At 42.0% G+C, this 71,371-nt stretch overlaps 2 protein-coding genes across 7 annotated transcripts in view; one reads left to right on the forward strand and one right to left on the reverse strand.

Moving 5' to 3' along the window:
- Positions 1-3,228: 3,228 nt before the first annotated feature.
- Positions 3,229-40,072, reverse strand: CDK15 (cyclin dependent kinase 15). The gene is given in 12 exon segments (XM_009500371.2): positions 3,229-3,776; positions 9,196-9,335; positions 11,953-12,001; positions 19,001-19,064; positions 25,002-25,095; positions 31,272-31,391; positions 31,960-32,087; positions 34,081-34,143; positions 35,551-35,616; positions 35,618-35,652; positions 39,245-39,324; positions 39,969-40,072. Coding segments are annotated over 12 exon segments (1,053 nt in total). The 3' UTR covers positions 3,229-3,666.
- A 4,365-nt stretch (positions 40,073-44,437) lies between these two features.
- Positions 44,438-71,371, forward strand: part of ALS2 (alsin Rho guanine nucleotide exchange factor ALS2) — a 42,133-nt gene continuing 15,199 nt past the window's right edge. The window contains exons 1-20 of one of the 6 annotated variants that reach the window (XR_010373039.1): positions 44,438-44,607; positions 49,253-49,340; positions 51,781-51,935; positions 53,305-54,224; positions 56,589-56,949; positions 57,814-57,982; positions 58,401-58,497; positions 58,900-58,977; positions 59,925-60,101; positions 61,664-61,835; positions 62,191-62,371; positions 63,899-63,964; positions 66,525-66,687; positions 67,481-67,612; positions 67,841-67,969; positions 68,345-68,415; positions 68,788-68,854; positions 69,146-69,348; positions 69,491-69,556; positions 71,366-71,371. The exon at positions 71,366-71,371 is cut by the window's right edge and continues 93 nt beyond it. Coding sequence is in view for 5 of the 6 variants with exons in the window: in XM_064451867.1 (XP_064307937.1) it covers positions 49,321-49,340; positions 51,781-51,935; positions 53,305-54,224; positions 56,589-56,949; positions 57,814-57,982; positions 58,401-58,497; positions 58,900-58,977; positions 59,925-60,101; positions 61,664-61,835; positions 62,191-62,371; positions 63,899-63,964; positions 66,525-66,687; positions 67,481-67,612; positions 67,841-67,969; positions 68,345-68,415; positions 68,788-68,854; positions 69,146-69,348; positions 69,491-69,556; positions 71,366-71,371 (3,233 nt within the window). In the remaining variant the exon portion in view is untranslated. Of the gene's footprint in view, positions 44,613-44,650; positions 44,820-49,252; positions 49,341-51,780; positions 51,936-53,304; positions 54,225-56,588; positions 56,950-57,813; positions 57,983-58,400; positions 58,498-58,899; positions 58,978-59,924; positions 60,102-61,663; positions 61,836-62,190; positions 62,372-63,898; positions 63,965-66,524; positions 66,688-67,480; positions 67,613-67,840; positions 67,970-68,344; positions 68,416-68,787; positions 68,855-69,145; positions 69,349-69,490; positions 69,557-71,365 lie in introns of those variants that run through there. The other 5 variants (XM_064451867.1, XM_064451865.1, XM_064451868.1 and 2 more) reach the window with 5 other exon arrangements.

Below are 71,371 nucleotides of genomic sequence, written 5' to 3' on the forward strand. Positions count from 1 at the left end.
TCACCTAACATAAGGAATACCTCTGTCCTCTTAACTGAGCAGTGCCTGCAGATCGTCTGTGCACTCTTTTACGTAGCTAATCTATATGTTCCTGCAATTATGTCTGTGGAAAGGGCAAAGGGGAACATAAACAGTTGTGCTGCCCCCTGCCCAGATCTGCAATGTTTGGTTAGCAAACAATGGACTGGGCATGTAGCTCCCTTACACTAAAATGTCGCCTTCCAGCTCTTTGTATGGCTGTCACCTGTTCTCTGGTGTTTCCCCATAGCTCCATGACTGGTTTTGTTCCAATGCCTCAATAATCAGAAGTATAATTTTTGCCCAGAGAAGTTCTCTCAGTCATGCAGTGACACTACTCAGATGAATAGCAAGTATTCAGGAAGGTTTGCATACCTGCACCTTAATGATTTATCTCTGTCTTCCTTTTCTTCCCAGATGTGCTGTGGGGTTACACTGAGGCTTCTTGTTTCTGATGTCCCAGAGCTGAGAAAAAGTATCCTAGATAACTGAAGCCAAGCAAACAAGTACATGAACAGAGTAAGTTACTTGCTTTCCCTTTGTTTCCAGGAAGAATTCTATGAGAAATTTCACAGTAACTGTAGTTGTGAAAGAGGTCTCTGATTTCCTCATGTATCCTGATCACACCTCACCTCAGATTAGCTTTCCTTCTCATAGTCTATTAGCAGCCCTGAGATCAAGGAGATTAAAACACACTGGTAACTCATTAATGAGCCAGGACTCTCTGCAACAGCTGGACCAAAAATGGCCTATGTTTGGCTGCATCTTAATTCCTTGCCATCTCCCCTCTGCTCATCAACACCTGCATGCATTTGGGACCCAAAATAAGACAACCCCTGAATTCAGCTCTAAGCAACCAGTCTGCAATGCACATGCCTAATGCTCTGCTGGTGTGGAACCAGTATGCTGGTAATCCTGTTAGCAATGGCAGAAGCTCTCTCTAGGAAATTATAACAAATAGTCTTAAACAATTCCTTTTGTTGACAACTTTATCCAAGAAGCCATCTTCCCTGGAGACTTCACTCAACTTTTGACTAATCCCCTCCTTCCCTCAGGAGCTCTTTTGTTGAAGGAGATTGTAGGCAAACCCCAGGAATGACAGGTCTCTGTAAGCCTTGGATCAGCTTCTACATTCTTTCAATTGTCAGTCCCCATCTGTCCTGTTTGTACATCAATCTTCTGGTCCAGGGATCTCTCTATTAAGTGACACAGGGCTGAGTTTATTCTGCAAGTCCAGTGTCCAGACTGTGCTGTTATATCTTTGTTGCCAAGTCAATCTTTCTGACATTGCTTTCTGAAAAATAAAAGCCAGGACATCTGCACAATTTATTCTCTTCTATTGAACGGTGATTTTTAAAAATATCATCCCTGTCCAAACTCTGCCCTTTCTTTTATGCTCTCAAAGATTTTGCTTCATTTTGTCAATATCAAGAGTTATTTCAAAGGTCCTTGCTATAATGGAGGGTAGACTCTGCCCCTGTTGCAAAGGAATCCTGTTAGGATAAAAGTCCACGGCCTAAAGCCTGAATCAAAAGGAAAAATAAATCCTAATTCCAAATATTCTGCAGGGCTAGTGACTTCAGTTACTTTGCTTGTTAACAGTTGTTTGAAAACAAGCTCTAATCTTCCTGTAGATTCATCTACACTTAACTAGTACAGTAGGACATACATATAAGAGGCACTGCATTATTTATCTGCATTTTGAGGGGCAGCATGAGAACAGAAGCAGATTCCAATGATCCATACGTTCCTCCTCAGCAGATAGAGGGAAAGAGGTGGAACAGAGTAGAAAATGGATGGAGTGTTGGCATGGAGTGTATATCACCGTGGGATAGATGCCTGGCACTATCTCTTCCCTTCCTGAAACCAGGAGGAGAGCAAGGAGAAGACTGTGATTATGTTTTGTCCATTGCTGTGTTGCTCAGGGCCCATGGATTCACAGTTGAACCTGGTGTGTTTAGTTTTTTGGTTTTGTCTGCTTTTGTAACTTAATTCAGGTTGGCCAGCAAAGGAAGGCTGGCCAGTTCCATTATGTTCGCGGGAAATTCCAATCTCTCATGTGCCAGTATGAGGCTGTTGTGGTTTAGATGCCTCTCTACCTCTGATTAGATTTGAAAAAGCATACAGAACCCCCTGCTTTCCATTGGTAGCCTATTTCATTTATAACCTTGCTTGCATGTCTGAGTCCAGATGCCTTTTTAAAAAAGAGAATTAATAATATGAACACCGTCACTTATAGAACGTTTTCCTGTAATGAAGTGCAGAAGAAAACTTGAGTTGACATTTAAGCAGGCTTAGTATTTAGCTTAAAAAAAAAAGTACACAATCACTTTGAGGACAGCTTAATAGAAACAAACAAAGAAAACTTTTAAGAGTGTTGTCCCAATATTTTCATGGTTTCACTATTTTAAATTATTTATTTGTGAAATACTCTCAAAATCCGTTAAAACTGGTCCTATCCAAGTTCATTGAACACTGAAGCACGAGGGCCCTCCTCAAGTGAGTTGTACCAGAAGCCTTGGTGGAACTGACAACGAGCTTTTTTGTCAGGATTAGTTCCTTTCTGATCACAGAGAGAGAATAGCTGCCCTCTCTGCACTTAGCTGTGCCAGTGAGCAGGGAATGTATTCAGGCTGCCTCTAAAATCCAATCTGGCCACAGGGCTGGCAGTCTCAGGTCCTTCCCAAAAGGACTTGAGGCTGTCCTGCCTGCCTGCTGCTGTCTACATGATGAGGACAGATGGGGTAGAGAGAGGCTGTGAGACCAGGCACTGAGTGCTGGGACCTGGTCCTATAGCAGGTACATGCCATCTACATGCATTTGAAAGCACAGGAGGGTAGCAGAGGTTTGTCCTGCTATCACAGTTAGGTTGCCTCTTAGCTTGGCAGACAATAAGACAGTCAAAATGATTTGGCTTCAAGATGAGTTTCCAGGTCTGCCCTGCAAGCATGGACCCAGCCAGTGACCTTGACTGGACACATGCTGTTAACAAATGCACAAAGTAAACAAAGAGACAGGATATAATAAAAGGGTATTTTCTGGTAATTTCTTTCAATAGCAGTGATTTTAAGTGATTTTAAGTGATCTTACAGAAGTAGTCTTCTCTAACAAGGAGATTAAAAATTTTGATGCTGAAGCATCTTTTTGAGGTGTGTCATATTAAAGTACTGATTAATTAAAACCAAGGATGCTACAAGTTAAGGAGATTTTGCCTAGCTCTGCTCAGGTTCCATTGTGTGTGAAACCAAAACAAGTAAGCCATAAAATGTGAACGCAGTAGACAAGGACAAAGGTGAACAAAGCAATTTGGTCAGTTTAAGCAATGGGGAAATGAAGCAATATTTTGACTGGGGAGGCGTTAGAGGAAAGGGCACTGGTCTGAGACTTGGGAATCTGATGAAACAAACCCAAACCTTCTATTCCAGTGAGCATTGAGCATTGGGGGCCATTGGCTTGCTGATCTCTTCTCTCTGAATGTGAGATATCCCACTTTGTCCTCAGCCTGGGATGTGGTCATTGAGCCCTGGGTGTCAGTTCTGTTTTCCCACCTTCAATACGCAAAGAAATTCATGTGCTAAGCATGACGCAAGCAGCTTTGACAGCGGCAACTACACGCTTACCCAAGAACTAGTCAATCATTCCTGCTTTCTACCAAAACTTCCCTGAACCTCCTGAGAGATGGCCTTTTTGGTAAGAAGCAAACACATCACAGATTTCAGGTTGCAGTCTCACTCCTGAAACTGTGAGCACTGGTTGTCCTGTGGAAAAATCAGGTTAAAGGAAAAGCTGAAAAATGGTCTTTTTCCTTCATGGTACCACTTTCCTAATGCTCTCCTGTGACATTAGCCACTATATAAACTAATTCAGGATGCTATTTCTCACCGCTCTGTTCCTTCTGATTTTTTTGGAAAATGATTTCTTTAATCTAGGCACCCTTCTCCAGAAATCTCACCTACAGTTTCTTTTTCTTTTTTTTCTTTTTCTTTTTCTTTTTCTTTTTCTTTTTCTTTTTCTTTTTCTTTTTTCTTTTTCTTTTTTCTTTTTCTTTTTTCTTTTTTTTTTTTGAGCAACCAGCAAAATATTATTTGGTAGAACAGTGGTGGGAATGCAACCCGCTAATCAAAAGGATTCAAATGGATCTACACACTGCCAAGCTCTCTCCTTCCCACCCAGCAGAGGGGGAAAAAAAAGAAAAAGAAAAAAGAGATAGAGCGAAGGCACGGAGCTTCTCTCCTTCAGCAATCTCACAAATGCAAAACCTTCCACTCCAGTGACTCCTCATTAACTTACCAAATCTGACAGTCTAATTATCGTAGCTGCTTCACACTTAGAATAAATAAATACTAAAGTGGGTGTTTAAAGAAATTGAGCAGTGAAATTCAGTCATCTAGACAGTCAATAGAGAGAGAGTTTATTTTAAATTTTTATATTCTTATGTATTTATATCATTTTAGGAAAGATAATGAGATAGTTGTCTTTCAGGCTAATTGAGTTCCTAGGCTCATGGTTGCTTGCTGTCACCATCTCAAACTTAGCTTTAACTTTTGTGCCTTAGAAATCTGATCACTACATCCCCATTTGCTCTTTTCTGCTGATAACTGGGTGAAGGCAGAAGTGCACCTGAGGATGGCAAACAACTACATGGGAGTTCCAGTCCAGATGTCTTTCACAGCAAACAAGACAACTAAATCTTCTCAGATTTGCATTTAAGAGTGTAAAGGGAAAGTGGAAGTTAAAGAAACCTCAGATATAACTTGCAATTAGACAAAACACAGAAAAATGTCTGCTAACCTCTGATGCAATAGCATCTGCCTCCATGAAGGGTATTAACAGCACTCTCCCCCAAGAGCAGTTCATCTCTATGAACAATAAGACCTTTATAGAGATTCTCTGGCCTGAGATCAATGGGAGTCAGAGCATTTGATCCATGTCTGTAGGACTTTGTTTCCACAAGTCATGTGGGCCAAACTTTCTGCCAGTTGTGCTTTTGCAAGAGCATGAGTTGGGGAGTGAGCAAAGGAAACCTTCCTTCTTTTCCCATCTTCCTCTTCACCCTGTGCTTCTAAACAGGGCCCAGCACCTGCCAGCACAATGTCTGCTCCAGACCAGCACCCGGGAAAGAGCTTAAGCAGGGCAACATCTCCAGGGGCCTGTGCCCTTGGCACTTATCTGCTGTGGTGATGCAATGGCTCTTTCCTAGGGTGGTGGCTTAATGACATAATACAAAACCTCAGTGCCCTGTCAGTATTTATGCAAGCAGACCTTCCACCACTGTGGAGGTCAGGCCAGGTGAAGTGAGGGGTATTTTTCCTGAGTAAAGTGAAGATTTGCTTTATCACCTCACAGAAGAGACTGCTTCTGGTTCAGGAGTGACAGTTGATTTGCTGCTTAACACCAACTTTGGTTTCTTCCCTTATTGAGACACATTATAAACCAGATTCATACAGCTGGTGGGAACTTCACTTTATAGCTGTCTGATTTGTAGTGAAGGCTATCCATTTGCTGTATACAGAGGTGGCAAAGCACAGAGGTAGAAAAGTGCAAGTGACTATATAAACCTTTTAGCTATGTAGAGGAACCTAGGGAAAGCAGCCAACCCAAACAAGATGTCCATGAAAGCCAGCTCTTCTTTATATGTGCCCTGTGATAACATCTACCAGCGCTGTCTAATCCCAACAGTAATTGGAGTTTTGGTAAGCAATGGCTTGCAGCCTTAACCTCCTTACTGCCTATGCTTGCTTTGCATTAGTTTAGATACAAGAAGCATTAAAATGACAGTGCTTTGTCAACATCAAGCCTTCCCCCTCTCCTTGTCTCTGAAAAGCTGAATAGTGGGCTGTTTTAGGAGAAATGATAGTGTCATCACCACCTGGCACACTGGTTTTGATTGCTGGGAGGAGCCAGAGACCAACTGTACCCAAAAGGAGCAAGTCTCTCCTAGTCAAAGCCAGGATCACATCCATGCAACACACAATCCTCCTCACAGAGCACAAATAGGACTTCATAACTAACTGCTGTGCCAATGGAATGCCCAGGGTCAAATGTCTCCTGAACTGTGAGAAAGGTCTATACTGAGCCTGGACATCAGTCCAGTGGGGACAGGATCTGAGGTGCCAGCTCAGGCCTCCTTGGCCCCTGTGCCTGGGTTGTTTGGCCAGAGCTCTTCTTGCAACATGTTTTCTTGGGAGCACACTGATATTAACCCCAAATCCCACTGCTCACCTTCCCTTCACTGCTTGCGAGCCTGCTCTAAAAGATTTGAGGGCAAAAGAGAGGGAAAATAAACCAAATCCTCAACTAAGAATAATAAGCTGCAATTTTTACTGTCTGACCTGTTGACAGCAGAGTGAGATACCTGCTCAGAGGGCCCTTTGCACTTCAGGACTGACACTGAGTTGAGAGCACAGCTCATGCTTTCTTGATTCAAGGATCTCATCTTTCTTCCAGGAGTGATTAATTGGACAGAAAACATTCTGCTTTAGCAGGTGGCAAAGGGTTAGACTGAAGTTTTATCAGAGCTGCTGCAGTGCAGGGCTGCACTGCACAAAGATAATTGTCTCAGGATTGGCTTAGGCCAGAAAAAGGAGAGCAAATGCTCCAGTTTCACAAAAGGTCATCACTGACACCCCTTAGGCTACTGGCCACAGTGGAAGGAAACTAGAGAATCCCATGCTCCTCTCCTTCATTGTCACGTCCAGAGGTGGTGGTGGTGTGTATAGAATTAAGGTCACCAAGATGATGAGTGGGGTTTGAACCTGGGCCTTAGCAGCACCTTCTAGACCTAGAGGCACAGGAGCGAGCAGCTGTAGGAGATGCTCATCTGTGGACCAGCCCCACTCAGGGGCAGAGCGTCTTCCACTCTTACAGCATGGGCTGCTCTTTTCTTAAAGCACTTTGCACCCAGATGAGCATAAGCAACAGCAACCTGTTCCCCTCTGCAGGAGCTGATCACCAGGGAGCAAAGAGCCCCTTGTTCCATCTCCCCCTTTCCCAGGGGCAGCAGCTAGCCTCTAGCGATTAGCATTCCCCTCAGTAATCAGAAACATGCTATTTGGAGGGGTACTCATTTTCAAAACACTGATTTCTGTAATTATTTTTCCCAGGAATTGACCTTTGAAAAACATCCTCTGGCTTCTAGCTTGTCATAGCCACTTATATAAAGGACAGTTATGGCTACAATTATTTCATAAAAATAGAAAATTATTTCTTACAGGAACCTTTTATTTTTTCAAATGTTGTTTCCCATATACTATCTCACACACTTTAGGATCAACCCCCTCCTCCTTTCACCTTTCATCTCCCAGTCATTCTTTGCCCTTCTGCTTTAACTTTCTCCTTCAGAGGATGGGGACTAGTAACCAGCATCCTCCAGAACAAAGTGGGAAAAGAATATGTTTAAAATTTGCACTGTTATCATAGAAACCAGAATTTTAAAATTGTACAGTTAAATTCCAAAATAGTGTGATGCCAAAATGATACAAGAGAACAAATGTCTTACACGATGATGGCAGTAGGGATGGCTACATGGGAATTGCCTAATTCAGAATTGCCTAATTTTTACAGACTTAATGAGTAACTCATGAATATGGTCTTGCATGATCATACTGTACTTGTTTCAGCCCTGTGCACTTTGATTCTGTTCCCAACACATTGGTTGCTATGATAACACCATGCAGCTTCCTGTCCACAAGGTACTTCTTGCCACAATATGGGCGATAATAAATATGGGATGGTGCATAAACCCAGGTGAAATGAATCTATCCCCTCTCTGGCAGTGTGTCAGAGAGATTGACACATTATGCCAATCTGTTTTCTCATTCCTTCTATTTCTCCTCACTTTCTCCCTTTCACTCACACTGTCTCTGTACCTGTTTTTTTCCACACTCTCTCTCTCTCTCTTGGCACTGACACTTTCATCTTCTCCCTTGGGGATTGGAGATGTCACTGCGGGAAGTGCTTGTCCGCCTCTCCGGCAGCAGCAGAGCCCTGTGGCTTTGACAAACCTCATTTAATTGGGAGGAAGCCAGGAGGGTTTGAAAGAACTGAAACATCCACGAAACTCCTTTTATCAGGCATAATTTAAACTCTGCATGGAAAAAACCCTATATGTATAAAGAAAAGTCAACTTCCCTCCTGCTGTGCATGCTCCCCTCCTCCCCCCCCGGCACAGGCAGGCTCCTGCGAGATTCCATCTTTTCATTTTTCTAAAAGTGTCAAAGTAGATTTGTGCTCTGTGGCTGGGTGAACAGAAAAGGAATGCAGATGTCTCTCACTCATGCACATAGACACACAGAGCACCTTCTGAAGGGCGACGGTTTGGGAGAGACGCTAGCTGGCTGCTCCTTCACTTGGGATGTGTTGCAGGAGCCAGAAATAAAGTTTTCGAATAGCTTGACAACACAGTCCAAGAAGGCTTCTTAATTGCCCCATCTTAAAAAAACCCACCAAACTAACTAGTGTAGTGGGTGCCCAGGAGGCAACGGGGAATGCGAGGGCTAACTGTCCTGCTGCCCAATAGGAGGGAGCTTTTCCTAGTGAGGAACAGAACCTGTAGCTTGAGAGACCCTGTATTTATTGTCAGCTCAGGGCACGAGAGGCAGATCTGTGTGTATGCAGCTGTGTGCTTAAGAGAAGGGAGCAAGGGGAGAAGAAAATAAACCAGGTAAAACTCAGGGAGGACAGGGTACAAGGAACAGCTGTTGTCTCAGAACATCAAAAGGGAGCAGGAGGAGTGGTCCAAGGGAATTGGGGCTAGCACATTGTGCTGAGCAGCTGGGAATTCAGGACATCAGGAGGGACCAGCATGTGAGTTACACTGAATACACAGTGTGAGCCAGCCCGAGGAAAAGCTCTGGGCCCCTGGGGTTACAGAATGGGGGAAAAATGACCTGTCAAAGCATATACACCTCCGCTTTGTAAATGTACCATGGCGGCAGCCCATCCAGGCCCCGTTCTAGTATTAACCTGTGGTCAAGTGGAAGAAAACAGAAAAACAAGCTGTCAGATTTGCAGTGGGATGTAAACTTTGCAGCATATGGGAGTGAGGAGGGAGGGCAGGCAGGAAAGAGAGAGATGTCTGGCTGAATGGCAGAGACTTTCAAAGTACAGAAGAAACTCATAACGAATAGCATGTGAAGTAGCTTTTTCTTGGTGAGATGAAATTGAGATTTAACTTACCAGCAGGAACCTGTTAGAGCTGAGGAGGCAGAGGGCTGAAGAAGCCATAAAGAAGCATATCTTTTGCAGAGATCCCACCTCGAGGGAAGGCTGTAAGCATCCTGGAGGCCAAATCCTCTGCTGCTGGTGCCCTTCTCAGCCTAGGAAAACAGGAGAAAAAAATAGCATAGGAGATGAGCACAAGCCAGAAAGATGGAACCAGAAATTGACCCAGCCCTCCTCAGACCTTGAGGCAGAGGTAGTGGGGAGATGCAGGGCAGCTGGATAAACCCACCCCAGCTATATAGCTTTCCAGGATATTAGCTTTTCCGTGTGAGTTTGGTTATATTGGTATATATGCATCCAGGATTTCAGCTCAAACTCATGTTTTCAGAGCAATTTTGAATATAGATTGTTATTTTGTAGGAAGATGGTTGTAAGTAAAAGGGAAAATGCTGCTGGGTATACTATATTTTACATGTCATAACTGGAATATCAGAGGTTGCTGTTACCAGTTTACAGTGACATTGCAAGTGCACAAAATAATATGACTGGCCCGGTGCGCAGACCGGAGATAAAAACTAAAAAACTAAAGAAAATACCATATCCCCTTTTGCAACCCTAGTATCAGTAGTGCAGTTCATTGTAAAATGTGTTGGGGGTTCATGGAGATGAATCTGTTTCTCAGGATGGTGCTTAAAATAGATGTAATAGCACATGCTCCATGCCCAGCAAATACCAATGCCAAGTGGCTGCTTTCTAGAGGAGCACACAGCTGGGGACACGGAAGTGGAAGAAAGAAAACAAACCAACAAGGAAACAAATAAAAATAGTAATTTAGTTTTACAGCTTTTACTTTGTTTGTTTGTTCTGATCATGTTTCAGCATCAGGAGGCCCATCGGAGCATGGCCTGTTGTGCTTCCTCCCTTGGCCCCCACCAGTGCTTCCCCTCCAAGTGACATCAGGCGCTGGGATCCCCTTGCCCCTGCACTCCCCCGCCCTACACAGGACATTTGACATGCTGACATTTTTGTTATGAGGAGACAAAATATAAAAAAAGAAGGGAAAAAACACAGAGACAGAGGCAGAGAGATCCTGAGAAACAGATTTATAAAAGGTATCTGGCCTCACTGTGGTAGGTAACTGCTGAATTCTCACTTCCGGCAAAACAGTTCAAGCCCCTTGAGACCCAAGCCTTTGGGATGCCTTGGGAGCCAAAGCATCCACCCTGAGGCTGCTTGCTAGAGCTGCACCACAGGCTGCCCTTGCCATGGCAGCGTCTTACTGGAGACCCTCTGCCCCCTCAGTCCCTGCTGCCGCAGGCTCCCACACTGGGCAGCAACATGGTTCAGTGCTTCCCACCATGGCACAGGCTTCCTGGTGGTGGCGGAGCTCTGCACAGAGCTCCCCTTTGATTTCTTAATTGGCCATGGAGAGTCATGGCTGAGTGGTCTGAATGAAGCAGCTCTTTCCTTCTCAAGAGCCGAGCATGCTAAGGCAGCCGTTCAGCCATACCGGCATAAGGACTCTGTAATGTAGAGTTAGAGCTGGCCCACATGCAGCCCAGAGCTCTGCAGCAGAGGCGCTGGGCCAGCCTGTCAGTGTAATGGGGCCTGTCATGGGATTATGGCCAAAAATCAGAAGTGCAATACAGCAGAGCTGCAAGAAATATAGTTATTTCTTTGTTCAGACTGAGGATTTATTCAGTTCTAGGACCTGTATTATCAAGGTGTGGGACATGCTGAGCTTTGTGTGTTTCTGAAGATGTGTGTGACAATGGCTGGCATTTCAGGAACCTGTGCTTTGCTGAAAACTTCAGCACATTTGTTCAGCCATTCAGAACTGCGTCTGGGAAACCCAGCTCTGAAGGGCAGCACAATTCCCTCCAAGCAGGGCTGCATCCCAAGCAATGAGCTGAACAGATAATAAACAGCAGAGATTAAAAGTAAGGCTACATCCTCAAAGAATATTTGATTCTTGTCTTGTGCATAAGCACAATCCTGAGGACAAATCCTGTCTAGTCTTTTCCTACATATCTATAAAGCCTGTTGTGTGCCTTAAAATCAGTATTGGGGAGGGATTCCATTTTAATGACTATCTGAGCTAGGTTAGGGCATTTTGCATGATTATAAATTTATTTCACTGACATATATATACATTATGTGTGCATGCGTGCACACGCGCACATATGCTTGAAAAATACTCCCTTCTTTTAGCACACTAGGGAGTGATTGGGCGGTGTTGCTGTGTCCGGTCAAGCTGAGGTATGTAACCATGGCCCTAGTCTCATAGCTTTTGGCCACTGAAGAATGTGATTTTTCCCCTCCTAACTAATCACAAGATTATTTCATTTTCTTGTGAAAATGCTGTCCTAGCACGTCTTCCTTACCACTGTTGAGCAACGTTCCTACAGTCTGTTTCCAGAAATGAGAACTGGGACAATGCAAAGCCTGTCTTCAGCCTGGGCAAGAGGGCCTGGGAAAGTACAACCTTCTGAATTGAACTATGCCCCGCAAAAAGCTGCTCATAATGTCATTGAATCACTGCTTATCTGAGAATAATCACTACTCCTCTGAGAATAATAAACTCACTATGTGCCTACCTCTACTGCGATCTCTCAAAATCAGTTGCTTAACTGACGTTAGATCTGCTTGTTACTACAGAGCCACCCGGCATTTCCTGAGCTTGCCAAAAGAGCTCATTTCAAGTTAAATTATCGAATCAAGAAACAAATAAACCCAGAGGCGATTTTGACATTGCCATTACAGGTAGCTTACCTGTCACAGATGACTCAGAGTCTCTGAGGTCTCCTGGAAGCAACCAGTTCTAGAAAGTGTAATATGCAATCACAGAATTAAATGAAAATGCAGCCAAAAACCATTCTTTGAGCCCTTACAAGAAACATGTGCTCAGAATTTCAAAGGGCCCTATAGAATCTGTCATCTTAGTATTTATAAATATACATTATTCCTATAGGACTTGAGTACCAGCACTGATGTTAATAAGGCTGTTCCAGTTCTGTAACCCTTTCCTTTCATACATCTGTGAATATAGGCCTCGGGCCTCCTTCTGTTACAGTATGACAGTATGGGTCTTAGCTTTTCAATAAAAGCAGTATCAGTCCCTAAAGCCTTCACACAAAGGAAGCAGAAAAAGGTTTGCAGGCCTTAATCCCCAGCAATTGTCTTGGCTTACCAAGGGCCTGCTGAACTTCATGTATTGCCCCGTGGGCATGTGGGGCTTTTCTGCATGGATCTGGCAGAAAAATGGGATGGGGCAAAGGCACTTGGGTCCCACTCGCTTCTTGCCCACTGCTCTTGCTGTCAATCCCTCACTATGTTTGTTGTTTATCAAGTTAACCATTTTGATGCAGGCTTTGTACTTACTGATTCAAACACCTCTACCAGACTGGAACTTTGCAGACTTTGCAGTTTTGGGAAGGCTGTTATTATTGTTGCCATTTTTCAAGGACATATTTCTAAACATTGTGGGAAATGTAGAGGGATACATTCCTCAAACATTTTCTTTAAAAGAATGAATTTTTCTCAGGCTTAGATATGAATGAATGTCTTAAGCCTGGAAGATTTCCCCTTGGAGCTGATCAACAGAGATATTTTCTTGCATCAGAAGGGCTGTAATTTCTACCCAGCTACATTTTCCTAAGCACCAGAGATGAATGGTGCTCTAGCCACAGAAAGGAGAGCAGGAAGGGTGGTGTAGACCTCTCATCCAGCCCAGCCTGGACAAGCTTTCCCTGTGGCAGTGAGACCACCAGGAAGCAAGCACCACTGGTCTGTTGCCAGTAGACTCAGAGCTCAGCTGGGGCTTCTGCTGCACCATCTGAGAGCATCTGCCCTCCCTTCCTGCCCAGAAGCACCAGCCGCATCATTCAGTGACAGAAGCTGCCAGTTGCAGGCAAAGCAGGAGTCCCCTCTGCCTTTGCCTACGTGGGCCATTTCCAGAGTGCCAGGCCCAGGGGCTTGGTCACTCAGTGTCTGACTTAATGCACAGACAATTTGAAAAAGTGCAAATGACTGAACTTTCAGCACTTAACCTTTCCAACAGCAATCTTTCACCATTAAGCGAGGCAAACAGGTTGTTAAACTTGTCTATCACAGGGTAAGTAACAGTTCACAACTGAAGTGTTCTCCTACACCCAAACACTAAGGTAATTGCTAAAGCAGTAAATCGCACTATAACTTGGGACAGGATTCATGACTGTTTAAGTGCCAGAGCACTGGAATTATCACCAATATACAGAAGTTATATATTAGTATCTTCAATAGTCCCTTCCCAAATCAGTCACCGAGATTAACTCTGGCAGAACATTCCTCTTGGATCACTAACAACGTTTTCTCTGTACCCTCTTTCCTTCATTTTGTCCCCTGAACTGTAAAAAAAGTGTAGAAATAAATTGTCCATATTGAGTAGAAAGGCAAAGTTTCCAGGCAGAATAGAAGAAAAACAATTATAAAAATGTTTTTTGTGTGAGGTAGAAATTTTTACCTCTTCATAGATCTGGCCAAAAACTTTCAGATGTTGTCACTTTCTGCCAGAAAATCTTGATTTGTGAAACGGAAACATTCCATGACAATATATCAATTTCCTTTAATATTTAATTAAAATTTCAAGATTGCTTAAATATTGTACTTTACTGAAATATTAACATTAATATTATTAATTGAGTTTAACATAAAAGTTAAAAAATGCACATTCAGTTGATAACAGCAAAGTGTTTCAATGATATCTAAGTGAAATGTCACTTTAGTTTTGTGGAGTGCATTTTCAGGATTAACATTCCAAAGAGTAAATAGGATTTTCTTTGCATTACAGATAGAAATATCAGCTTGCTTACTGGCAACTGGGAGGAATACCTGAATTATAGCCTCAATATAGTCTCAAGCAAGTCTCTTGACTTAAATTTATCATTTATATAACATGGAGATTAACAATTATCTACAAGGGGTAGTGTAAGAGCCAGTGAGCCAATGACTGCTGTCCCTGTCCAAACACATCTTTCAGTGGAGAATTCTGCTTGAATGAGGACTGCCAAATTCGCCACTTGGAGTAGACAGAGCTTTGATTATAAATGGAAGATATAGGTAAGAAAACAGTGTGCCTGTGCTCAAGGATTTAATGCAGTTAACTAATCCACTTTAAATCAGTTCAGATTAATCTCCTGACTGACCCCTTATAGACAAACCCTTAGAGAATGCCGAGGCCCCATTGTGTCGAGCAGGGTAAGAACAGAGCAGTAAATATTTTCCCTACTGTAAGATTAAGACCAATCTAAAATTGTAAAACATCATAAACAGCTACTCCTTAAAGGTAAAAGATAAAGATAAAGAATATTTGGATATCATTCAAAAAAGTGGATGAACTACTGATTTAATCACCTTACAATGATGATATAGACATAAAATGATGGGATTGTGTAGAGCCAATTGGCTTTTTCAACAATACAGGTAGATGTTATTTTCTATCCATATGCAAGGCAGTGTGTGCTAATGAGGAAATACCTTCCTATAAGAAAACCCAGGTGGAAGTGGCTAATGAACTGATAATGAGGCAAGCAAGCCAGAGGACAAAAGTTAAACTTTCCTAATTGTTGAAGCAAGAGAAGGAGGATGCCGACTGCTGCTGGATGAAGGTGCTGGGGTTGCTGGCTCACAGAGAAAATTTCTCTCATTAGTGAAATCTCTGTGGCTGCAGGACAGAAGCAGAGATCTGTCTGTGTGGCAGGCTGGAAACTGCGGTCTGTGCCCAGTGTCAGACAGATAGGAAGCTTCCCTACAGCCAGACCAGCATATATTGCACATTAGTTACGGCACTGCTCTTCCTTTTGGGATCAAAGCCACATGCAGTTTATTATGACAATAAAAATTTCTTCGCTTTAGAATTCAGTTTCCAACCATCCCATTTGTTAAATGAAGCATCAGCATAAAAAGTGAGATTAAAAAAAAAAACCACTCGGAGTGCAGACTTCATCTGCATTCTCAAAACAGTCACTTGAAGTTTGCGTTTCAGAGCCTGCTGCTTGTTGCCTCCATCTGCTGGTGACATTTTGGAAACGCAACAGATACTAGAAATCTGGAGCAGAAGTTGACTCTGGAAAGCTTCTAAATCTCATTCAGTGTAGTAAAGCCTTCAGATATATGAAAAACCAGGTTTAATTTAAAAGTCATTGCTGCATCTGAAAAAGCCCAGTGTAAGACCTGTGTCTGCTAAGTGAGTTGATACTACCTGCCATAGGAAACTTCATCAGTCAGCCTTGGCGATAAATCAAAGAATAAAGCTCACTCATAGTGAGTTCATCATGTTATAAACAAATAAGCACTGTTCCTCACTCTTTGGAAGCCAAATGTCAGAAAAAGGAAGCAAAAACAAACTCAGTACATTGGGCGCTCCAGTATTCCCAGTATGGCAAAAGCACTAGCTTAATGTCATGGGCTGTGATTCCTAATCCTTTCCTGCCCTTGACCCCTGCTGTCTAGATTCGAACTTGTAACCATTAATGGGGCTGGATCAAAACACTGGCCTTCTAGTGTCACCAATGGTGTTTAGAGGGGATTTAAACTCCCTGCTTTTCAGCGCAGTGAAATGAACACAGCAGTAGATTAATGCAAGGATTTGAGCTCACACAGCATGAGAGCTTTCAAAAATAGTGTTAACAGAGCTACAACTGCCTCTTTCAGGGGAAGCAAAATGAGGGGAGCAGAACAAATGAACAAACACAGGGCAAAGCCTTGTCGCTATGGGCAGGGCTCCTAAGTCCAGGAAGCCAGGGAGAGGGCCAGCAAGTGCACTGAGAAGCGGGGCAGGAGCTCTCCCAACCTTTCATGTTCTGCAGGAACTGGTTCTCAAGCCAGGGCTGGGGTTAAACTGTGCTTGCAGGCCCCACGGCTGCTGCAGGGCTGGCCACGGAATTGTTGCTCAACCATCCTTCCTGTTCACCTGGGGTCAGGCACAGGTTGAGATTTTGGCAAACTGTAGGCAATGGGCATGAGGCCCATTTCTGAACTTCTTTGTGCAAGAAGGCACAAGGGCATAGGGTGGTCAAATATGCCTTTGCACTTTTCATCCCTTGCCAGTTGCCCATAGAGGGGGCAGGGGAGCTGCTCTTCCTCCAGCTGCCCTGCGTGTGCACAGCTCACAGACCCTACAGCCCATACTGTATCTATTCTTCAGACTCTGCAGCAGGATGTGCTCGAGCCCACAGTAGTGACAGGAAAACATCTAAAGGTTTCCAGCTTTCATTTCAAAGATTCCTACTAACCCACCTGTCCCAGGAACCCTTCCAGTAACAACCTCAGTCTGGGACTGAGCCTGCACTGCTGAATCCAGTGGGAGTTTTGCCATCAACTTCAATGAGAATAGGATCACACCTCAGTGCTTTGTTTTGCCCGTGTTCGTTCCTTGCCTCGGGCAGGAACCTGTTTGTTTGTTTGCTGCCTGCGCTCCCTGCGAACATCAATAGGACTAGGTAAAGCATTCAAGCCATCAGATTTGGGGAAGTGCTGCAAAGTTTGTTTGCTTATCTGAACCATCCCAGGCACTCACATTCGCACAACTGGGCTGGAAATAACCTCAGGAGAGAAGGTTTTCTCAGGCAGACTCCACAGCTTCCACTCAGGCTGAGTGTGTCCTGGGGGGGAAACAGCACTGGTGCTTCAGGGAACAGAGGGGAAGTGCACAGGAGCAGGTGAATGGCAAATAGCTTTAAGCACGGAGACTAATTTGCCTTCTTACCAGCAGCCCCATCGTCAAAAACTGACTTGATTTAGTTCATGGCTAGGGCAAATAGTCCAACCTTATATGACTAACCTTCTTCTATCCAGACTGGTGTGTATAATCCAGGTGTGAGACAAGTGCTTTGTTCCAGTGTGTGGCTGGAGCGGCTCGGAGCCCCTTAGGCAGGCCCTGAGGAGGGGATGCTGCCTCTCCAGCTGACACAGCTATTGCCCCAAACATTGGCTCATCACCCCTCTCCCGTGTGTTTGCTAGCATAGTGGGATGCTCCCACAGGAAGGTGTCCTCTAACTCCTGCATTTCTGTGTGTTCCAGCCACAAAAGGCACCAGTGTCACAGGATTGCAACACAGGAACACAGGTCAATGCTGCCCCACTGGAGTATATTAGGGAAACTTTCTATCAAGCCTGAAAGCAGCCCAGACTTGAAAACTGCTTATGACAACTAGACTTGTCTTTACAGGAGCTATTTCCATGCTGCCTAAGCGCCTGTCCTCTCACTCCGAGCCCTGCCACTGGCACTCTCCACAGCAGCAGAGGACAGCACTGCTACTCAGACAAAATAGAAATAAGTGGGAGTCACCCCTCAGGGCAGTCCTGGGTACTCACACATTCTCTGTTGTCTGTACTATTTTTTTTTGCAATTGTAGCCTTAATGCTTGCACTTTTAGATTGTCCCTCTATATAGCATCGGGATATCTAATTGTCATCACTGAGAATTTCTGGCCTTGTATGAGCAGACGACTGGCATAAAAAAAAATCTGTGATCAGTTTGTCACACACATGAGTATTTCTTTCCTCCCAGACTACCCTTCCCAACTTGTAGACTACCCAGCCAAGCCTTCAACAACTTAGAGAAGAATGCGCTTCCTCCAGCTGTCTGCTCTGTGCTTGCTCCCTATCCAAATTAAACTTGCTGTGGACAGCGACACATTCCCATTTCACGCTGGTTTGATTAATGTGTCTCAGCTAATTGTGTGAAGGATTCCAGTCCTTTCGAGTGTGAGACCAGGTTATTGTTCAGCCAATCGTGGCTACCATGTGAAAATGGGGGCTGTTTAGTGTTCATGCACCAGAATCAAAGGAGGAGCATCTTGGACTGGGTCACAGAGCAACACCCACTTCTTTGAAAAGATGTTACTATGCTCTACCAAACCTGTAAACCTCTTGCTCAAAGCACGTCTTCTCCCTCCTCCTCTCCCCCCTGCTCTTTTTTCCCCCTTCCAGATAGACAGTCTCCCCCCATCACTCTCTTAGGGTATAAGTGAGAGAGAATGTCTAGATTGTAGATGGGTGGATTTCACATTCTAGGGTTTTTAATATTTCACTTTTATATTTCTCTTAGAGAATGATCCTGCTGAGAGGCTGAGAATCAGTGCTCATCATTTCCCCCTCACTGACACTTGAATATATTTTCCCAAGAGAAAACATTAAACAAAAAGAGAGAGAAAGAGAGAAAGGGGGAGAGAGAGAGAGGGAGAGTGACTGAGCTAGCTTTTCAAAGCATACTTCTCAACCTGCCCACATCAAAATAAGAGACAACTGGCCCTTTGAAGTCCAGGACACAGACTTCTCTACCAGCCCATGTGGAAATAAAAGAAGCCATCTTTATAAATCACACAGATTTCTCACCTTGCCCACATCAAAATCAGGGACAGTGACCTTTAAAACTGAGGTTTAAAGGCCCCCAGACCAATCTCCATAAAAATAAGGAGAGTTCAGATAAACTGTGTGTCTGGGTACCTGTCAGCTTTTCCAGTCTAAACCAGGAGACATCGGTCCTTTGCACTGAGGAGTGGAGACTAACTACATTGTCAGCACTTACAGCAGTGAAATCTTCCATCAGCTTAACATATACCCAGGGCTCAGTGAGGCAACTTTGCCATGCATGTACCTTTGCTTGTATCCTAGGCCGATCCCAGTGTTGTTATAGGTCCTACAACACCACTATCATTAAGTAGCTCAAGGGATTTCATAATACTGAAGCACAGGATTTTTCATAATGAGAATCTGACCCAAAAATTAAGTTGTTAGTGGCTCAGAGAAAAAGCTGGCATTCTTGTGAGTTAAATCCTACCTGGGTTATAGTTGGGGAGCTTGCAAAGTCCTGGCCAGGTGTCCACAGTTGTGACCCCCAATACCTGTGCAAAAGAAGGAGAGTGAGAAGAGCAATAACCTCTGTCTGCCAGTACCCTGCCTTGGTGTGGAGCTGGAGGAATCGGTCTCAATGGAGAGAGACTGTGGCCTTTACTGTAAACCAGCACAGACTCACACTGCCTTGGCTGGTGCTGGATCTACCACTGCGCATAAAGGACACTGACATTTTAGCACATTTTATAGCAGAAAGGGTCCTGCTGAGATTGAACGTTATTGCTGCTGGGAACATCAGTGAAGGTGTATGCAGCTTCACTGCCAGGTGCCACTCCTGCATGTGTTTGTCAGCCTAGGGGTCACATTGTTCAGCCCATTGTGCTGCTGAAGATGTCCTCCTGCACCAGCGCTGCACTGGGAACTTACTGTACTGGCAGCAGCTGATACACTCAGTGGAAGCAGAGGCTATGAGCAGTGATAGAAACCCCTGCCATTCTGAGGTGAAAAAGAGAAGCTGACAGACAGGTCTGCTGGCAGATGGGCAGATGCTAGAAAGCAGTCCAGTGTCTCATCCTGAAGGGTCCAGATCTTCAGCAGTATATCTGGCCTTTATTATTAATTGTGGGCTTCAGTAGTACATCCTCACTGAGCAAAGTCTGGGCCAGAAAAGGCTCCTCCAACCTCATTTTAGTTGCTGAAATGTATGAGATCAAGCATATCTGGATTTCTAGGCCAGTTGATGTTGCGGATATTCAGTGTTATTATTACCACTTACTGCGTGCAAAGTGCCTTGTGCCTATTGATATGGATGAGTTGTGCTAAAGAGGTAAGGGCACATATTTAAGAATAGTTCACAGCATGTGATAAGGTATTATAAATCTGTACCGCTAACTCCAATCATTCGAAGCTTATCATCCAGACAATCCCCAAAATTATCAGACTGAAATTTTAACATGAAAAATGTCAGGATTTTTTATTCACTTTCTCGTCTCCAACATTAAATTTGTCTCACATTGATTACACTTTGCATATGATAAACAATTCCTTTTCCTTAAAATGAAAGCCGAGATCTATCATATGGGGAAACTTGTGATAAGACTGCAAAAAAACAGGCATCAGTAAAAAAAATACGTTAAAGAAGGAAGAAATATAAAGGCTGGATGTTGCAGTCGTTATGCATCTGGTAGCTGATTGCTTTTCTCACTCACAGTTGGGAAACCGCCATGAGGACAATTACAGCTACCTGGAGAAGAGAGCCACAACCAGGGACTGCATCTCACAGCTGGCACATATTAGCATGGTGGTCTGTGGGGGGAAGTAAGCTAGCTTGCTGTGGCCCATGTTTTGAAACTGCTTATGGACCCAGCCTGCCACAGCAAGGAACAAGGGGTAGGACTCCTGTCTCTGCTCACCTGTGAAATCAGTTTTGGAAGCTGCCCCAAATTAGTCTTGGAAGTTTGAATGCTCCCCAAAGAGAAGGTGTCTTGTAGCCTTCAGCCATGTGAGGATGTTGGAAGGTGGCTCACATTGAGGGTAATTTGGCGTGCCTGGATGAGGATGTGTTCTCGACTGGTGTGTACATCATGTAAGTAGGGCAGGTCTGCCCAAAGCATGTGTACAGGAAAGAGAGAGTTGGAATCTGAACCTGAGTCTAGAATTTGCTGTCTTTTGCTACCCTTCTAGCTTTCCAGGAAGCCACAGCAGAATCTCTAAAATATTCTGCATTGAAAATCCAGGTGTGTGTTCTGAGGTGCCTCCCTGCATTCATCCATGCCCTCATTCTTCAAGGTTTCTTGTGAGCCATTGGGCATCAGTTCTAAAGGCATTAGTGGGAGCTGGGAAAGTTCAGTACATAGTAACATCTTACTCTCCAGGGTCAGCTCAGCACTCTGCCTCTCTCTGGTGAAGAATTTAAGAAAATAGTTGTTTGTGCATGCTTGTAGTTTGCTACATAAGGTTTTCAGTATATGCTTGAATTCTGCTGAGTTGAGGTGTGAAAGCATTCAGAGCACCAATCACTGAATGCCATATGATTATGGATTTATATTTATCTTTTCTGAGGCTTTTCTTTACAAAATATGCTATTCCAGCCCATGAATTTGGATCTAATTTTTAATTTCCAAGGTAATGGGGCAGGTGATTTTCTTTCTTTTCTTTTTTTCCCCCCCGGACCTTAATAAGAATCCTTACCAAATCAGGCAATGAGTTTAATTGAAGTTAATTATACTGTGGGGATTGTTTTACCTGTTGTGCATCCACCCTAAATCTAACTTTCTGGTCCATGCTGTCAGACGAAGCAAAACAGCTTCTGTCAACCTGCTACTTTGCCATGCTTCCCCAAGCAGGCACTTTTTACTATACTGAAAGGTCTTGGTGCAGCTCAGTTCAGTCCACTTGGGAAGAGGTACAGTTTCAGCCAGAAACATCTTTACAATACCTGTGTTTCAGCAAGCGCTTTAAGTTGGTATAAATCGTTGTGTTCTCTCTCTGCCCTCCGACTGCTTGCTTCTCCTGTGATGAACCAGATGCAGGAATCAATCTAGCTAACTTTGCTTATTTTAATTGGGAAGTTATATTTTATGCTTTGAAGTAATTCATCTGGTACTTGTCACGTGTTTGGCTCAGCCCCAGAAGCACGCTGGTGGCATGCTGCAGCCTAGTCCATGCCACATGAAGTCCTTCTCAGCACAATGTTAATCAATAAGATGGAGTTTCTGAATGCAAAACCCATGACTGATCTATTGAAGTTTGAATGATGGATCTTAAGTTTGTCAGGTTTGCTTACTCTCCATGCTATGAGAGAACTAGAGACACTGCAGTTTGCATTCACTCAGGCCGTACTTCCATAACCAGCACTGCTAGCCTAAGTAGCTCCTTCCTCTTTGTCCCCTTCCCATTTGGCCCTGCTCCTGTGTCATCCCTTCATTAGTACTACTGGTCATTAGTGCTACTGTTTGTGCAGCCAGATGATGAACTGGGTAAATAAACTGCTCTCATTTAGAGTAACACAGGGAGAAGACCAAGTTATAGGTTCCTCAGTTCACGTAGCCCTGCATGTAAGTGAGGGGTGACACAGGAGCAGGAATGAGCAGCCAGGGGTAGAGATGGGGGACAGAGACTGCTGAAGGCGGCACTTGCCTCTAGAAGAAATGTTAGTGAAACGACAGTCAAGTCAGTCCCGATGATTCAACAAAACACATTTCACAGAATGGGGACTTTGCAGCTATATATCTATATGGTTTTTGAACCAACAGTCATGTGTGGAAGTAAGCATGCTGTGTGATATAGACTCATGCACACAAATGCAGATGGTCTCTAAACCAGTGCAGGGTGCCTCTATTATCAGTACATGAAAGAAACTATTAGAAAACAGTAGGAGTCCCTGTTCTGAACCTCACACTTGGTAAAATATCTCAAGTTAGGCATCGAAAGCCTCTAAGGGGCTTTGAAATCTTGGTCTAAGACAGAGCCTCATTCCAGGCTGTATAATAACTTAAAACCTCCTGTGAAAGGCACTAATTATTTCATGGATCTTAAAGTTTCCTCATGATTTTTAAATAAGTTTGGGTTTGGTTTTTTTTTTTTTTGCCTTCTATAGCACAAATCCTATTAATCAGGGTATTAGTTATAACACCAGAGAAATTACGATAAGGCTGTAACTGTTCAACTGCAAAACCACAGGAAATGTATCTAGAGATTTCAGAGCTATAAGTAGAAGGATACCCTTCATTCACACTCTGGGATACTGGATCCTGCCCTGCCTTTGAACCCTGTTAATTGGCCAAGTATGGATATTTTTTTTTCTCAATAATTGGGGGTGGGGCGTTCACTCTCTATGAAAGAGAAATTCAGCATTTCTTTAAATGGACTGAACTCAAAGTAAGAACTGGACCAGCTTCTCTGTCTTTTTATCACATTCTAGCTAAAAGCAGAGGAAAACTCTACCGGCAGGAATATTTCTGGATGAAAGGATTAAGAAGGAAAAATCTCACTTAAATGGACTTGAGGTTATAAAGTCGGTTCTCACCACTTTCCAAATGTCAGTTTTCTGTAGTTTCTCCTTCGAAAACCCATGTTTGGGAAACACACTGTGCAGAGGAGTAAATCCCTGGGAGGAGATGTGAAAGGGCAGACACCTACAGCAAAGCCCAATAGGAATCCATAGATTGACCTTCCTGAAGAGTCAGTAACAGGGTCAGCAATGAGCAGGCAGGAACATACAGAATCTGCTAGCGCTAGTAACTGCCTCAATTCTACCAGGCTGCACTAAGGATGTGGCTGTGTTTGTTTCCACAGCAGAAAAAACAGCCTAAGAGGCTCCTGACTATTTCTGCTCTCACTCACTGCTGCCTTTATAAAGTAATTTCACACTTTCCGTTATGCCAAAGCGGTCTCTAGGGCTGCACCATAAACTGGATGATACAAAATGTTCCAAGTTAAAATAAAGAAGGATCTCTGAAAAACCTCAAGGTCTTGCCATTTTCAAGGTAGTTTAAGACCAGTATTAGAGCTCCTTTGTGAGAATATGGTGTGCTGTATCCTACAGTAAGTAAAGGATTTAACAAGAAGGAATAGAATTTGCAGTACCTGCACACCTTTTATGCCTTCTTCAATTTGATGTAACTTTAATTGGCTTTAAATTTTTGATGAGATGACAAACATCAAAGGAAAGTCATTTGATTTACTTCTGTGTATGTAAGAAAGTTGCCAAATATAAAATGGGTTACAAAGTGCTATGAACTTGGCAGATTGGACCAAATTATTTCTGCTCTTCACAGGACCAATGCTTAGGACTTCAAAATGCTTAGGGGGCTGGAGCAACAGATTCGTTTACTCTCTGTATTGGGTTTGCATGGCAAGGTTTTGGTAGTGGGGTGGGCTGCAGGGGTGGCTTCTATAAGCAGCTGCTAGAAGCTTTCCCTATGTCTGGCAGATCCGATGCCGGTCGGCTCCAAGACGGACCTGCTGCTGGCCAAGGCTGAGCCCATCAGTGACAGTGGTAGTGCCTCTGGGATAACATATTTAAGAAGGGGGAAAAAGCCCTGCACAACTGCATCAAGAGAGAGGAGTGAGAATATGTGAAAGAAACAACCCTGCAGACACTAAGGACAGTGAAGAAGGGGGGGGGGGAAGGTGCTCCAGGTGATGAAGGGGAGATTCCCCTGCAGCCTGTGGTGAAGACCGTGGTGAGGCAGGCTGTGCCCCGCAGCCCATGGAGGTTAACAGTGGAGCAGATATCCACCTGCAGCCTTTGGAGGACCCCATTCCAAAGCGGGTGGATGCCTGAAGAAGGCTGTGACCCTGTAGGAAGCCCACACTGGAGCAGGCTCCTGGCAGGACCTGTGGAGAGAGGAGCCCACACTGAAGCAGGTTTGCTGGCAGGACTTGTGACCTGCAGGGGACCCATGCTGGAGCAGTCTGTTCCTGAAGGACTGTGCCCCATGGAAGGGAGCCATGCTGGAGCAGCTCATGAATTGTAGATGTTGGAAGGATGCACATTGGAGAAGTTCATGGAGGACCCTACTGTGGGAGGGATCCCACAGTGGAGCAAGGGAAGAGTGTGAGGAGTCCTCCCCCTGAGGAGGAAGATGCAGCAGAGACAACATATGATGAACTGACCACAAGCCCCGTTCCCCATCCCCCTGTGCTGCTCGGCAGGGAGGAGGTAGAGAAATTGGGAGTGAAATTGAACCCAGGAAGAAAAGAGGTGTGGGGGAAAGGGGTTTTAAGATTTAGGGGTTTTTCTCATTACCTTACTCTGATTTGATTGTTAATAAGTTAAACTAATTTCACCAAGTCGAGTCCATTTTGCCTGTGACAGTAATTGGTGAATGATGTCTCCCTGTCCTTACCTCGACCCATCAGCCTTTTATTGTATTTTCTCTCCCCTGTCCAGCTGAGGAGGGGAGTGACAGAGCGGCTTTGGTGGGCAGCTGGCATGCAGCCAGCCCACCACACACTCCCATTTCAGTGTATATTTTACTCACCACCCAGACCTTCGCCAGCTGTTCACGAGTATCAGAAATTCTTGCAAATATTGGCTGGCCCTGGATCATTTCAACAAATACACAGCCTGCACTCCTGCAAGACACCCAAGGTATTAACTCATTCATGTACATGAGACATACGATTGTTGGGATGGGCAGGGCAGAAAAGAAGAGAGAGGATTGTTGGAATGGAAATTTTAAAATCCTGATTTGTAAATGCAGAAATTCTGATATAAGTAGTAAACCCTATGTATTTTGCAGCTCAAGTCTGAAAAGTACCAGTCTGATGTGTAGGTATTGTATACTCACCTCATATCATCTAGTGGGAGCATGTGTGTGAAGCAAGGCAGGATGTGGGGTGTCTGTATACATGTAAATAAATACAGACTTCACTGAAGGCTAATATACCTCTACAGTACGGTGGTAGGCAGCATGTAGCATTATAAAAACCCTACCAATTGTGGGAAGTCAGGAAAGTTTCCTCTGGGAAGGGCTATCTTATACATCCCTGGTCTTGCAGTACTGTTCTAAGCACCTGCAATTGGCCCTTGTTGCAAGCTGTATGTAGTATCATTAACCTCATCCAAGTCCTACAGATTGAAACACTTGAATTAAAAGGCTGACAAGTCACACAGGACGGGAGCAGACTAGAGATTTGTCACGTTCACCTCCCTCCAGGATCTTAGAAAAAATATAAAGCCGTCAAGGTTCCATACGAGTCTGTCACCATCTCCTTTTTCTCATCAGCACCATCCACTAAAAAAAAAAACCCCACCCTTCACCAGCAAGACCAGTGATATCCTTGGAAAAGAAACCCACTAAGCACCATCTTTCTTTTCCAGCACCAGACAACTTGTTTCAAGTCTCTTTCAAGTTATCCTGTCACAAACTCATCTAAAAAAAGATGGTCGTGGCAGAAGCCTATGGAATACTAGGTTGTTTTCCATGAGAAAAAGGTAGAAAATTGGAGCGATAACAGTAGGAAAGATAAACAGGGAGCTACTATACAGTAGCTGAAGGACACATGAGACGCAGAAAGAACACAGATGCACTAACCACTGGACTGATTTTTTTCTTCAGAAGCAATTAGCTCTTCACTGGAAAACTGAAGGTAAGATTTCATAACATAAAGAAGTTGGTGACAGCAGCAAGTTAAAGTATTCTTATTTTTATACCATTCCCCTGCTCTGCACTTGTGCCAAAGCAAACTAGCCAGCTTAAAAAAAACAACCCACTAAACGCTGCAAAATTTGCTTAATTTTACTAAGGTGGATTCATCCTGCTGACAATAATGATATGGTCAGGATAGACTTACCTATTTGCAAATATTTCCATCTCTTACTGTATGGTGTAAAACTCTGCTTATTTACTTTTTAACCTTTTTCCTCCAAACTTTTTCTAGGATTCCTGTCTTCACTAAGCCCCATCCCAACTTTTCAGGTTTCATTCTCAATTTTCTTTGGTTATAGCAAATTTGAATCCTTTAAGATCAAATGTTGAAAACCCAACTTTGTCTAACAGATTCTGAAAGCATTATTTTCACTTGCTGAGCAACAACCAGTAATCTCTTCTAGTCATCTGTACTGCTGTGTTACTCCTTGCAGCTTGTTTTCGCAATACCATAAATACTTTTCCCACCTGGCTGTGGTCAGCTGAAAGCCTGACATACAACTCATCTGCAGTATTCACTTTGGTCATCCTTGCACATCTGGTGATGCCAAGCCTGTTTGCAGATCCATATCTAATGCTGTTTTCAGAAGCATCTCTGCTGCACTTTCCCTTAGCTTCCTGTACGCTAACCTTGGGTCTTCTCAGTCTAGCTCCTTAACTGTCTAATATGCTCTTACAGCATCCAGGTGTCATGGAACTTAACCCACAGCTTTTGTGACATAGATTTTTTGTGTGTTTCATAGCACTACCACATCACTAGATATTATTTTGGAGCCCACATACCGATTCTACTGAGACCAGTGTCATACCAACCCTCTGTTTTCACAGCTGATGCACATGGCCAAATGGCTCACCCTATTTTGCAACCACATGGGCTGCTGTAATCCACTGATTCCATTGCTCAGGTTTAACTGTATATGGTGAAAGCAATTTAGATACTCTTGATTTGTAGGGAGAAGAGAATCAGCTCTATGTGCTTTTGGAGCAAATGGTCCTGATGTTCACCCCCAGTTTGGGTTCCGATATCCTAGCTAGAAATGGCCATTAGAGTGGCAACAGCAGAAACTTCGCATGGAGTCACTACAGCCCCCAAATGAGACAGATGCAACTAGACCTTCTACAGAGATTCTGTCTAATGAACAGTGCTGGCTCTGCTTTTTCTTAAATTTAATTTAAGGCTCTGAGGATTTGGGGACTGGAGATACACAGAAGTTACTAGGGAAAACAGGCTAGTTACAGTGAAAGTGCCCTATAAATGGGGTCCTTGTGACTGCTCTGCTTCAAAGGTCTAAGGCAATAGAGTCTATGGCAGACAGAAAACCAGATCTGCTATGGTTTCTGTTATTGCTGAGAAGGTTTGAAGTCCAGACAGAGCAATAAGTGGAAGTAGGAGCTAGAAAGCTAGGGTTTTTTCCTAGAGTCAGCTAGCATCTGCTAAGAATTCCTCATGAGCAGAGTTCAAAAATTCAAATCTAATGAAACAGTCTTCTCACTAATGGGCAAGCTGTCAGTTTGGGGAGAGGAACAACCAACTTGGGGTTGTTACAAAATGCACCTTCTGGTAGAGTTCTCTGTCTTCCTGGATTATTCCTATTACCTTTGGAAGCCTTTAAACCTCAGTGTCTCCTAATACACAAAAAACTATCAGAGCATCCACAGCTGCTGGAAAGGAAAGGCTTTTTGTGTCCTGTAGCAAGACTCAGCTGATGAGCTGCCTTTAATGCCTGCTTGATACTGTATTGCTTCATTGGTGGCAATTATGACTGTTTCTATCTTTGTGTGTTTCCAAATGAAATATGCTTTTCTTTACAAAAATGCTAGAAGTAGCTAGAACTGACGCATGGGCATCCCCATCTTTTCCCAGGTATTTTTATCTATCTGTTAAAGTAGGACTTTGGAAACTAGTGCTAGTCACCATGTTAGCCTTTCAGCAGAGGCCTCAACTTTCCTTCTGAGATATGGGATTTACAATTACTGCTCTGACAGCATTATGAGGATCCTTCTGTTAATGAGGATTATTCAAAGCCATTTACTTTTAAATATTTCTAAAGACTTAGACCTAGCGTTGTTTTGTTTTTCCCCTTTTCCTTCTTACCCCTCTGATATTAATTTCTGAGGTCCCCTTACCCCTTCAAATCTACAAGTTTCCCAAAGGGTCTCAGTCCCAGATAAAACCCTTGGGAAGAGCTAGGACGGAGGAGGGGTCTTTCACGAAGTGGCCTAGACATAAGGTTTCAGCATGTGCCAGATCTGCAAGTGAAGCAAGACAGTGACTACTAGAGTAATAGGAGAGGTATAACTGGTTGTAGGGATATTTAGTTCCAGTGAGTGTAAACAGAGCTCGTTCATACAGGATGGTTGCATCTGCCTGCAATCCCTGGGGCAGGTTTGAACACTGCACTTACCCTGCAGTACTGCATCACACAATGGAGAGACGACTTCAACAGGATTAAGGTCTAAGATATATTCAGCATCCCAGAGTTCCCTCTCCACAGCTTTTCTGGCACTGGGAGATTGCAATTTTATATTTAACCAGAAATATATCCTTTCTTTCGTTCCTCACCAAGCATGGTCTGTACAGCAGAGTCCTTAGCCAGTTCAGCATAGTGGGGCAACATGAACCAGGCTGGGGAGAAGGCAGTAGTGGCAGGTCCACATTAAATGACTGCATGGAAACTCCTATTCCACATCAATCTACCTGGGAAGATCCCTGTGATTTTTTTTTTTTAAATGGAAGATTATACAAGGGAAGCCTGGCTGAAAAGAAGACATGACTTAAGACACTCATGGTGTTAGTAGCTACTAGTGCTGCACATGCACAAAGTGCTTGGTGTTTAAAACAAGACAAAAAAAAAAGGTCTTTCTGATAGGCTGTGTAATCTCCCTGAAATGTTAGTCTCCCTGAAATCCCTTAACTGAATCTTCTAAAGTCCTGAAGAGATAGTGAGGGAGAAAGAGAGAGAAAAAAGATACAGCAAGATTAAAGCAGCTTTTCTAGTTAGTCCAAGAGTGAATGAGTCTCCTTCTATATCTCTTTCTTCATCTATTCAAGGCCTCATTCACTTCCCATGTGCCTCCCACTGACAGTATTGCTGCTCAAGCACACTATGCATGAATTGCCATAATGTTTTATTTTGTTATAATTGGTTTCTTTAAACCAAGGCTTTAACACCCACTGTCTCATGCCATTACCAAGGGCATTCTGACCTGCCTTCATGTAAATTGCAGCATCCAAAAGACGTAGGGTTTTTTTTCTTTCTTCCCAGTAGACAAGTAACATCTGTGTAAATTCACATTATTTCCTAATAGACAAAAATTGAACTTAAATGCAGTGTACATCAAGATAATAAATGACTCTTGTTAGAGGAAGTTACTGAATAGAGCTCACTGAAGTACTCTCTATTCTCTCAGCGTGACATCTTTCTTTAGGGCAAACACTTTGAATGTTATTATAAGGAGGCATTATAACAAAGGTGCCTATAGTGTGAACGTAGTTCAGCGGGACTAAGGGTACTGTGCTGTTAGAGTTGGTCAGAGTGCTGGATGGGATCTTTGTATACCACTCCTACATTGCTATTCATTACACTAGAGCAGAGTTATGTAGTGGAAATGTTGGTTCTGCACAGACAGGAATGCCAGTCTTTCTGTGCATAGCCAGGGCTTTGGACAGGGGTCAACTTTCAGGAAAAAAAACCCAGGCTTATAACAGCATCTGCCTAATACAAACACTCCAATCTGCTAGGCAGGTATCTTCAAACTCAGCAGACATTGTTCCTGAGAGACTGTCTGGAGGGGAGAGGTGACAGGTAGCAGGGGAGAGAATACAGGACTATTTAGACTGGCTTAGCAGCTGTAAGCCATTAGAATGTAGTAAGGTTTTCCTCCTTGGAGAAATCTAAGCAATTAAATTAGCAGCAGGCCTAGGGAAGTGAACAAATTAAAAACTCCTGTTTCCCTGAACTGCCCTCTAGACTTAGGCCATCAGAGACTCCTATAAGCCACAGACCTCTGGAAGGGGGTACAGCCTGAGAAGACCTAGAGCTTTGCTGTTTGTAAACTTACCCAGCCCTTTTCTTGAGTGTTCTTCAGCCTGCTGCCCTCCCACCCTTTCCCAACCTTTGACTCTGCAGAGCAGTTAAGTGACAGTGTGAAAGGCCAAGGCAGAAAATTACCTAGTTTGAAGGGGTGAAGCAGCAATACTATCTACAGCTGTAAAATTGCCCAGAATAACGGTGGTCTCCTGCAACTTCATGAGCTGCATGTTGTTTGTGAGTAAGTCAGGACTGTGTTGCTGGAAGCTGTCTCAGGCTGGTGAAGTGAGCCAGAAGTGGATGAACCCTAGGGCCCAGCTACATATCCAGGCCAGCCTAAAAGGACCAATGGGACCCTTGTAAAGTCCTCATCCTCTTCTGCCTGCTCTCAGAGACCCCTCTTCCTTCTGCTCTGCTAATGCGCAGCTTGTTTCCTGTGATTCCCAGACTCATTAAGATTTTGGGATAGAGCTCGTAAGGTAAGAAGGTTTTAACAGAACACAGCTTTTCTCCTGTGTGAAATGCAGAGTGCATCTGAGACATGTTCTTTGAGCAGAAAGACAAAGTATCACAGAAATAATGAAAATCTCAGTCACCTTTCTATCTCCAGACCCATTCAGAAACCCTTTAATGCCACCTTTTGTTACCAAGGCCAAAGTCATTGTTGATGCAGTTGTGACTGGGTCTGTTGTTTCTTCACAAAGCCATAGCTACCAGGCAGCTACCGCTGACTCAGCCAACCACACAGGTACAAAACAAAAAGTGCATTAAGCAAAGGTGTTCTGTTGCAAGACCTGAAAATGCTTCACAAATGTTACCAAATTAAATGTACATACCTCATAAAAATTATCAGGTGAGGTTTATATAATCCATAGCTGAGATGTAGCGACATCATTCCCAAAAACCTGTATGAACCCAGCAGTACAAAACTCCTTACTGCTAACACATTTTCTGCTCACAATCATTAATTCCTCTCCTTACAACTGTATCTACTGTAACCTGGTTGACTTAATTCAGATAAAGATTATTTTTCCCAAGGGACCCCAGATGCTTTGAAACTGGTCAGTACCAGGTATCTAGATCAGAAGAATCATCTGTAGCTCCAAGCAACACATCAGGAGGACAGTACCAGAGTGTCACCACTTCAGAGGAGTATGTCTGTCTAGGGATGGACTTGGCATGAACAAGGCTAGGGGGGTGGAGTGGGGCGGGGCAGGAAAGACTGCTGGGTTAGGATGGTCCTTCTACTTGTACAAGGCATAGATGATAATAATTGGAAATAGGACATTGTCTTCTCTTGGATCTTTAAACACAAGCAATCCCAATGCAGTTTACAAGCAATTGACAAAGAAAGTGTGTCTGGAATATACCTCTGGATTAGATCAAGCAATATGCTCTGTTTTGCAGGGCTTTACCATTTCTTTCTGAGCAGCCATCCCAAACCAATGCCAAGAAAGCCTTTTGGTTCAGCATGTTGCTGTGGACTCTACATGTTACACTATTTTCTGAAGAGAGAGGAGTTGATTCTCAATTTTCTTGAACTAGTTTTATATGGCAGTAATTGTTCTGACTTAAATAAGGTTACTCCCTGAACCTATCATTATAAAAGCAAGAAAGGCTGGACTGACCACAGAAATAGTTTCCTGAAGTTCAATAAGAGGTTATGCTTCTATGCCTTAATTGGCTGTGGATACAGATCTATATGCATGCTAAGGCTTCAGTCTGAGCAGATATATTAGCAGTATCCAAACTGTGACTCACCAAAGTCGCCTAATTTGAGCTCACCAAGGCAACTGATGAGCAAGTTCTGGGGTTTCAGATCACGGTGAAGAATGTGTCATTGGTGGATGTAAGCCAGGCCGCACAAAAGCTGGAACATGAAGAGCTAGAAAAAGCCAACAAATACCGGTTTCGTGTGACTTTGCATTGATACATTAACTCTGAACTTCTGGAGAACTGGAACAAAGCAGAGACAAAGCAAGTAATAAACCAGTAAAAATCCCAAAAATTAGTAGAGTTGGCTGAGGAAGAGAAAACTGTGGTGGGGTATGACAGCCCTGCAGCTTTTTGAGTTTTTTTGGGTAGAATATTTGGCCACGAGGGCAGTTATAGTGCACTGCCTAAACACAAATTTTGGAAATTTAACTTTTCTTTAGAAATGGACTGTTGATAACAGGAGCAAGTGCAACTTCCCAAAACACGGACCCAGCTTTCAGAACAGCAGATATTCTGATTTCGGTGTTCAAGACAAAGACATACAAGCAAGCAAGCTGAAGGTTTAAGGAGCTGGAAGTCTAGCTCGTTTGGGCCAGATGACACCAGCAGAGGGAGCTCTGCAGCCGCTGTACACACCACCTCTTGCCTGTGTAAGCTGGACCAGTGAACTGACTTGACAGTGTGAACCGTTATCTTCAAGCTAGGAGAAAAAGCAAGGACATTATTTGAACAGATACAGCAAATGAGGTATGATGAATGAAGCAAGCGAGCAAGAAAGGAGAAAACAAGCAAGAAAGCAAGCAAGAAAGAAATATCTAACTCCCACTACTCTTGCAGTGTAAATAAGCCTGGTGTAAAATAAGTTGGGCCGAAACAAGATGTGAAATTGGAGAGTGGATAGAAACAAAACACAGCAAAAGCAATTAGACTTCACCAGAGAAAAGATATGTTTCACCAGAAGCTTAATCTGAAGAAGAGGAAAAACAGTGACACCCATAGGTCGTTTCTGTATGAGAAAATTCTCCCAGTAACGTTCTGCATATTTGCATCATATTCGATAGGAATCACTCAGAGACAAACCAAAAAACATTTGTCAGCAAAAATTAAGAAAGCTAGTGACCCTCCTAAAGGGGCAGTAAATCATTTTGCAGTTCAGTTCCTGCTGACAATGTGGATTTCAGACAGGAAAGCAGAGCAGCTGGCTAGTGTTTACTCACACAAATGCCAGTGAGTACATGCTACAGCCATGTACTCCATGGGCTTTACAAGCCTGCCGGGTAGCAGAGCCCTTGAGATCTGTGCCAAAGCTACAACACTGCATCTTGGACATATCTGAGCTTTAAGGATGTTTAAAATCTGGGGCCCCAAGAAACTTTATTGGAATTGGTGTTGCTTAACAACTATCTGGAAAAAGATGTGAACAAGGTGGCAACATTTGAAGATGACAGAAGTATTTAGATTAACCATGATAAGAAGTGACAGTGAGGAACTTCAGAGAGATCTGACAAAGTCACATGAATAGGCAGTTTGCTAAGATACAAAGTTATTGTTGACAGCTGTAATATAAATTAACTGAAGATGCTCAGAAAAAGGACCCAGGCATTCACTGAAACCTTAAGTCAGTATGCAGCAACAATTCTGAAGGTTAATAAAATGTGAAGATCCATTCAAAGGAGAATAGACGACTACTATAACATCAGTCTATAAAGTAAGGGTACATCTTCATCTGGGCTCAGGTCCAGTCAACCAATCCCAGAAAGCTGTAGTAGAAACAAAAGGGATTTAAATGACTGTAAATATGAAGATAGTTCCAGATGAGGAGACAATGAGATTTCAGAGTTTTTAATGAGAGAGATGAATAATGTATTCTAACGATGATAAAAATTTGTGTAGAGACACATTTGCTTGCCACAGGATGTCATTGTTCACAAAAGCTGAAATGTCCTCATGCAGGCTCAGAAAATGGGAAGAGGGGCTAACCGAAAAAAGGCTTTGGAGACTGAGAGGGAGGTTGTTACATCTTTATCAAAGGCAGCTTTTCTCCAGAGTATTTGTCATATATGGAACAAATAAATATTAGTAAGCAATTTACAGTGACCGTACAAAGTGGAAAATAACACATCCTCATGCTTTAAAGGATACTAGTCTTTTAAGGAACTCACCATGACATTGCACAAATGAAGTCCTCCAGGATGCTGGCCCATATGCTGTGCTAGATATGTGTGCTAACTAAAAAGGGAGAACTTGAGGCAAAACTACTAGTGTAAAATGCTTCTGACAACCATGCCTCTTTTGTAAATGAAAAAAAATATGCATCCACTCCAAAGGTGTCTCTCACCTTGGAGAACATCTGAGCTGATGCAGCACAAAAGGATGTGCTTAAGTGCTGGGTCAAATCAGGGACCTGGCTGATCTGTTATCTCACCCTAGCAGTTTATGACCTGAAGCTGATAGTTAGAATTCATAGTTGTGCCAGAATTAAGCATAAAGCTGCAGTAAGATGACATAGCCTCTGTTTTTTCCTTATCATTTGTTTGATAGCTGTGAGCAAAAGCAACAAAAGTAGTAAGACACATGCTGAGAACTTTTTATTGGCATCCTGCCCTCCCCACATATTGTGTTTTAACCCCAGCCAGCAGCTAAGCACCACACAGCTGCTCACCAACTTCCCCCAGTGGGAAGGGGGAAAGGATAGGAGGCGTAAAAGTGAGAAAACCCATGGTTGAGATAAAGACAGCTTAATAGGTAAAGCAAAAGCCGTGCACACAAGCAAAGCAAAACAAGGAATTCATTCACTGCTTCCCATCGGCAGGCAGGTGTTCATCCATCTCCAGGAAAGCAGGGCTCCATCACACGTAACGGCTACTTGGGAAGACAAACACATCGCTCCGAACATCCCCCCCTTCCTTATTCTTCCACCAGCTTTATATGTTGACCATGATGTCATATGGTGCGGGATATCCCTTTCATCAGTTGGGGTCAGCTGTCCCAGCAGTGTCCCCTCCCAGCTTCTTGTGCACCCACAGCCTACTGGCTGGTGGGGTGGGGTAATAAGCAGAAAAGGCCTTGAGTCTGTGTAATCCCTGCTCAGCAGTAACTAAAACATCCCAGTTATCAACACTGTTTCCAGCACAAATCCAAAACATAGCCCCATACTAGCTACTGTGAAGAAAATTAACTCTACTCCAGAGTAGAAGACAGCACATTCTCATGTTAAACCACAACACCATGAGACCTACCCACAGCTTGGTCATGGCAAGCCACTGGGTTCAGTGGCAAATCTGACCCCAACTGGGATGTGAGCTCATATCATTACTTCCTCTCCTTGCTTGGGTCAAGATCCATACTTTTATTGTGTTGTCAAGGCAGAAATGGAGGTAAATAGTGTCTGCCACCTGAGTGGAGACAATTTGTGGACTCATTTTTGCATACAGCTGTCACATATAGAGAACGAAAAGAGTAAGGCTGCATGGCTGGAAAGCAGGAGATCAAGAAGGAAAATCAATCATTGCACTAAAGGATTCAACTTGTCTCTTTGTAGATGTCTCCTAATGCAGTAAATTCATTATGCAGCCACTTCCCAGTACTTCCCAGTACTAGCACCACAGGAAGCTAGGAACAGATCAACTTACCATGTACCCAAAGACAAATGTTATTATCAGCTTGGTCTGGATAATGCCATGAAGCAGTACAATGTTGACTGTTGGCATGTTTCAAATGCTTGAGGGGAGAAGCTGGGGAAACACAAAAGGAAAATCAACTTAACCACTGCTGCTGGAAGTAGAAGATGACAATGCACACACCAAGACAGTGGAAATAAAAAAAACGGGGAGAAATATTCCAAATTTGGCAGTTCTGTGAGAATCAGGAGCAACTGAGTCTGGAGGAAGATGGAACAGCTCCTGAGAAGCAAGCATCAGTGCTCTGGGCTTGGCAGGAACCCATACATCTCTCAGAGGTGGGATCTTGCCTCTGTCAGCAGTTCACAGTTCCCAGCTGTCAGCTTCTCAGCTGAGGAGAAATAATTTCTTCAAGGCAAATGCCGAAAGGCACGGTCTGGGAGCTCCCAGAGCCAAAATGCAGCAGGTCCCGGCCTGTCACTGGGCTTCTCACCCTTTTCCCATCTGCCTCCTGGCACATGCCCTCAGCAGGGCCCTTAGGAGACTTCTGGGGAAAGCTGAGTTTCTATCAGCTTCCAGCTTCACAGTATCAGGAAGTAAAAATCTGCCAAAAGAAAATCACTGTAGATGCTAGCTGAATTTAGCTCTGTGCTTTTAGCTTGGAGAAAGCATGTTGTTTACTTTCTCCAGTTTAAAACATGAGGAGTAGAGATGATGAAGTTAGTGAGTGACCAGTAACTTGTTTGTATTTATACACCTTTGGCACGTTTTTTCTTTTGGCCTAACCACCTAAAAGCATCATTGCAACTGTGTGGCCCTGGTCCTTAGGTGCTGACATGCCTTTGCCAAGCCTCAGCACATGTAGGGTGTGGTGATGGAGAGGGCAGCACATAGAGGAGTCTCTGCCTCCACATGGACCACAGAGCACTGACTGATGCTACGACAAAAGCTACAGCCAAAAGTTTTGAGCCTTTCAGCCTTGCCTTAGGTTTCTCATGATAGAGCAGGTTCCAGCTGACACTCATGAAGGCACCTTTTCAGCAGACAGCCTCAACGATAGTCTTTATGGGGGAAAAGCATGCACAGCTTCATCATTTCCTAGCATAGGTTTGAGACAATAGTTGCTGTAGCTCTGTACAGAGGAGGGATGTGGGAAAGTGGTACAGCTGGGACCACTCTACCTGTGGATCCCTGGCACTACTGAAGAATCCATGCCAGCTGTTATACTGAAGCTATGCACAGACAGAAGCCCCAAAGCTCAATAAAAACAGGGGTCCCTGCCTGACTCCATATTTTAGTTCAGCTTCTGACATAGCAGAATAGCCTTAGAGCTGCTCCAGACTCACCTTTCCCTGCTGATTAAAGCTAAATTAGTTTACTGTCAGACCACACAGCACTACAAATTTCATTCAGATAAGGCATCTCATTTCTGCTGAATTAGCTGAAGCACACAATACAGAGCTTGGGCAAGCCGTGAGAGGCCAAATGAGTTTGGTTCTGGATAAAAGCTGCTTTTTGTTTTTCAAACAATCTGCAAAAGATATTTGAACAGTTTCATGCTGGCAAAGCAAATCTGTACTGGATTAGCACTTTGCCTTTTGTGACCATGACAATTTCACCTGGTTCTAAAATCCCTGCAGCCAGATATACTGTATTACACAGCTGTGGCCTAAGCATATGTCAGTACTGAGACTGCTGAGCGGTAAGGGATGCCTGATTCAGCGTAACTACTGGAAACAGCACAGACTAAATTAGCTTCTGCACAGAGCTGAGTGCTGCTGCAGCTAAACTGCCTCTAGTACTGATGCTAGTCCATTTAGCTACCACCAGTATGCTTCCAGTGCATGGCAGTATGAACCATAAACATGCTCCACATTGCACCTGATTGCCTATGAACCCAGTATAGGTTCTCCGGCTAGATCCCATCTGCTATGGAAAGGGGCTGCTAACCTGGCTCTATGATAACTCAAAAATCTCATACAACCAGAGCTGTTGCTCCAGAGGAGCAGTACAGAAGGTCCACAGTAATATGGAGAATTCAGCTCCCGTGCCTGAATCAGGCCTCTGGGAACTGCTCCTCACTTGGTTGCTTCTACAACCCCCTGCTGGGGTGTCAGGTGCTACAGCCAGAACTGAGGTTTAAACACATTTCGTCTCTGTGGGGCTTCCTGGAGTGAAGTGGCTCTTTGTCAGGGGAGCGCCATTCCTCCAGGGTAGCAGAGAATGCACCGTGTTAATAAATCTTGTGCTTTGTTTGTGCTACTGACTTACATTGTAAATTTGAGGTGTCAGATGCTGCAAAGCTCAGCAGTACACAAAAGATCTATTTAAAGTAGACCCTTGATAGGATCACACTGGTTTTCTTCCATAATGAATGAAGTTAAGGCTCTCAGCCTGTCCAGTAGAGCATGTTAAAGGGGTGCTGATCTTTAGAGCATCATTAGTTCTATGTAGATAAAGCTTTTAAGTCTTATTTTACTGGTGGGCTACAAGTGTAAACGCAGAGCAAAAGCACCACAGCAAATGTGTACAGGAAACTGTAACAGAAGCCACTCTGTAAATAGGCATATTACGGTATCTCTCTTCTTTCACCCACAATTGGACTAAAGACTTTGTAAACTTGCACATCTTCATTACACTGTTATAAACATGGAGTGGGTCCCCTGACCTCTCCTTATTCTGTGTTGGCTGGTATGAGAGTCCTTCTGTGCTAGGGCTGCTCTGTGAAAGCTGGCACATCTGGTCCCTGGCACTCCATCCCCGTGGTGACAAAATCAGCCCTAGTCTTGAACCGCAGTAAGAAGTAGAAAACAAAATATGTGTGACCTCTTACACTGTTAGCTCTCACTAATACCAAACAGACTGACACAAAGGTTGCATATTTCTAAGGAAGAAACCAGATCATGAGCCTCTTGGGATTGTGGAGCAGACGAAAATAGAAGCCTTAATAAACCAGGTTTGTGAACTTGATCTTTAGGGACATGTAAATATATTGAGCCAAAATCAAGCACTTGAACAAAAGCATTTCTTTCTCAAAGAAATTGAGAGCGCTGCAGACATTTTGCCAAGTGCTCTACAAAGTCGACCAATAGAAAGAATTTCTCACTGGGCTGAAATGGTAGATGTTATTAAACACCAGCTTTATTGAAAGCATTTCTCTTCAGGCTGGGATCTGTAACACTCCAGGTATCAGCTGCTATCACACAGGGAAGTGGCACCATTTGTGATAACAGCAAGCAGAGACCCTGGTGCAAAGGGCGTTTCCAGTCCACACTCACCATATGCCCAATGCAGCAGCAGCAGAAACTGCTGTGCAGTGGTAGTGTACAGAAATGGGAGCAAGAAAGCAGAGCAGGTAGCAGGCAGGAGGTGTAAGAGGGGCCTACACTCCTAGAAAGGACATGCTCTGGCTGCAGCCAGCACTTTCCCTATCACAACCTTCGATGCATCTGTCACGAGAGAATACACCAGCCAGCAGGTTCCCCCTCCATCCATCACATGCTCACCCAGTCCAGCACAAAGACCTTGTTCATTAGGGGATAAGGAAACTGAGAGCTTTGGGAGAAGGACAGATGGCACATTGAGCAGGGAAGAAAAGATTTAGGAGGATGTCACATTGGAGCTTTTTCAGGTTAAAACAAATGCTCTTCAAGAATGATGTCCCTCACTCCGTCACCGATGTTTGAAGAAGCTCATTATGTCTTACTTTCTGGAATGGCTGTAAAGGGCACTCCCTCCTCTGCCTCCAGCCTGACCACTTTCAACACCACTAACTGGCCATAGATACTGTCAGGTCAGAGTAGAAGGTCACACAAAGCGCCTCAGTGCTCAGCATGACAACGTCATTAACAGTCTCTGTGGGTGCTCCACACTTACCCAAGCAAAATTTCTAGCTCTCACTGCCCCACCCAGGCCAAGTTCAGAAAGGAATTACAAACTACCTCCATCTTATCTTCGTTAGCAGTGAAATGGCAGCCAGACCTCCTGGCTAGAGTAGCACCATTCTGCTGACATGGTATTGCTAGAGCATGCCTTTGGGCAGTGTTCCCACCCTGCCCTCTCACAGATTTCGTGCCACTGTGTGATGGCAGCATGGCCTCACCCCCAATTTTTCCATCACACGGGATCCCTCATTCCAAGGGAAAATCCTTGCCCCCTCCCTGGTGCAACCAGTCAATCTCCTGGCATGGTGCTGTGGAGCAAAGTGTCTTTGTGGAGCCACCATGGCTGTAGTGGAGGAGTTCCCTGAAAAATTGGGATGTGGCTTTGCGAATATCCTGGTTAAAGGTAAAGCTGGACTTTTTATTTGCCTTTATCTTCCTGTAAGTACTCTGAATTCTCCAGCTTCAAGCTCATTCTATGGATTCCCATAACGGGTATTTTCAGCAGGCACTGGGAAGGCAATTTTGGCACCGGTGGTCCTTGCTCACCTGCTGATCCCCTTGTACACAGTTGCACAGGATCCTTCACATAGCTTTTCTAGATGTACATAGGATGTAGCAGCTCCAAACGAGATGCCGTTTCTCTGCTTCATGAAGAAATTGATATGTGTTTTAGATTGCTGGCTAGAAGAAGAAGCTGCTAGCATGTCATTCAGTAATTAAATACTGATTCATGGCTGGAATAATCATAGGATGAAATATCTTCTGTCTGGCTCTATGGATGCTGCACTCACCCGTGTGAACCTCTCCACAACATCCTGCTCCTGGAAAGGATCAGGGTAACTCCAAGACCTCTGCGTCCTGCACCTCCAACTCTGGAGGGTGTGCAGCTGCAGGGGCTGCAGTGAGGGTAGAGGAAGGGGTGCTCTGGTTACATCCAATAGCTGGCACAGCAAAAGAAGGCAAACTATATCACCGGCAAATCACATTTTACTGAAGTGATTCCATCCTTTCTCCTTGACTGCACTGGCTTTGAGCAACCTGCATAATTTTCATCTCCTTCCCCACTGGTCATGAACCTCCAGTACAGTTTCTCAGCTCCATCTGTAAGGGGAGCAACTGTATGTTCCTGTTGTGGTAAATGGTAGTGCTCGCTCTGAGAACACATGAAGATAAAACTGTCTTAACCGCAGAGGATGCTTCTACCAGTATCATTCTAAATGCATGTTATTCTCTCTTACCTTTGATTTATTCATCTCTAGATAGCAATCTGTTAGAGCAGGGACTAAAACTAAATGCAGGAGTGAGATTTCAGGAAGTCCCTGTTCCCTACCCCCACCTCCCTCACCCCCCACCCCCTGCCATGTTGAGCCTTTCTCACCACAGTATAATCTACACTGTTAATTTGGCCCATACAGCATAACAGTGCCATAAAACACAAAACTATAAAAATAGAGGTAATGAATGGCAGGCAGCCTGCAAGCTCCTCCTGAGCGGCTACATTGGATGGGCACTGGCATTATCAGTTGACTCAGATATAACAGGATTTGTAATCTATGGCACGCTGCCTCCTCCAGAACTGCAGGTTGTTGGCTCCCTCCCTGTTTTACAATCCCTCATTGGCATAGAGCTCGCTGGAGTGCAATCTTCTCCCTGTTCATCACATCAAAGGCATTTATTGTCATCTAAGGCACAGAGCCCTCTTTCAGTAGCTTCACAAGCCTGAAGCTTCAAATTTTGATGATGTTTGATGTTCAGAAGCAAATGCGAATGCTTCCCACAAGTGGAAGAACCCAGGCGTACCCTATCTCAATGCAAAGGTATCACAGTGTGATATTAAACACCTCTGCTGTAGACGCTGCTTCCATGTGCTGAAGGCCTTGGATATGTTGGGAGCCCCTTCTGTTGAATAGCAGCGGCAGCATCCTGGTCTGACAGCAGTTACACACAACGTGTCTCCCATCTTGATGTCCTGATGCAATTAACATGTATCTCATTTTTTCTTCTTTGCTCCTCATCTCTCCAACTGTAATAACAGTTCACATGACTTGTATGAGGTCTCTGTCTCAAGCAGTCTTGTGATTTCTGCGGTTTTTATTTGAAAGTCCAACATGCAGTGATCCAAATTCACCCCTGGAGCAGCTCCATTGATTTCAGCTCATTTGACATGTGCCCTCTAAAAATAGCCAAGACTTTTGCGTAACTAAAGATGGAGAATTAAGGAATAAGTCCAAGCTTTCTGCTCATACAAAGTTCTTCCAGTTAAGCAACTCTCAGTGTAATATATTAGGTAATGAAGTGATAGGTTTCATACAGGAACAGACCTTGACTTTCCTCCACGTCTATAGCAGTTACTATTCTATATGCCATTAGGCCCCAAGTTGAGCTATGTCAGCAGCATGGCTGAGTTGTGCTGTGTGAAACTGTCCTTTGACTCTCCTTGCTTTGGTGTTTATGTTCCTAGCCATGATGTGGTGGTGATGTCAGCATAAGGAGCTGTCTGTCCCTGTTGGATCACTTGTCTAAGGGATGCGATGAGTTGTTGCTGTTAGATAGTAGTCTTGTCCACAGGTCAAAACAGCCAGAGCAAACTGATGAGTCCAGCCCAAAACAGATTTCATCAATTATGCACTGAGCAGGCAAGGCACAGCAGACTTACGCTAGATGTGGACACATAAAAGCCCCCTTCTTTCAGTCCCCCATGAGTGGGACTCGCAGTGCAGCTTCCTAGGACTAACACCCAACCCACACTACTGTAAAGGTGAAAGGGCTGAGAAGAATGCCAGCAAGGGGTAAGGGAGCAAGTGTTTTAGTGTGGATTTTTTATGCTGGACCCTGAGGTCCTTCAGTTTTCATTTGAAGGCATGATGTGAAATCTTCCCTTTGCTTCACTGTTTTGGTGTCAAAGAATAATGCTCCTTCCTTGAGCAAAAGGATTTTTTAAGCAAAATGTAGTGGGAAGGCAGGAATGATTTCTGTGTCTCGTTGCAACCAAACTACCCAGCCTTTGCATGGCAAGAAGGAGCTAACATTCCTGGAAGGCTTAATTTCTTTCCCCAATTTTCTTTTGCAGTCCCCAGTTAGCCATAATTTGCTAAATACCTATCATCATGGGCTTCAGTCCTCTATTGATTTTCCACGTATTCTTTTAGTCATCAGAATACAGCAGTAATGTGGATGTGCTGTCCAGGCATGAGAAAGGTTGTCTAGACGCAACATAGTAACAAACTAGTTATGCTAGCATGGTTTGCACATTGGACAAAGTTTCTTATTCTGGAAAATATTTTTTATTGTTATGACCATATTTATACAAATGGACTTTTAAAATGTATTTAAGCATAAATAATACTTGCATTTTAAAGAATGGAAAGATAAAGCACAAGAAATAGACAAATTAAATTCTACATTTTACTTCATATGAAGATAATTATCTTAGGTACAGTCTGTGTCAAGAAGTAGGGGGAATACTCTGTTACAAAGAAAAATTATCCAATTTTTGCTAGGTAGTGGGAGCTGGCAAATGAAGAAAGCATGGTAATAGTGTTGTCTGAAAAACGGATTCATCGCCCGGTGTGCAATGGGTCAATAATCACACACTCAGGAGAGGTGTTGCTTATTTATTTCAGGGTTGCACAAGCCTGGGTGCTTGGTAGTTCCCTACAAATCAAGCACTACTGGTCAAAATCACAGTATGTATTTATACAGTTAAATGTGTTTCATGCCCCCCAGCTTAGTCATTGGTTAGTTTCTTTCTTACTTCATCTTAGAGGTACAGCTGCTTTTGAATTTACTACATGTGCTCAGAGAGTAAGGGGCTTATTTGAGTAGGGGGCTTTTTGACTGGTGGGTGTGATTTTTAGTAGTTGAATGAAGATACTTCACCTAAAGGACACTTAGTTCTTGCCAAGTTTACAATATAAATAAAACGTCCTGATTAATTGTCCTCCTTGAGGCCTAGTTGCCCTGGGATGTCCTTGGTTAAAGGATACTGACTTCATACCTCACCACCTAGCTGAGGAGGGAGGTTCCCTTTTATCAGTCTCTCAGTCCTTCTCCAAGGACACTGAATGTTTGTTCTTCTAATCAGAGATTAAGTATCCCTTACTTATTAGTTTAACAGATACGAAGAACATCTTGGCCTAATACAACATTAGCTAAGTTTCTTCAACAATAGCTGGTGGTTCTGGGTATTGAAAAAAAAAAAGGAATATTCATTTGAGTTAGCAGAGGAAATGTTGTAATAGAAGTGTAAGGATAAGAAGATACTTATCCTTAGAAAATGTAAGACTTTATAAAGAAGAGTCTACACTGTCTTCAGAAAGAGTTTTTAAAGGAAAGCTTCAGGCAACACAACACAAGAAAGTCTACTCATTGCTGACATAACATAAAAAGTACATTTTACAAAACTTGTGCAAGTAGAAACACATATATACACACATATAGGTGTATCTATGTCCAGGTATTTTAAACATATTTTGTAAAATTTATGCATGTATAAAACCATAAAATGCGCGTGTGCAATTTATACATACACATGTATACATGTAGATGTACGTATACGTAACTATTTGGAAGAAGCTTGTCCTGTAGGAAGGCTCTAGATCCGTGTATCAGAAATCTGTGGTGCAGGCCTGCTCCCATTTAAAACCAGCCGCTGAACTCTGAGGGTTTATGGAGCAGGAAAGGATGGCCGGGTACTATTGCTAGTTATTGATCAGGCTTCCTGTTTAGGCTATAGCTTCGTTCTTTATTTATGCCTCTAACACTTTAAAATGCATCTGCACTCTCGGTGCCGATAGTGTAACTGGCCTTGCCCAGCCAACTTCACCGCTCTCCTGTTCGCTGGGCTAAACGCCCTGGAAACAGCAGCGCCGGTCCAGCGTAGTTTCGGTTTCTGCTAGAGACTGGAGGGGGCGGGGCGGGGCGGGGCCGGGCCGGGCCGGGCCGGGCTGGGCTGGGCTAGGTTTGGCTGGGCTGGGCCACTCCCTTCAGGCGGGTCTCGGCCTGTTTTGTCCCGGGGAGGGACCCGTCGGCACGAGCGCCGGACCCCGCCCCCGGGCCGCGGCCTCCTTACCGGACGGCCCTGCGCGCGCGCGCGCAACTCGAGTCTGGGCTCCGCCCCGCGCCCCCGCGTGAATCAGCTGATCTGCGCCCCTGGAGCCGGCGGCGGGAGCGGTCGCGGTGCTGGGTGAGGTGCCTGTCGGGCGGGGATGGAGGTGCGGGGGCAGCGCGCGCCCCGCCGCGGGGAGGAGCAGAGCCTAAGTCACGTGGGGCGTCGACCCGCTCCAGTGCGTGTGTCCGTGCGCGTGGGGACGTTCCCGCCGCCGCCGTCCGCCCCCCGCGTCGCTCCCTCAGCCCCCCCCCGGGCCCTCGGCAGCCGCCCCGGCCGCAGGGTAACAGGTGGGGAAAGTTTGGGAGGCTTCCGGGGGCGGCGGGGGAAATGGTCGCCCTCCGCTGAAGGGAAACTGGAACCCGTCGGGCTGGCGGGAACCGGGCCGGCCGGCGGCGCTCCCGGCGCCTCCCACATCTGAGCGTTGGGACAGGAGGTGGCGGGCTGTTGTGCTGCACCGGCGGTCGGGGAACAGGCCCCCCTCTCGCCCCGGGGATGGGCCTGAGAACTTGGGGGAGAGGTTGAAGATGGGGCTGAAGGTGTCGGCCGTCCAGCTCTTCTCGTCCTCTGAGGGGCTGGCAGAGCAGAGCTGTTGAGATTAATTCTGTAGGTTCCTAAAGGACGCCTCCCTTTTGACGGGAAGACACCACCTACGCTTTAAATAGTACGCCCTTTATCTCCTTCCACTTCTGTCTCAAAGTCCGTTCTCCTTGCCTGACTTGGTTACTCGGGAGCAAAGGCTGTGTCAACTTGCGGAGCCTATTGATAGTCGTAGCGTGGCTGCAGCGTTGTTTACAGATGACATAGCATGCTGTCACTCTTGCAGACCTCCTCTTCCAGCACAAAAATATTTTGGTGAGACGCTGTGGAGCAACTAGGGTAGTCATAGATGACTTCTGTTTGATCTCTTCTGTCACGACTTTGCCACTGCTGTTGCAGTGCAGCAACTTACTAAAGCTAGCTGTACTTAACTCGCAGTTTCTGTGGAGTTAACACTTTTCACGGGGAAGCACCTGAACATGTGTTAAATTAAAAAGGTGTATTTTCAAGAGAAGAATAGGAGGAAGGGATATTCAGAAACTTTTGAGTCTCTTATGAATTTGGTAAGTTTTAAATTATTAATTACGTGTACATCAGATAGTTTTCAGCTCGGTTTTTAGCTGATGCTAGGCCCTCTCTTCATTGTGTTGGTTTTTTCCTGACTCCTCTTCTGTTTTGCTTCCATCACTCATTCACTGGAACTGGCATTAAAATCTTTGAGCCGTCATCTGAAAGGATTGCTGCTGTCTTTTAGTAGCAAGTTGATTTGTTTTGCTCTGGCAGTTCTTAATCACACAGTGTTAAAAACAGTGGTTGTACCTAGTTAGTGCTGACCAAACACAAGAGCTTCTTGAACTGGTAAGGCATTGTATGCAAACACAGTTAGCAATAAGAAATGATGACATATTTGTAAACAAGACTGATGTTGACAACTCTGTTTTGAATTAGAAAGCTTGGAGGTAACCTCCTTCAGAACCCAAGTAGGTAGTTTAGTATAGCAAACTTGCAGCCTTGGTAGCGTAAGTTAATGTTAAATATAGTGCAACAAATTTATGAAAAGTGTGTTTGTAAATACATAAGTAAACATGTCTGAAAGTTGTAGAAGTATTTGTAGTATTTATTAACTAGCAGGTGAATAAGCACATGAGGCTGATGGGAGTTCTAGTATTTCTGAAAGTCGGGTGTACCAGTTGTGCCTGTTCAACATTGAATGTAAGACTACTTTTATAGCTGTGGTGCTTATTACTGAGTGGTTGATGTCCAGTGAAAGACAGTCACATAGTAATGAGAGTAAAGTTTACGGCATGTCGTTCCCTGCCATAGCAGTTGTTATGGTGTGGTAGTGTTTGAGTTCTGGAGAATTTGAATTAGCATCCTAGTCTGTAAATGGAAAGTATGACATCAGTGACCATCTGTCTGTAACACAAATCCATTTCATAACTCGGCACTATTTGGCACTCTTTGCCTATTTCCTCTTGCAGCACTGAAGTGAAAATCTAGAAAGTTAAATGTATGGGCAGACCAGTGCAGGTGCTGGTATCGTACCGACCTTCCATACCGTGAGAGTAATGTATTGTTCCTGGCTGTTCATTTCTGTGAACATTAAACCTAATAACAATTCAGGTAATCTTAGTGGAAAAGAAATAATGTATATGTAAAGCTACAACATAATATTATATTTATGTGAAATCAGGTGAAAATGAGCAAGGAAGATGGTATGTTCCTTTTGGGAGGAAGAAACTTTCTATTTATAAATACTTAGTTTGTAGCTATGATCAAACGACTTGTATTTTGTATTAGCTGTGAAATAGGAATAATGTTGTGCTGTCATAGGAGTGAATGAAAACGTGTACTGAACTTGAAAATTATTTTTAAATGTCTTAGAGATGTCTCATTTATGGAAAGAAAACAGTTTGACTGTCATTTTCCTGAATATGCATAAACGCTTAGCAATGCAACCTTAAGTGTGATTTTGTAAAGAAAACAAAATGTATCACTGTCTTAATTTCTAGTCCACCAGTACTGCAGGTTTCTTACTGAATAATTACACAAATAATTTTTCAGTTGGGCCTTTAAGGGAGGTCTTGTAAAACAGCTGATCAGATGCCTGGCTTTACCTTTGTTTTGTTATCATCAGAAGTTTTCATGAGAATTACGGTCAATTTTTTGTGCAGTTGAAACTCATGAAAATGAAAGAAATTCTTTGAGCCCTTAAGGTATCTTAAATTATAGAAGCCAAGAATTTTAAGCCTCAGTTCCCTGATCTTGAATAAGTATATACGATGTAAATTATACGAATATTGATACTTTGATGACTCTATCAAAGCTCCCATCTCTTTGTCCGATTCACTGATCCATTGGATATTTATATGTGAAGCTATAGTTCTTCACAGAGAAGTGCCAGCATTTTCAAGAAAATTAATTGTAGGGTTAGATGGTTTTGAGGAGGCTAAAAAAAACCCAGATGCACTTACTCTGAGCAAGAACACATCACAAAGTCCAAAAATATGCTTCCATCTTCCTTTGATATTTCATCAACACCTCTGTTCCTGAGGTGTTGCATGACAGTTTCTTTATATTTGTGAGACTTGCTCTGTTAATATTTTAACTTCTACAGTTGTGGGTGGGTATTTTCTTTTTTATTTTTTTTATTTTCTTTTTTAATTGAGCAAGGAGAGACAGAGTGTCTTGAAAGCAGTATCTTTCTGGTGACAAGTGTAGTTTAGTGTATAACTGTTCCTAGAAAGTATTCTCTGATTTATTTTTTTTTTAGTGAGGTGCATGTGACTTACCACAATACAATTCTATGATATTAATTTGATTTCATTTTTTCATGGCTCTTTACCTTTTTGTAATATGTTCTTTGCCAACCCTGAAGCCCAAATCACTATTTTTAGTGTACTGTATTTGGAAGACTGAAAACATTTGGTATGATCTGTTGCTGTTTCTGTCTATAAAGGTCTGCTTGGTACTTCATTATGCAGAGCAGTCTATTGAAAGTGTTGGGATTTGTTTTAGTTATTTCAATTATTTATCAACTTGATGATTACTATTTCCAAGTGCAAACTGAAACTCCTGTGTGTCATTTCCAAGTTTGCATATACAGTCTCTTGTAATCAAGGCTGGCCGTAATTTATTTCTCTTGTCTGTATGTGAGAGCTTCAGACCACTCATTCTGGATCTTTTCTTGGAGATATATTGTCTTAAAACACCATCATATAAATATTTTTTTTCTGTTTTTATTGCAGTGGATGTCAGACAGCAATTATAATAAAGCAAAAGGTTCTAAAGGACTTGTATATGAAACTTATTTTATTTGAATATGGTTCCACTCATGCATTAATGTGACTAAAATTAAACTAGTAAACTAAAATTAAAACTAGTAAGGCAAGTAGATAAAGGAAAATTAGAATTCTTTCAATATTAAAAAGCCAAACAGATTATAAGAAACAAAGGTTAACTGTATCTTTGTTTTGTTACAAAAGAAGTAATACAAAGGTATCTTCTTGAAAAATGGAAAGAAGTGAGGGTGAACTTGCAAAACTCAGAATCTGAAAGGATAAAAGCGTAAACAGAACAGCCACTTTTTTTTCCTCCTTGGCTTCCATGGTTTTGTCATATCTTTACAGAGACTCTGCTGCCAGTTTGCATGAAGAAGTGTTTTAAACTCTTAAACTGGCTTTCTACATTTCTGCACAGGCTTTAATAGAACTGTACCTTTTAATGGAAATATGTGCTTTGGTTCAGGAATACAGTTATGAATTCAACACTCAACCATTTTCTGCTCATCCGAATCTGTTTACCATATAAATTTAGCTTAAGCATAGAATTCTATCTTATATTAGACTGAAAATATATCAGTTATCCTGCTTTGATGTTTCTTGAGGGGTATACTGAGAATTATAGAGAGAGGCTGATGTTAATTTCTGCCTTTGAACTAGGTTTTGTTCAGTCTGTCCTTACAATAGACCTATTGTGAGATGAGTAGGTAGGACAAATCTGGCTGTTCAGCTTTTGTCTGCCAACTCAGTGTGAGTGAACTAAATACTTCAACCATCCTAGTGCTGTGGAAATGCTTATTTATTTATCATGGCATCTAAAGCTTTGCTTGTTGTTTATTGGTGGGGCTTTTTTTAGGCTTAACATTATTTGCAATTAAATAGCTGTTTTCTATGTTTTACAGTTTGTGGAAATCATTGTTCCTTTTGAAAGAGGAATGATTTGGTGGTGATGGAGTGCTGCCACTGACAGATGGACTCACAGGAAAGAAGGTGAGAATGAGCAGCTAGGTGAAGCCACAGAGGCTCCCTGAAATGTGTCAGCTCATGGGCATCCTGTAAAATTATTAAGTGGTATCAGCATACTCTGTGTACCTTAAACTAAAAGGAAGAGGAAGAGTAACTTAGCTTTGGTTTTAGTTATATGTGGAACACTCAACCTATTAAAGATCAACTTCTTTAAGTTGATTGTTGAAACTTGTGGAAGGATAGCCATAGGCTGGAAACCTGAAAGTAACATTCTCTGGTGAACAGTAAATCATATGCTACCTGCACCTGTGAATTTTGATTCTGGACCAATAGCCCTGCAGTAGACTATTCTTTTGCTCCTTGTTTCTTCCACTAAGATACCTGACAGAGGTGAGGTGTTTGGGGATGGAAGATTAGTGTCTTGTAATAAATCCTGATATGTGACTGTCCAAATTTGTCTTAAACTGTTCTCTGAAGACTTACTAAATGGATAAAAGCCTAAATATCAGGCTTTGGACTGAATTTAATGCACAGTATTTTGATGAAGTCTCTCTGTTATTATGTTATGTTCTTTGGCATGCTTTTGCCCACCTGAGTAAAATCCGTATTTTGATTTTTAGCTAAATGGCCTAACTATGATGTTGGATATTTCTAACTTCTTTTTTTCTGGACTATATATTACTCGATTGGTTCCTTCTTAATTTACTTCTAGTCTAAACTTAAGTCCTATGTATTTAAAATGCAAGGTGGACCCTGTGTTATAATAATATGTATGTTTGGATTAAATTACTTATGTGAATTTTGGAAGAGATCTTGACTGTCACCTTTTTGTTGATAATTTCTTTTTTTTCCTTTTTTCTCTTTTCTGTTATGTGGAAAAAGAAGAGAGATTGGGGATGGGCACAGGAGCTAAGAGATATAATTCCATCTCTTAGTTATTCTCATCTTGAATATTTCAGAGGCAGATTGTGCAAAGGTATTGTTCATCCTATGCAGCACAACTAGCAAAATTTTTAGTTTAAAAAATCAGTAGTCTGCATGAATAGGGCCTTATGGCTTTTGAATGTGCTGCTTGCATAAGTTGTCCACAGTGCAGCCTCTCAGACCAGCCTTTTCTGGGTTTGCCTCATTATTGGAGAACATTTGGGGTTTTGTGCCCTTTATTCTAGCAAAGACTGCCATTTCATCAAAGCTCGTCTCACTACCTTAAATATTTAACTTCACAAGTTCATGCAAAACTGCAAGAACTGATTTGTGTGGGGAATAGATGACTCGATTGTTGGCAAATATGTAGCTAAACCTACTTTTTCATGCAGGGTGGATAACTATATAAAGTTTTAAATTAAAGAAAACTCTTAATGTAACTTGAAATGCTGTCAGTCTATATTGATGATTAAAATAACTTTTTGTGTTTGTTTAAATCAAGTGATTCCACAAATTGACAATAAGCACACGGTTTTAACAAAGTTCTGAGGGATTTCTTTCTGCTGAATGGGAGAAGCTGCTGACTGAGCATTCCAACCAGTGTGTCAAAGTGTTAAACCAGCTTTGGATAGTTCCAGTTACTCCTGCAAGCCTGGACACTTCCATCGTGTTTCAGGGTTGTTTTTTTTTCTTGATTGGAACGGCTGGCTAATTTGAATCTGAGACGCTCGTTAAGAATTAAAAGAAGACAAAAATAACCCAAAAAACCAAACCCTCATATTTTTCTCTAAAGGTAGAAATGAAGGTATATAAAGGATGAGGTCTTCTAGGTGTAATGTTTTGAAGACACTGAATGGGAGCAATCAGTTCATGGTAAAATCTGCACACAATACATCCTTTGCTTAATTATTTACTTCTAAAGCAAATGTTGTTTGAGAAGTTTATGTATATTTCCAGCATACTTGATCTATGTAACTGATAAACACATGGTTACAAAGCTGTTTTTCCTGCATTTTGATTTCCAAAAGCCGCATAATACAAAACATGAATAAAACCTAATAAACCAGAAACGTTCCTTCTGCTTTCTAACACAGGAAGATTTAACATTACAGTTCTCACTCTGCAGATAGGAACAGAGTTGCTTATATGTACGTAGAAACAGATGCAACAATCTCCCTCAGCAGAATTGTGTATTAATTTGATCTCTTTGCTGTGAGAAACAAATACAATATATAACATAAAGGCTATATCAGTTGTGAATAAATGTATCTTTAAGTTTACTAGTACAAGATCAGCTGCTTTTCAGGCAGTAAAGTAAAAATGAAAAAGAAAGCTAATGATTTCAAATAGAAGATACTTTTAATTTAAATTACGTTTACATTAAGATTACAAAATTGTAAATAAAATGTGTTGAGTTACTGAAATTAAAACTAATGCCTGAACTACTAAGCCTTTCCTACATGTGTGAAAAGCAAAATATGCATTACTGAACCACAGAAAACTTCAAGCTGATTCTGTATTTCCTCCAATCTTTTTGTAGCTCAGAAGAGGCAGAAGGAGCCAAAGAGAGAGGCCTGGTCTATGTCTGGAAGGCTGGCTCTTGCTCTGTAACTCCAGAAAGGCTTCCAGGCCTCAGTGGAAAGACTGTATTACAGGCAGCCCTTGGAATACATCATGGGTTACTTCTAACAGAAGGTAATAAACACCTTGGTTGTAAAGATTTGAGGCAGTAACAAACTTTAGTTATTGTCAAGTTTTTTTCTTTTAGATCTTTTTTCAGTCTCTCTGTCTCATACACAACTTCTTAAACAGTTAGATTTTTAACTTTGCCAATATTTCCTTCTTAGTTATAAGTTACTTAATTTCTATTCCAACACAGTTTTATATGCATAGTGTCATCTTTCATACTTTTTTTTGGTTGTTGCTCTTTTAACAAGGGCTCTGGATTTCCTGTTTAAAGATGGTCATGTAATCTGAACTGCATTAGCTCAAAATGACATTTCTTGTGATGTCTTTCATTCAAAAAAAGCCAGTACGGCAAGAGGTTCTCTTGATGTGTAAGAGCTTTGGTTTCTGCGTGTAGCTAATAGATGCATTAGGGTGAGTCTTGGTTTGTGAACAGCCTGGCACTGTGAATCAAAGTATTTCTAAAAGCCAGTCCCTTTAAGTGTTTGTATAGCTTGGTCCTTACTTGCACTGATCAATGGGCATAGAGTTGAAAAGACTAAACTGGAAGTTGCTTCTTTGACTTTTCTCTGATGTTTTTTGAAGGTAAGATTCCAGGTTATTGGTGAGCCTGCTACAAGCACCTCTCCTCTATTGGAGTTGCTACAGAGCTCTAGTCTTTTTTTTAGAACATGTTTTTTTCATAATTAAAAGGAATTTTTGCATGTGTGTTCTTGCCCCATGAAGCATGTTGTTGTGGGTCTGATTTACCATTTTTCTATCACTGTGAAAACAACTGCTCATTTTAAAAACAGATTTTTGCTTTTCTTTAGAATTAGAAAAGTAACTTGACCTGGCATTGCTGCAATCTTTTCAGGTAAAAGTAATGAAATTTTGGAGAGGATGCAGTACAATATCAAACCAGTTGCAAGATGCATATGCCCACCCACCCCACTGTCCACTTGATAAGGCAGTCTTATTTTACTGTAGGGTGGCAAACAGTACAGTTTGGTGATGCTAGATCTCTAAATGGAAAGATGAGCTGTGTACTTTGCCATGCTCTTCAAGCATGGTTGCATGTCCTTAATATGTTTTATGTTCTTAAAATAGAAAGGACCAATAAATACACTGAACTTGGATACAGTAGGATTTTTAGCAGGAAAGCATTGCTTAGTTCAACAGTGCAGGCATGCAGAGGGTAATGTTAACATGAGGTATAGAACTTAGCAGCAGCAATAGCAGAGAGCAACCAGCAGTCTTCATATATCAATAGCCATAGTTTCACTGACCCTGGAGTAAGCTAAAAATTGATACCTGTTTATCAGAATGTCTCTTCAAATTTTTTTTTGTTTAACTTCATTAGACTCATGGTAGGATTTTTTTTTTCTTTTTCTCCCAGGTGGAGAAGTCTACAGTTTTGGAAAACTGCCCTGGAGGTCGGGACTGGAGGAGTCGTGTGCTAATAGTCCTATCCTAGAAAATACTTTGCTTGGGCATCATGTTATTACAGTGGCAGCTGGCAGCTTCCATAATGGAGCCGTGACAGAAAGTGGTGTGGTGTACATGTGGGGGAACAATTCTGCTGGCCAGTGTGCAGTTGCTAATCAGCCTTGTGTGCCAGAGCCACAACCCATCAGTATTTGTGATTCTGAAACCAGTCCTTTATTATCAGTAAGGATTTTGCAGCTAGCATGTGGAGAGGAACACACGCTGGCACTATCACTAAGCAGAGAGATATGGGCTTGGGGGAGTGGCTGCCAGCTCGGTCTCATAACAACAACTTTCCCAGTGACAAAGCCACAGAAGGTAGAGCACCTGGCAGGACGTGTTGTGCTCCAGATTGCTTGTGGAGCCTACCACAGCCTGGCTCTGGTACAGTGTCTCCCTGTGCAGGAAATGAAGCCTATCCCAGAGAGGTGCAATCATTGCAGTCAACTCCTCATTACCATGACGGACAAGGAAGATCATGTAATCATTTCAGATAGTCACTGTTGCCCACTGGGTGTAGCACTCTCTGATAACCAGCCAGAAGACCATGTCTTCTGTCCCGCATTGGAGACCCTAGAAGGAAAAAGTGTGACACGTAGCCAAAATGAAGACTGTCAGAAACCACTTGTGGAAGAACATACACTTGTTGCTTTAGAACCTGATGGAGCAAGTATGCTTTCCAGCAACGATGGACAGGAAGACAGTGGAATTTCTAGTCCTGGAAATATTCTGTTCCCAGACAAAAAAGAAGTGAAAGAGTACTTAATCAGTTTATCAGATCACTCATTAAATGAGAGACTGGAGAAAAACATCTGCACAGAACCTGAGCAGGTTGGTACCTAGTCACTAGCTCTTACTTTGCTACAACTCCTCTTGTATACGTGACAATGTTACTTGTCACAAATGAAAAATTCTGTTAGTTTAATGTAGCTGTGGTGTTCCTGTAGTTTCAGAATGTTTCTTCTCTGCAGTGGGTCTCAGCTTTTAAGTGGAAGACTTTTTGTCCTCCATCCTTATTCAGTTGTAAGCCTTTAATGTGAGCAGCCTTGACAGTGCTGTAGTTTCCCCCTGTTGTGGGCCACAGTACTAGAACCACATAAGCTGGTTTCCCACTCTCTGGGAGTTCCATGATGTGTGGGTTTGCCATCTGTGCGGAGCAGTTAACTGGTACTCGTCTAATCTACCTTTAAGGTAACACTTTCTTTTCTATATGTGAAACAAATCCCTCACAAATCTGTCTAATTTCTCAATCAGTTAAAAATTCTAGTAAAGATTCAAGTAAAGATTGTAAAGGTAATGTTAAAGTGTTGACCAAAAGGTTTCTAATGTTAATTATGTAGGGGTGGCAATAACTTAAAACCAGCAATGGGAAACACATAAGTAGTACTCTGTGCAATGTGGAAAATGGTTCAACAGCACTGTTCTGATGCTGTAGCCAAAGAGTAAAGTAATAATTTCTTAATAAGCATCAGAAAATGGTTGATATGAAGGTCCAAGAGCTGTTCCCAGCTCTCTGCCAAAATACTACGTTTTCCACTATTTTGAAAAAAATCTTATTTGAGGTGGAAGGGAAGAAGATACAACCCAAAAGCCATTTAGACGGAAAACTAACCCAAAATCTTCCAGTGCAGTCTGGCAGTCCCTACGTTAAGTACTGTCCTGCTGGATGGTTTATGGTTAAGGTAATGTCTGTAAGAAAAACTGGCACTCTGTGGCCCAGTATGCAAAATTCATAGCAGATTTCTGAAAATTTCGTTTGTCGTTTCAAGTGTTGTGTAGATATCAAGATTTTTTTTATAGTTGCAGTCAGAAATTTTTCACAATGGTTCTGGGAGATAAATTTTACAGTGCCTAATAGATAGTTGATTTTCGTTATCACCTCTGAAAGAAAAAGTACTGTTAAAACAAAAACAAATTGTCCAGTAATGTGGTGATTCAGCAAGTTATATTTTCCTATTCTGAGGGAAAAAACATATTTAAGAGAAATAAACATCGTGTGAACAGTTGTCCTTCCCTTTGCTTTTTGCTAATACAAATGCATTCTAGAAGTTGTGGGCCTCCCAGACTCACGCGAGAGCTCCTGCCATTAGGAAATGACTGAAACACATGTAGTTTCATGCTCCCTTCCTCAACTCCTTATTTCTGGACTACTTCCAGAGCATTGTTTCCCTCACACAGTTCCAGGAAAAAACAAACTTGGAACAGATTCACTGATTCTTAAGACAATTGAATATATATGTGACAAGCAGAGATGAGCACGCTAATGTAATGTTTCAGCATTAGTAAAGTCCTTTGTTTCTCTCTGCTTTCCTACACAAATCAAGTTTGCTTTTCTGTATTGCTAGGCATGCCTTTTATAAATAGGAATTAAGTATGAGTAAATAGGACCAATCCCAATCCTTTAGCCTAATTTTTCACAAAAAAAGTCAAAGATTGTTGTCCTTCTGGCAGGACAAAATGAGCTATAATATTTATATTAACATGAATTCCCACCATGTATTAGGTGGGAAAATGGGACTTTGCTGTCTTTGTTTTAACATTCAAACTATTTGGCAAATATAATCTTGTGCATTATTTTTTATTTGGTAGGTAAATTGATTGCTGTTACAGGTAGTCCTGTGCTGGTACTAACAATTGCCAACAGTCAGTTTGTCCCTAGCATGACTTGGTGATTATGAACTAAGCTTTATATGGATACAACAGTAGCATAAGGGGACACATAGCCTAGAATGGTCTTAAGGCAGACCTTGCAAAATGCATCCATGAATCAGTTTTCCTTTTAACATATTGAAGGGAGATCTTCTGTCTGTAAATACAGCATGCTGACTGATGTACTTCAGTTGGTGGCAAAGAAGTTCATAATAAGCGTAAAATTAAATCCCTTTTTTTTTTGCAAAGTTGCTTGGTTTTGGGGTTTGGGGTTTTTTTTGTATTTTTAAAAAAATAGATCCACAGTCTTTTACAGATGAGCTACAAGACAAGTGCAACAGACAAAGCCCAGTGCATGTAGAAATGGTGATTGGTCCTACCTTAAAAAAAGGGATTCTGAGGAATGGACATACACCAAAGTATAAAAAGCTTCTTCATGATATCTTGTTCAGCACAGCACATAGTTGGAAGAGTGAATATGTGTATCATCATCCTACAGTTACATGCTGTCTGCTATGATAGTCTTCCATTTTTCTTTGGTTTTAGCCTTCTCAAGAAGAACAACTCAGTGCTTGCATCCCTGGCCCTCCAGGTACAAGCACATCTGCCTTGAACAGCTTGGTGGCCTCTTGTGCATCAGCAGTTGGTGTGAGAGTAGCTGCTACATACGAGGCTGGAGCATTGTCTCTGAAGAAAGTAATGAACTTCTATGGCACGCCTTCAAGTGAACCAGGATCTCAGTCTGGTGGCGGTTCCCCAGGGCCTGAAGCTCTGAAAGACAGTCGAGAAGAGCAGGTCAGACTGGAATCTATGCAGGGGAAGAAGAGTTCCAGTTTAGTAGATATTAGAGAGGAGGAATCTGAAGGAGGAAGTCGAAGACTTTCCCTGCCTGGCTTGTTGTCACAAGGTAAAAAAGCAACACTGGGAAAACCAAGAGACTAGAAAAGTTATAATAGTGTGGAGGTCTATAACTGAAAATAAAATTTATTTATTGAACATAAATCTATCAAATCATCAATTCTAAACTGTATCTTAGGTCTTGAAGGGTGTGGGGGGAGTGAAGACTAGCAGATACTGCATGCTAAGAACCAAAAGCGTAGCGGGTTCAGGAATATTCTTTGTTGGTAAAGTAAGGTAAAGCGGGCATGTTGTAGTAGTCTGGGCATCTTATTGCACAATGATGACAAACTAGCTTTCATATAGGTTGCACAGCAGATAAAAATCTGTGTGGCCTGTAATCCCTACTGCACTGAGCTGGTTTTGAGCCAGGGACCTAGAAATACTCCAACTCCCACTGCCAAACTTCAGAGTTTATCACCTTCTTCCTTCACAGAATTTAGTGTTGTTAATTGCTCTGAATGGGTACATGGCTTAGTTCTATAGTGATCTGGCTCTGAGGGAAGATATTAGGAAGTATTGAGATATTTTGTTCACTGCAAGGATATATTTTCTTTCAAAACGCATTTTTTAATGTATAGGTTGTTTTGCTTCATTTGTTTCAGTATAGCTGTATAGTTCTCATATGCCTATTATCCTTTAATAGCTGGTAAAAATTAGTTGGGATCTGCCTACTTTTAGCACATGCGTTATTTCTGTATATGAGTAACCTATCTTCTTACGTGTCAGCCTTTGCTCTTAACCTTAATTAAGACCTTTTTAAGAAGTCTTGATGAGTTATCTCAAATGGTACCTTTACTGTGTGTTACACAGTCTGAGTGATATGTTTACCTAAAATAATGAGCAATTTTTCTATCTCTTGTCCTGTCTTCAGTTTCTCCTAGGCTTTTACGGAAGGTAGGGCGGGCAAAAATGAGGACTGTAGCTCTGACTCCAACCTACAGTGGTGAAGCTGATGCTCTTTTACCCTCTCTAAGAACGGAGGTTTGGAGCTGGGGAAAGGGGAAGGAAGGACAGCTAGGACATGGTGATGTTTTGCCAAGGTGAGATTTCTTTGATAAATGTTTCTTAGTAGATCACTAGGAAATCTTGAGAATTCAACTTTCTCAAATTCGCTCAACTGCCTTGTGTTGTGACCTAAGTTTCTCCAAGTAACATGTTTTATGCTGTATTGTTACTGAAGGTCAACCAGTTTTGATTTTTCCCCTTGTAACCACTAGGTCTTTGGGTGATATTTTGACTTAATCCAAATTGGGGCAATGTTTATCATGAACTTTTGTGCTTCATGAACTTTTTCACTAAGCTGGTTTATTGCCAGAAAACTTCATGCATGTTTGTCTTCTCTAGTTTGTTTTGGGGGAAAAAAATAAAAGTTGGATTTTATTTTTGTCTTAAGAATGCCCCTGATAATCTTTTTTTCTTCTCCCTGCCCACCCCCCACTGGGTTCTGGGGATTGACAGGCTTCAGCCATTATGTGTGAAAAGCTTAGATGGTAAAGAAGTGATTCACCTCTCTGCTGGTGGCCATCATTCCTTAGCACTCACTGCCAAATCCCAGGTACAAGTGATTGTTACCATTTATTGCTTATCTGTGACATAACTGTCATGCTTGGTGTTTTCTAGGTTTTTATTTCTTTTGCTTCTAAACTTTTGTTTCTGTTTGTGGGAGGCAACTTGGAAGCAGTGTGGAATTTTAAGTCTATTTCTGCCAAAGTTCTGCATGTACCACCAACGTTACGTTTAAAGATTGCAATGACTTGATTTGGTTGCATTTCTGAATGTGAGAAGACAATTTGAGAATATAGGAAGACGTTGGAAATTAGGGTAGTGCTTCTCGGTACATGAATCTTATACCCTTGACTTGCATGTGTTTGCACACTTGATGTGTTGTACTAGTACAATTCAGTATGTGTCCATGTATTTGAACTTATATTCTCATGTTTAGCTATGTTTCTTACAGGTGTATTCATGGGGCAGTAATATCTCTGGCCAACTTGGTCACTTGAACTCCCCAACAACAGTCCCTCGTCTCGCAAAGGTACTTTGTTTTCTGTGTCTGTCTTCTTTCAGTTTAGGGTCTCTTATAAAAGTGAGTGTGAAGTAGTTTCTAAAAATGGACCTTAATTATGTATCTGTGTACTATATACTAACAGAACCCTTGATTTCTTTGGCTTATGCTGTGAATACTATCCTTAGATGAGCTTGTGAAAAATCTGCCTAAGAAATCCTTTACACAGACTTCTGCTGGTTTTTGACCACATCGAAGCTCTAAAACTGAGAAATGTGACTAGTTGTATGTTCTTAGGAAATTTCACGTCTACCTTATTATATGGTTTCTTTGATAGCGATGTTGCAGTGCTGAAACTTTTTAATACCTTGGAACACTGTTTTTACTCTAAACATTCTTCTGGCATTTTTAGCTTTGCTAGGCCATGACCATATTTGTTGTTCATTTTTCTATTTCCAGAGCTGTTTTGGCAGTGAGTTTCCTGTTCTAAACTTTCATCACATTGAGTGAATAGCCAAATTATGATTTTTGGATTAGACCATTGCCTATGATTTCTGGTGCTTGTCTTGGTGGAAAGCTAGCTGCAGAATTTTCTTGCTTAGGCCTTTCTTGCCTTGCATGTGCAGATTAATGTACAACATGTTAACTGTCCCAAATTTATAGATTTCCCAGTTAAATGTAGAGGGGAGAATAGTGTCCCAAATTTAATCAAGCCCATTTAAAAATAAAACTGACTTATAATTTAATGGCAAAAATCATCCATTAGAGAGGGGACTGGAAAGAAAGATAAATTTCAGTGTACATAAAAGAAATGTATTTCTTATGAGACACTGGATTTGGAAAAATTACCAGTTATAGCAATACTTGTTCTTGTATGTACGTGTATTACATGCATTTATGGCTAGAAGGCTTAAGTACTCTCCTCTCCTTCCAGCTTCAGGTGGTGATTTCTGATGTCTTTTCCTTGTGAATTTCAGACGTGTGGTGATGGTGTTTGGAGTACAGCAGCAGGACTAGATTATTCCCTCTTCTTAGCAGATGAGGAAGACTTCCAACCTGGATTATACTACAGTGGCCAGGAGACAACAACAGAAAATAATTTGTATGAAAATAGCTGTACTAAGAGTCCAGTTTTGTTACTATCATGTAGTAAGGTGAGTGGTATTTCCTGTAAGTTAGTGCAAATCATACTGATGTTTTTTTGGAAATAGCACGGTGCTGGTTGTTCAACTAGCTTTAAGGGTTTCAAGTCAAGTAACTGGTTCCTAGCAGTCAAATCAGGAGCACAGCTAACAGAGGGCAGAGGGGAAGCCTAATTAATGTTCCCTGCCTGTTTCTTGGTCTTTCCTTCTGTCTGAGGGACAAGAAGGTGTTTTCAGTGTATCTAATCCATTTCCTTCCACGTGTGCACGGTGCAGAAGTGCACCCTTATACCGTCCTCCGTTTTCACTACAGTCATCATGTGTTTATTCTTCACTGCTATTGCTCTTCATTTTCCTGTTTCTCAAGTGATTGAGGGCACTGCCTGCTCTATTCCATTCTGCTTCCTATGCATCTTGCTTGTGAGTGGGCAAAAGCCCCCCCCCAAGTTCTGCACCTTCTCCTTCCCTCCCCCTCCCTTTCTCCTGGGTGTAAAGGGGGAACTAAGCAAAGGTGCCAAAACGTGCATTTGCATGTTAATGTGAGAGAGGAGACGCCCCTATGCAATTTTCTTCATCAAGCTGAATCTCATATCTGCCTTGAAGGTGGCATGAGGTGGGGGAGCGTATACCCTGACTGCACGTCCTCTTCTGAGTTGTTTGTATGATTTCAAACCAACTTCAGTTTAAGGTAACAAAAAGGAGATGGTGAGGGTAGAAAGCAGCTCTTTGTCTTGGCTCTTCTGGGTGCCATTGTTGCTTCCCTAGATTGAGCAGAATAGCAGTTGGAGGGGGGTTTTGAGGGGAGACAGGGATTGAGACACTAGGTCCGTGCATGTGCATACATTTATGTGCACACAGACACACACTTGTATTCCTTCTATAAGATTGTTGCTAGCCATTCGCTTTTCTCATAGGGTGACTTGCAGGCTCTGACATATCAGAATTGGCCTGTGGGTTGCTTGTTGAACAAATCTAGCTCAATGTTCCTAAGGAATCCTCTGTTTAACAGCAAAGGAAATAAAAGTAGAGCTCAAACACTGAATTACTATATGGTATTGCATGTGAACCAGAATTAGTGAGGAGCCACAGTGCATCAGTGGTACTTGTGCTGACCTTAGAATATCGCTTCCAACTACTGCGGAAAGCAAATACCTGCTAATACCTACACTAATACCTCTTGTATGGTAAGACGTAATGATTCTGTTTAATCTCAACATTCTCAATAGAAGCATGAAATATATTGCAATTCGAAAAGTGACTGAATTTAAGGTCACTATCTCTTAAACGTGGAATGGTTGTATAAGTCACCTTAAAAGATGGCCTATTTATTGTCTTTTAGGATCTGTCAGTACTAGGAAAATGTACAGCATTGACTATAAATGTTTCTTCTAGTTTTATCATTCTTGTCTTAAGCCAGTATTGAATGGATTGTTTGTCACTGTAGGTAATTAATACTTATTTTCACTTATTGCTCCTAAGATATGCTTTATTCTGCATCATCCTATTTTTAAACTGGAGTGTAAAAGAAAAATATGAAAGCTGCTCGTTTTCCTTCTCTCCTTTTCATCTTTCAGATAGGCTATATAAGCAATGTGATAACTGGTGGTGACAACTGTTTGGTCTTAGTAGACAAAAATGTAATGGGATATATTGCCAGTTTGCATGAGTTGGCTTCTACTGAGAGACGGTTTTATTGCAAACTGAGTGAGATCAAATCTCAGGTTCTTAGACCTCTTCTAGGTTTAGGTAAGAACTTTTATTTTCATATTCTCTTTGATATTATTTCCCCTATGTTCCACAACAAATTTCTTTATGCAAAATTAAAAGTAATAATATACTTTTAACATAAAGCTACAGTCTTGCTCTTCTCCCCTGTTCAGATGAACTGGTGAAATATAGCTGCATTTTGACATCTGCATTATGCTGTTAGTATTTGCACTTTTCCTGACTGTCTAAAATTGTTCAATTCCTGATTCTGGATAATGTAGCCATGAGATGAAATTGCCGATAAACATCTAAACAGCACCTTCCAGTAATTCTCTTTATTAACGGGCGCTGCTCTTTCGTAAGGTAAGCTAAACTGCTTTCTGGTCTGTTACAGATAATTTGGGCAATGCAAACACAATCCAGTTGTTGCAGGAAATGGCTAGCAGGTTCAGCAAGCTCTGCTATCTCATCGGTCAACATGGAGCTTCTTTAAGTAGCTTCCTTCATGGAGTAAAAGAAGCCAGGAGCTTGGCCATCCTGAAGCATTCCGGCCTCTTTTTGGATAGTTACACTGAGCAAGTATCCAATTCCCTCTCACCTTGAGTCTCTGCAGGTTTAATCTACTGACCACAATAAGCCGTGAGTTGGGGGAAAGCAGATCATAAGGAAAGCTCCATAAGTAACTGTTGTGCAAATTGTATTATTGCGATTTAAAAATTATGGAGAGTTTTACACAAACTAATTCATTTTGTAGTGAGCTATATATTTCAAAGTCTTCACCAGTAGAGCACGCTGGACAGCTTCAGCTTCACTAATGTAAAACTGTGTACAAGCTCCTCATTGGTTGCTGTTTTGCTGTTGAAAAGAGGTGTGTTTGTTACTTAATAGTAAGGATCTCGTAATAAAATGTAATAGAGTTACTGTGGCTAGGCTGCTAAGTAAAGCTGCCTTTGGGTGTTTATTTTAGTTACAAAATGCCTTTTCAATAGTCATTAACTAAAAATTGTCTTTTATCCTGATATCTGCTAAATAGCTAGCATTACACCTTTCACCCAAAAGGTAGAGCTGCTTTAGTGCTCAGAATTAAGTCTGAATTATCCTGATTATTATTTTTAGTAGCTTAATGTTTTTTGGGAGAGTAAGTCTGTGCAGTCATGCTGTTGGCTGTCTGTCTTCTCAGTAACTCTTGTAGTTGCTGGATAATTTAATCCAAACATAGCAGAAGTTTCATCACACTGAATACCTACGGGCTTTTGTGAAAAATACTGGCTTGACAGAGGGGAGAGTCTAAAAACATCCTCTCAGAATGTAGTCTTGGTTACCAGACATCTGAAAATCTCTAAGGGAACAAAATTTCAAGATCACCAACTTTAGTTGTTATGCTGTAGCATTTTGAATGTGCAGCTATTTGCATTTTTTTAATACAAGCACAACAGTTACCACTTGTACTGGGTCAGTGATAAACTTACACCATATCACCCTAAAAGCAGCTTTCTTCTAAATTTATCAAATGGGTTGTTCATAGCTGTAAATATGTATTTTCACCCTTTCCTATTTAGCCTTTGACTCCAGTTCCTCTTGTAATCTGGATTTCCAGGATTGGTTCTCATTACTCAGATTTAGACGGGTTTCCTAATTTCTTCTTACTCGCTGTCAAAGACTGAAATACCTAATTTCTCTTCTCGTTGTTACTGCCTGTCTTCTGCTTTCCCCCTTTGCCTTCTAACGCTTTACACATTTTTCTGTGTATGGCATCAGAACCTATGCATGCTCCTCAGCATCGTGCCTTGAGCATCTTCCAAGGATCCATCAGGCAACATAAGTGTTATCTGTTAACTGGGCTGAGACCTCTTCCCTCAGAGAAAGGTGGCTTTTTGGTTTTTTTAAATAGTTTCCTTTTTTCCTTTTGGTATAGCCATATTAAACTGTTGAAACAGATGGCCTATTCTTATATGCCCAAATTTGGGGGAAACAAAATCAAGTTTCATTTGCAAAGGAAGCCCTCTGCATTGTGCCAATAGCAGCAGCAAAGTGGAATAGCGATGCTGTTTCCAGGGGTGTTCTTATTTTGTAACTGAAGCTCTTTTTCTTCCCTGTTTTAGGTATTGTACTTCAGTAACAAACTTCCTCGTAATGGGAGGATTTACGCTGCTTGCAAAGCCAGCAATGTAAGCAAACCTATACCATTTTCCGGAATTTTTGATCAACTAGCAAAGAACTGTACTTCAAAGAATTGTCTGTATATGTGTGTAGTAATGAGCATGCAGAGACTTGGTCTCAGCTTGCTTGAGTACACTAATTCCTTTTCCATCAGATGAAGAAAAAGCTACTTCCTCTCAACTGTGATAAAAATTCAGGTTAAAATGCTGCTGAACTAGTTCAGTTACTTTATCTTGAAGGTGGAGAAAGAAGGAAAAAAGCATAAATTACTGCAGATTCTTTGAAAGAAGCATAAATAGATTTCAGACAATGATTTTTTGAAAGCTTAGTCTTGAGGATAGATTTTAATAATCTATTCAGTGTTTATTAGTGTTCTTTGAAATGTTGCTGTTAAAATACAGAACAGCAAACTTTAAGAATTAGTAAGAGCAGATAATGTGAATTCACTTTTGTTTCAATTCTTTTAAGTTTGTGGAATCGCTTTAAAATGATGCAAAAATAATATTTCTGCATGTGTATCTTCTCTGCCTCTCAAGGTTGCTCTATTCTATTTCATACATAGATGCTCTTAAATGTGAGGCAGGAATTGTACCTTAAGGCCTGAGACAGTCCATTTGAAGTTTATAGATCATAAAGTAAAGCTTGTTTTCTCAGTTCAATAGTGTTTTTGTCTAGGAAATAAAGTGATGACACTGTGCATCTTTCACTCTAGTGCTGTGAAGAAGTTGTTGCAATGAGGGTATTTTTATTAACTTGTCTGAGGAATTGCCAGCTTTCCTTCCTTCCTAAATTCTGTAATCTGGGAGTAATTCTGTCGTAGCTGTTTATGGAACACTTTGAACTCAGTGTAAATGATGGTATTGGAAGTTCTTTGAAACACCATGGTACCTAATGCAAAGAATCTTCTACACCTGCAGACCAGTCCAAAGACTAAATACAAAATCCCACTGCAGAGAGACACTGAGAATCTCTCTGCATTGGTCAAGATTTTTAGGGTGACTTAGAGGAAACCTGAGTTCAAGTATAAGCGTATTTATAATTAGTACTGAAAAGTTCTGGGTGCTGAAATTACTAGTACTGAATTCTTCACATCAATTGTTACTGTCAGGTGTCACAGCTTCTTATACTGCAGCCAGGGTCTCATTAGGTGAATAATACTTTTTCAGGTTCTGAAACTTCAGGGAGGAGATGTCTTAGAAGTTTTGTCCTGCTACTTACAAAGGGAAGTCAAGAATATCTTTGATAATGATGAATTGCCCCCTCCCCAAGGGATACTCTCTTAAGTCAATGGTTAATGATGTCAGCCTGTCTTTCATGGATATTCTGCAATACGGGTGCATTAGAAGTAGTCCCAACTTTAAAAAAGCACTAGCTTCGATAGAAGTCTCCATTGTTGGCAGGTTTTTGAGCATTTCCTCTGAAAGAGTAGATGAGCTATACTTGGTGTTACAGATCTGTTGTTGTTTGACACTTTTTTATAGACACCTCCCTGTGAGGACCTCAAAGCACTTAAAAAATGCAAGCCATCCAGATGGTTAAATTTCAAATTAAGAAATATTGTCTTCTTTCTAAAGAAGACTTTATTCCTAAGGCTTGTTGAACAAGAGAGTTCTTAAATATCATTAGCAGACCTAGACAAGGTAATTATTTTGCTGTGTGAAATGGCATCTTGCCAATCATGTAGAATTCTTAGGGACCATGCTGTGCAATTCTGATTGGTTTTGCTGTCCCTGGGGTCTGCTTTCTCAGCCTCACCTGATTCTTGCATCTTGTGGTTTAAATGCTTCCCAGCTGTATGTGTGTTAATGCAGGTGTGTGATATGTGCCAGCACGTGTGCACACAGATACGGTAAAGGAGAGGGATAAGTAGGTTTGTTTTCCTTTTAATGAAGAAGTCCTGGTTTTGTGTGCTAATGCATTGTCTTCAGAATCATTTCGCTCTTCTTCTCTGAACTAGATTAGTTCTCCCTCTTGGAAATCAGACTGAGGATTGAACAGATTTCCTGCCTTTCTTTGAGGTAGGATGTAACTTTTCTAGCTAGGGGAAAAGCTGGTCAGTTGCCTTGAACAGCAGGGGTGGGGAAGAGAGTATTTGGATATTTTCAGGGAAGTGTACTGGAGCAAAGTTAAGACTCTCTTAGGCCTTCTTGTATGAATCAACAGTGTTAGAATCTTACTACTCTAACAGTAATGGGGAAGTCATTCCACCTGTTAGTTCTTTTACTAATCAAGTGTTAGATGGGAAACTATTAGGAACATATTAGTTACTCTCCAGGTGGGGCAACTTAGTCAACTTTCTTCAACCAGTTTAATGACTGAGCATGTGAGAGTAGGAGTAAAAAAAAAAGTCCTGTGTTGCAGTTGTTTAGAGCTACAGGTCTGTATTATTGTACTTCCTTAAACTAAATTGGGAATAGATCAATAAGTAGCATGCATTTGCCTCTTTAATTTTTATTGGTTTATGATTATCCAGAAAGGAGAGTTCTGAGCTCATTTATATGAAGCATCACTGATGTCTTTCTGTCTGTCTTCTCTCCTCCCCTTGCTCCCAATGCTCCCATCATTTAGAGACTTCCTGAGTAAAAACCAGGAGTTGTTACAGAAACTGTCTGAGAAGAATGAGGAAAACCTCCAGCTAGTGGAAGTTCTGAATGCTCTGTTTTTCATGCCATTTGGACGACTTCATAATTATGCTAGAACTTTGCTAAAGCTTGCCACATGTTTTGAAGTGGTAAGCTGGCTTTGTTATCTATCTCTGAATAAATACATGCATGAAACTTACAGCTTGGAAGTAACTGTGTGAAGCAAATGCCAGATAACTAGAAATAGCTTAGTCCTCAGAGAAGCTACTTGAGACTTCTACGTGCTGCAGGGAAGATCATGCACATTTATTTGCGCAATCTTACACCACACCTGCACAGATCACGTGACAAGTAGAAATTTGTTACCCTGCCAGAACTTGTTTGTGTGCATGAGCACTTAATTGCAAACATATTATTTTGATGTTTGCCTGTTGCTTTTCAGTTCCATCTGGCATCATTAATGCAGCTATCCTTGGCTGTAATGCTCTGCTAAAAATACTACATTTGTATTAGGTAGACTTTTACTACCCATTTAGATGTGTATAATTGCATTCTTTTGAAATAAAAGATGACTGAACAGGAACAATAACTACTTGTACAGTTATCCCAGTGTAGTCATTTAAAGTATTACTCCTGCACTTATTAGCACTACTTCTGCTACAGCATGTTAAGCTGCAAGAAGGTAGATCATGTACTTGTATATTAATCATTCCCCTCTACATTTATGGAACTCTTGGGATTTTTAAAAACTCCCAGCACACCGACAGAACATGTGACCAAGAAAATAATTTAGCCTCCACTGTTACTTTGTTATTAAGCAGACCAACTGTCGTGCATTTGTGCTGGTGTAATAAAATGAGCCGTTGCATTGCAGCTTGGTTAGTGTTGTTGGCACAGGTGTTCAGAAACACTCTCAGGTCTGTCTTACCTTGTGCCCTGTAGGCATCTCCAGAATACCAGAAGCTACAGGATTCTAGTTCTTGTTATGAGAGCCTAGCTGTCCATCTTGGCAGAAAAAGGAAAGAAGCAGAATATACACTCGGCTTCTGGAAGACCTTTCCTGGGAAAATGACGGTATAACGGCAATCGTCAGTCCAGTAGCAGCTTGAATCCCTTGCTGTTAGCGCTGTACCCTGTGTCTATTACTGATGCTACTGTTCCAGTTGCACTTCTCATTTTTCTAATTTGTGTTGCTGTAGTACTTTTAACTTTAGAAGGGGTGGGCCTTTACTACAGTGTGGCCTTAAGTCACAATCAGTGTGAAGTAAGCTTCTGTAATTTTGTTTTTAACCCTACCTGTAGGATTCCTTGCGGAAGCCAGAGCGTCGTTTAATCTGCGAAAGCAGCAATCGGGGGTTGTCCCTACAGCATGCTGGAAGATTCTCTGTCAACTGGTTCATCCTGTTTAATGATGCTCTGGTACATGCTCAGGTAAGCCAGCTTGTATCCAGGAACAAACCGTTTTCTCTGCTTCAAACAACATGGCATATTTTTCATATAGTGAAGCCAAGTTTTTGCTTGTTCACTGCAGTGTTGCTTGAACACTTAAAAGTGGTATTTTTTTCATGTTCACAAATAAATTTGAAATTAGGTGCCTGGGTTTTTTTAATGTTTGATTGCTTTTGCCCTGTGGCTGGCATGGTTTCTGTTGGCTGTTTCTTGGAGCATGGTGCAAATTAGGGACCTGTAATGCTCAGTTTTTCCTAGTCCTCAAAGAAAGGGAAAAAACTGTTTAGAAAAAGTATGGGGCAGGGGTAATGGATCAGTACCTGGTGAAGTTTCCCTTCTCCTTCTCCTTGCCTGCAGTTCTCAACGCACCATATTTTTCCCTTGTCCACACTGTGGGTAGAAGCCCTTTCAGAAGAAGCTGGTAATGTGTGAGTATTCTTGCTTGGGATGCTGAAATAGTCACGTATCTTGGGAGAGAGGATGAGCATTTTGTAACCAATTAGTGTAAAGTAGGAGCGGAATAGTCTGGATGCAATCATGTCTACCCTTCTTTCTTGTTCTGAGAAAACTTATTGTATTTTCTGCGTCTTTAAAAAAAAAATTGTATACACATCAGAAAGAATAAGGTGGTCAAGAGGAAAGTGAGTAGTCTTTCCTGCTGTTTCTTTTCACTGCTACTTAATATTAAAGTGAATACAAGCTGGGGTGGGGGAGGGAAGATACAATATTCATGCTCTAAGAAACCATGTTTCTTTCAGGATAAAATTTCACTTGATAAAAATACCTTCCCCCCCATGTAGGAATGGATTGAAGATTACAACACCAGAAGAACAGTTTGTACTTGTTTCTTCAACACCACAAGAAAAGGTAAGCATATCTGCAAGTTTTGGATGGCCTCAGTGATACTGAATGAGTTTTTTATCTTCTGCTGTGAAACTAAATGGGGAGAAGTATTGCCTTAAGTATTCACCAAGAATGAAGTTTTCCTACAACTTGGTGTGCAGGTTGATTGTACGCTGTGCTTGACTGTAGCAGTGCTCCAATTTACAACACCGTACTGAGGAGTGCAAAGGAGACTATTGTAGTTGCTGTAAAGGTGAGATTCAATGCAAAGACAGCTGTTTGCTAAATTCTGTGATGAAACACTTTCTGTTGCAGACGAAGTGGCTGAGGGCAATAAGCCAAGCGGTGGATCAGGCCCTTAAAGGGACTTCTGACTTAATTCTATATGGAGCCGGTGGGAATGTGCCAAGGCAAGAGCCTCCTATTTCTCGCAGTGCCAAATACACCTTCTATAAGGACCCTCGATTTAAGGATGCTGTTTATGATGGGAGATGGCTTTCGGGAAAACCCCATGGCAGGTAAAAGCATTTGAATATAACGGTTTAAAACACAATGTGGTGGTTGCTGTATCAATAAGGAGGATCACTCATGGAAGTTGTTTGGGAAGTGCGAACGGGACTGATTACCTTATACATGTGCCTGGCTTTGTATTGTTTCCAGAGGGATCCTAAAGTGGGCAGATGGACGAATGTACTCTGGGACTTTCCGGACTGGGCTGGAGGATGGGTAAGATCTTCTCACTACTTGTGGAGCCAGAGGGCAAGACATACCTTTTGTTGTAGGAGATAATAACAAAAACCTTTTAATTAAAGGTTTTGCAGTGAATCTTACCAACTCAGGGTTATGTATGTTAGATAGACAACTTATAGATACAAAGTATTTATCTGTTGATATATAGATAACTTCTCATTTATCCTGGGGTAAGCTAGCTGTTTTTGCAACAGACTCTGCAACTGTGTGATTAAAAACATGGTCTTCCATTAAAACTGAAACTAATTAGAGTAATCAGCTATAGGACGGAGGAAAGAAATGGTAAAACAGCAGAGAAGAAAGGGTGGATGGGTGTTAACTCCTAAGCAGTGGAAGGCGATTGAAAAGTCAGCTTTCTGCTGTATAGTAACTATTAACTTCTTGTGTTGCAATATTCTTTCAAAAGCTCTGGTATTGTTTTTTTATCATTCTAGAAAATGCGATGCCTTTTCATACAATGCAGTGAGGCATCTTCTCTTAATGTTTTCCTTGCTGTATTTCTGTTAGAGCAAGGGTTAAATAATTCAGGAAGGAGACGACAAAATCTTGAATCGAGACTTCAGGGTTTGGGTGATTAAAAAAAAGCTAATGAGAGTATGTGATCCTGGTGATGAAGATAACTAGTACAGAGGAGTTTGAAAATAGGATGAACGGAAGTCCTAGGCATTATCAAGTTATCTGGTGAAACAATAAGACCACTTGAAAGTAACTTAATTTATTACACAGCTTTGAGTTAACTTATGGATTTCATTCCTAAGAACCTGCTTAGGGCACTATTGAGGCTAAGAGGTTCACTTTTTTCCAAAGGCATTTTTATATGAATCTTGTGAGCAGATGTGCCTGCGCTGCGCAGGATGAGAACATATGAGGATTCCTATTGGCTTCCAGATGTATTTTCAAAGTCTTGAGTTGGAGGGGAAATTGAAATGTGGTCTGGCTGCAGACAACAGCTTTTTAAAATGCACCTTAGCTATTGGTATAATGTCAAACTGTAACACCAGATTAGGGCTTTGGTCATTTGTAGCTAACAGTAAGTGCAACTAATGCTGCTGATTTTAGGGTTGTTGGAGATGGAATTATTACCAACAAATCCCCACCAGAAACAAATGACTGGTGTTTAGCTGTAATTGCTAGGATTATCAAATGCCTATATTGTTTTTCAGCTTCCATGCTATAGTCTCAACACTTAATAGTAATGTCTTGTTGGGGTAGACATACTCTCAGGCAAACCTTCCTAACTGGATTTTAATATCCTAAAAAGATTAAAATCAATAAGTGAAAGTTGTGTGTCTGATTCTTTTCAGGCATACTGAAATGGGGAACAGTTCTGTGCCACTGTGCATAATTGGAAGCTAGCATCTTTTTTAAAAAACATTCTCTGTAGCAATACATGCTCTCATCTTTCCCTGGAATAAAAATGTGCTTGAATTATTAAGACCTGAAGAATACAACAAAGGTAGAAGCAGTCTTAGGATGTGAGAAGACTTGTGGCCTTTAGAAAGCTGAGAAAAATGCTGCAGTGTGGTAGAGAAGGGAATATTTACAACATGCCATGATCAGACAGAAGAAAGCAGTACAGACTAAATTGACCTAGTGGTGCTGGAATTCCTGCCTTCTCTTTAAAAAAAAAAAATAAATCTGTAACTGCTATAGTTGAAGAGATGCACTAAAAATTACATAGAGTGTTTTGGTTTTAGAGTGGGTCTGTGATGTGTATCTGCTCCTGGTTTTAATGAAGTGTGTTAGCATTATACCTGCTTGTGTTCCATTTCCATGCATTGGCAGGTATGG

The sequence above is a fragment of the Phalacrocorax carbo genome, chromosome 5, assembly GCF_963921805.1.
Source record: "Phalacrocorax carbo chromosome 5, bPhaCar2.1, whole genome shotgun sequence".
NCBI classification, from domain to species: domain Eukaryota; kingdom Metazoa; phylum Chordata; class Aves; order Suliformes; family Phalacrocoracidae; genus Phalacrocorax; species Phalacrocorax carbo.